Below are 72,089 nucleotides of genomic sequence, written 5' to 3'. Positions count from 1 at the left end.
CTGGAGGCCATTTCTTCTTATCCTATTACTTGTTCCTGGGAGAAGAAACTGTCCTCCACCCTGCTACAATCTTCTTTTGGGGAGTGAGAAGGTCCTCCCTGAGTCTGCTTTTCTCCAGAGTTCACACCCCCAGCTCACCCCAGAGTTTTTGGGGCAGTTTGTCCCAGGGATGTGTCATGTTCTGGATTCTGCAGGTCAGGAGCATGGGCACCTTTGCAATCCTCTCTCTCTGCTCCCACAGCCCTGACCCAGTGCAGCCCTCCTGGCACAGATCCTCTCCCAGGCTTCTCCCCCTGCTCACCACCAGTTTCAATGCACAAATCCCAACCTCTGCACTTGCTGGAATAATCTTGTGTCATGTTCACAGAGATCAGACGGGATTTATTTCTAGATGAAACTCAGCTGATAATAAAAAGCAAGTGATTAATCCGCTCACCCCGGCCATCCAACAGCCAAAGCCTGTTACTCTTGCTGGCTGGAAGGAGATGTTTGATTGAATCAGGAAGGTCTTTTAGCTCTGTCTTCTTGTTTGAGTTAGAACTTGCATAAAAATGTGCAGCCAGGGTTTGTGTCCCTGCATCCACTCCCTGACTGTTGGTGACTGAACCTGAGAACTGAGCCTTTGCAGTAAGAACAGGAACAAAAGTCAGGATTCAAGTTCCTTCTGCTACACTTTCATTTAGTGCCAAGATCCCAGGACTAGAAATAAGACAGTCCTGATTAATCATGTAATTTTTTTGTCTTGAATATTCAATTAAACATCTCTTCCCTTTGGGCTCTGAGCTCTGTTTCCTGCCTCTCCCTGGTTATGGCTCACCTGCTCTCAGTCTCCCCCTCTCCCAAGCTGATATCCCCTCCTGCTCCCTCCTTTGCCCCATCTTTCAGCCTCCCCCACATGGACAGGCTGTTCCTGGGGTCTTGGCACATCCCCCTGCCACAGTCCCCAAGGGAGATCCCCATGCCCACAGGCTGGGCAGGATGTAAGGAAATACCCTGCAGCATTTACTGCTCTCCTGGTCATGAAAAAGCTGCACCTTAATAGTTTGGGGGGCACGGATGCTTTGAAGATTGGTGTAGCTTCCAAAACTTGTGTTCTTGTACCTCTGTGCTGAAAAACTTTGATTTCTCCATAGGAATGGTTTAGATCTGTCAAAACTCTGTGTTTAGCTGCTGGTTTAACCATCAGGGACTGGATTTTCTCTCCTTTTCTGTCAGAGGGTTTGATGAGAGAACCGGTATCAAGAGGATCAGCCAGAGAGTGATGATAATGCTTTTAGCATCTGAGCCAAAGCCCACTGCCTTCAGAGAAAGCCTTTTCATTGACTTCAGTGGGGTTTGATCAGCCTTGTGCCTCACACAGGACTGGGCAGGCTTTGCTTTGAACACAGCTTCAGCATCAGACACCAAAGTTTCCAAAGGCCACCAAGTGGCCTGGTCACAGAAGTTTGAGAACAGGCAGCAAAGGAGAAAAGAATTATTCTTTTTCCCTGAGCTTTCATTTCTTTAAACACCTTTCTCATGCCTCTCCCAATATATTTCTTTTTCAAGTATTCCCCAGCATCTCCTAAAGCATCCAAAAAGAAAAAAGACATCGACTCATTTTTAACAGAGAGCTGATGTAAAACCCAAAAGGTTTTGTATAAATAAACAAATAAATATGAGGGGAGTGAAGAAAGCAAACACAAAAAAAAAGATGATTAAATGCTTTGAGAGGTTGACAGGAAGGCATTAGTTGAACTCCTCTCTCACACAGCCTGAAATCTGCTAAATGCACGGAACGCAATCCTGCCCGTCTCTATTTATTGCATTATGCATAAACTCTGCTGTCTGGGGAGAAGAGCAGATCTTGACACTCTGTGACATGCTGCCAAAGTTCCTGCAAACAGGAGGTTCCTGAGCAGCCTTCCTAAATGAGGACAGCCCAAACGTGCTGCTAATGAAGGAGCAATCCACCTCCCTTGGCACCCGCCAGGCGCTCAGGAACGCGGGGACAAACAGGGATGGAGAAACCTGGCAGTGGGAGCAGCACTGGAGCAGAGGATGGGAACTTCCACACCTCTCAACAGCCAGTGCTGCTGCCTGAAATCAGGAATTAAATGAGCAGTTGCCATTGTTGCTGCCTGAAATCAGGAATTAAATGAGCAGTTGCCACTGCTGCTGCCTGAAATCAGGAATTAAATGAGCAGTCGCGAGCCTGTGCCTGTGACCATCCAAGGGGTTAAACTCTCATTCAGATGCTGTTTGACTCCAAGGTATTTTTGGGGGATGAGACCACAGTCTCATTTCCTTCTTAGGTTTTCTGCCTCGTTACACACTAAAAACTGAAAGCTAATTAGCAGCTTGCATAAAATGCAGGAGGGATGAGGGAAGGTGTGACAGAGACAGGTGGCTGTCACCAGGGAATGTCTCTTCCCATAAATGCTGGTGCCCATTCACAGGCTCCAGGAAACCTTATCCCTAAGAAAATAAATGCCAGCTGCAAAGCACATGGTGTGTGCTCTGCTCCTCTTCGGCAGCTTCCCCTTTGCACCCCCTCTTAATTACAACTTTGAGGAACAGCAGCCTGTAATCATGGACGTGCAAACTCATTTCTCTTTAAATGAAACCTGGCGAACGGTTGAGTTTTACTGGAACAATTTTTAAACAAGCAAGCTCTGAAACTTAAAAGGAATCTTAAACTCCATTAAATAATACAGTTCCTTCACAGGGATTTCTCCTGGGAAGGGATGTCTTCAATTCAAGTGCCATGTTATGACAAGCATGACAGACTTGATAGCGATCTGTTCCAACTCGTGACATTGCCTAAATTAGGTTAGATAGAATCTCTGCAGGCTTCCCAAGGAAAGCTCCTCTGGGTGAAAGCACTATTATTTTTATTAATGGCAGTGAATTATGATTTCCTTCTCCTAGGAGTCATAAACTGTGTTGCTACACAGTACTACATCATGTAATGTATGTAGTACATGATTCCTTAGTAGGGGTGGAAACTGTTACATTTGCATACATTAGAGCCAGAGTTGTAATCAGAATGTGTTTTCCTGCTTCCTTCATTGAATATTTATGGATTTCTTTGCCACTTCCCCCTCTGCTGCACATGCCTCTCCTTGACCTGGTGTCTTGCTCCATCTCGCTCAGGCTGTGGAAGGGCTCGTGCTCGTGGCACGCTGCTGGTGCTCAGCAGAACAGAGCCTGGCTGCCTTTCAGACTGCTCTGAGCCTCACTGGCTGCCATGCCCATGCAGCCCCAGCCTCAGCCATGTGGAAAGACAGATGGAGGCACAGAGCAGCTCCCCTCCATCGCTGTGGGCTCAGGAGTACATCAGGCTGGGCAGCTGCTGGTGGCACCAAGGATGCTTGCAGGTAAACAAGGAGATTTTAAGGTTGTAGCAACACCTGAGCAAGCCTGGAAACACCACAGCCAGCAGGTGACAAGGTAGAAAGGCACAGGGTGATGCCTTCAGTGCTGTGCCTCTGTGTTCAGTCCATTCCATACAGTTATTTTTAAGGGCTCAGGTCTCTAAAGGTGCTCCTAAATCGCTGAGGCTTCTCTCAGAAATCCTATTTAGCATCCCACCAAGCAAACCCATGCCTGTATTCTTCCACAGCTTTGGTGGCTCACATCTTGAATTTAAAAAGAGTCATTCAAGTGCAAACACAGATTATAGACTTAAAGGATTTGTTCTGAGCTCACATGAACATACCTGTTTTCCCATCAAGACAGGAGATTGACACCCATCTGTAATTTGCAGAGGGCTGGAGGCCATCTGAGCAACCTGGACAAAGGGAAGCAGCAAGTGCACAATGCTACACGTCAGCACAGAAACCAAGGAGCAAAGCTGGAAGACTGTGAGAAAGATGAAGAAGCATAAGAAATTCAAATTGTTTTTGAATGCTATAAAACACCAAGAAGTATATAAGGTTCTGAGAAAAATGCTTGGATCTCAAGTGCACAAACCCACACTCAGTCCATTTTGCTAAACACAGCATCTGCACCTGGTGTAACAGCACATCTCCAGTCTCCCCTCCAGACAAAGTCTGTGCAAGTGCCTTAGGGACAGAATGGGAGCTGGGTGAGATCCCTGGCTGGCTCCTGCTGGAGCACTCAGGTGCTGCCCCAGGCAGGGATTGGGGATGTGCTCCCAAGCACATTGGTGCTGATCAGAACAGAGCAGACCCTCCTGATGTCCATCATGCCGGCAAGGCTCAGCCAGGCTAAGAGGAGGTTTCACACCCATGTGTCAAAAGCCCACAGTAATAATAGGCTGCACATTCAAAACTGAATTATTGCCCCTGCCAGGAGGCTAGAGAGGAACCAAGAGCATTCCTTACCAGCTCAAACCAATTTAAGCTCAGGTTGCCAGAGTGACACGTTGTTATTTCTTAGCTGAGAGATGGTTCAAGGCAAACCTGAGCCCTGCAGGCAGCCTGTGGGCAGCCCAACACACAGCCAGGGGCAGGGGCTCTGTGAGGCTGGAGCATGGCAGGGGAGAGGGCACTGCCTCCAGAAGGACACAACGAGATCTCTGTGCTGCCACAGAGAAATATTCTCTGCCTCAGAGAGGATTTATGGCTGGGCTGCCAGGGAAGAGCTGCCCTTAATGAAAAGGAGCAGAGAGGGTGGCTGCAGAGTGAGATTCATGAGGTGGCAGTGCATGGTAGTCCAAGGGTTTTAATACATGACCAAAGATGTACTCACAGCTGAAAGATGATTAGGTGGCTAAAAATGCAGGGAAACATATGGAACCAGATCTCTGAGGAAGAAGGTTTTTCCTGGGATGGGATTAAACCAATTTCCAAGTCCTCCCAGTCAAGGGAAATGCAGTGACAGGAGCGTGGCATCTCTCTGCTTCTTAAAATTGCAGAAATAGCTCTGCAGAACTGGTCTTTGTGCTGAAGAACAGTTGCAAAACTAAAAGGGAAAACAAACTTTAAATGGAATGTTGCAATTCCTGTGCCACTGGGAAAGGCAAAAGCAAAGAGCATCAAGTGGTTTTACTTCCTGCATTTGAATTTGTGACAAGTTGATGGTAAAAAAAAAATATGAAAAGCACCCTGAGACAACTTTGGCCTCTCTCTTCCCACATGAGACACTAGTCCCAAATATCTAATAATTATGTTACAGCCATTTGCCATCCTGGGAAGGACAGACACTGTCACTCAGCTGCTGGAAAATCACTCCTGTAATGCAAACAAGGGAGGAACTGGCTTTAAAACACTATCCAAACTCACTGTCCCTAAAGCTGGAGGAACCACACACCACTGAGCAGACACGATTCCTGAGTTCCCACCCAGCTCAGGGCAGATGCCCCTGCAATCCCAATGGATGGGAAAATTTTCTATTGTATTGGATCATGGTTTTCAGGTGTTAACCAGCAGACTGCAGTGCTGTTAATCTGAGATCTTTATGAAAACAGCATTGTTTTCAAATAGAACTCTATATTTATGGCTGATAAGTGTCATTTGATCATTTTTGTGGAATTAAATATAAGTTCATACTGCATGCTCTCCAAACTACTCTATAAAATTGCACTTAAAGCAAAAATTATATAAATCATAGACAAACTGATACAGTCCTTAGCCCTTAAAAGCACTGCATGGGTATTATTTAACCATGATATATGCAAACAAAATGCAAATTAAATGGCAGTGGGTGTGGTATATATGCAAATTTCAAACCCTCCCCAGTCGCACTTTCCCCTTCATGAACTGCCTTACAGCCATAACTCAGAATTTATAAGGCTCTCAGTTTCTAATGCAATCTCTGTCATGGGAATGAGACAAAAAGAATGGAAAATGATACAAAACCAACCTGCTGCCCTAGGCCCTCTTCCCACCCAGGGATTTGGCCACCCACGGAAGAGTTGGCTTGCAGATGGCCAAGCAAGGTGAGGCACAGGAAGGTGAGGGACTCCTGAAAAACCACGTGTCCAGAGGGCACCTGGAGCTTTCTGTGTCACCCAGCAGAGAGCTGAGAACTTGAGGGCTGGAATTCACACATGGGAAGCACCATGCACAGAGAGCTGCCCTGATGCTCCTTGCACAGCTCATGGGGACACCTGGCTGGGGTATCTGCTGAGACAAAGGAGGAATTGTTGAACTTGATTCTATGTTCTTAGAAGGCTTATTTATTATTTCATATTTATATTATATTTTTATATATATTATATTTTATATCTTCTATTTGTATTATATTTGTATTATATTATTTATAGTATTATATTGTATCATATTATATCATGTCATATCATATTATATTATACTAAACCATACCAAAGACTAGAGAAAACATACTTACAGAAGGCTTAACAAGGTATTACTGAAAAACTCATGACTGACTCCTCAGAGTCCAACACAGCTGGACTGGGATTGGTTATTAATTTAAAACAATTCACATGTTGGATATACAATTTTCAACCACATCCCAAAGCAGCAAAGCACAGGAGAAGCAATCAGATAATTGTTGTTTTCATTTTTCTCTGAGGCTTCTCAGCTTCTCAGGAGAAGAAATCCTGGTGAAGGGATTTTTCCAGAAAATATGACAGTGACACCTGACCAAGGGGAAGCCCTGCAGCTGCTGTGCCCCTCACACCCACTGCTGCAGCCCTCAGCCCTCATTCCCACCACAAATATCTCACTTTCCCACAGCACAAATTGCTTTCATCAGCATCTCCCCACGGCTTCAATGCAATCTGCCTCCTTGTTTCCCAGCCATAATGTGAAATGACAAATTCCATGAAGAACTCTATCACACCTCTACCTAGAGGGGATATTTTTTATGTTGCTAAGGCCTAAGTGCCTGGATTTAATTTCTGTAAAGACAGAGTCCAGGCGTTTGGACAGAAAATATTCCCCATTTCAAACCAAATGAATATTTTGGAGAGTCTTCACTCCCAAGGTGAGACCTGGCAGTAGAAATGACTTGGGCTTGGGGCAGGTAGGGCAGCATTCTTCTGGAGGAAACATGAAAGTCATCCTTTTGGCTGACCCACCTGCCACTGCACAGGACATCAGCACACTCACCCAGCACTGAAGGAGAAATGCTCAGCCCTATACCTCAAACCCACACTGGTCCCAGAGGGAAATTTTCCAAATGCTAAACTGACAAAGCATTACAAGTGTTCTCCTCCATCTCTCCTAATACTTGAAGGCCTCCCTGCCTTTGATTCCCTTTAAATTTTTCTTTTCAAGAATTTATTTGAGCCTTCTCTCAAAGGCTTTCACCCTGTGACAGCCTCACTGTGTTTTTCTCAAGATCCTTCCAATGGCTTTTTTCCCTCCAGGGCCCTCACCAGGGAACCAAGGCATCACATTTAGTTTCAAGAGACTCAGTAACAGAGGATCTGTCTGCCAGACAGGCTCAGACTTTACAGATTTTTCCTTCACACTTTCAAAAGCAATAGGACAAAGCAGCCCCTAAGTCTCTCCTTCACCTTGCTCCTAACTCACACTACAAAAGGAATTTTTTCATTCCTTTATTGGACTCACTGCACGTGCCATCAAGACCTTCCCCTGAGGACAAACCTAAAGGCACACCTAAAGGACAGCATATAGAATATAGTGTATAGAAATGAAGGTTTTCCTCATCCCACCGATGGAGGACTTGGAGAGGGAACAGAGCAAAACACACAAGACAGGTCTGTAAGTCTGTCCAGTGCAGTTCCAGGACTCCCAGCTGGACCTCACCACTCCCAGCCCTGGCCTCTGAGTGGATTTGCTGACTGTTACTACATTTTCTGCTTTTATTAGACCTTCACAAGCCCCACAGCCTTCACAGTCACAGCCATGTAGGAAGGAAACTTAGTACATAGAGCAGAGACAGGGCTCAGAGAACAGAGGATTAAATAATTAATTTTGGTTCTGAGAGAGCACCTCAAAAAAGCACAAATGAGAGCCTGCTTTTTAGTTCAAACTCGGTGAAGGCAAACTTTCTGTTCCTGGAGACTGGGAAAGTTGCCTTTCCCCCTGTGAACACCTTTCAGAGAGAGCACAGTTTCTCTGAGTCCGGAGTAGCCTGAAAATTTCTGCATGAGAAAAAGGTATTTGAAGAGGAAATCAAGGAAAAATGCAGCTTTGAGCACAATGTGCTTGAAGCCCCATGCACTGCAAATAGAACACCCTAATTTGTGACTGCAAACCTGGGAGTAACACGATGATCAAAGGCAGTGTCTGATAGTGCAGTGCTTGTGCCTTGTTCCTGTCTGTTCTGTTCCCACCTAATTATCCCCTCCTGAGGTGAATGGAAAAATAGTTTAATCTGTTTTTACAAAGCTCTTTCCTTCAAATTAGTCAGTGAGGTACATGGTGCAGTTGCTGCTGGTAAAACCTACACCTAGGAACAGCCAAAGACACAGAAATCACCTCTCAGTGTCTTGGTTTTTTATTTGACAAATTTAACCAGCTCCTACAAGGGGAGGTAGGAAAAAAGTGTGCAGGAAGAGGCTCAGCAAACACCACCTTGCTCTGGCACACTGGTGCCAGGATGGGGTTGCACATATAACACACCAACTCCTTTATCCCTATTGATAGAAACCAAAAATATCTATATATCTATCAATATCCCTATTGATAGAAGCCAAAAAACCACAGCCCCTTTTTCTCTCTGCCCACAGGAGCACAGGTTTTCCATTACTGATGGTTAAAGACCACCAAGGCTGCTGTCACACAGGATGCTGTCCTCAGCCTTTCCAAAACTTCCTAAGGAATACTCCCTCAGACCAGGGATTGCACAGCCCTGCTGAAAATCCCACAGCTCCTCAAGGATGGAGAGAGCAAGCTGTGTTGGGATTAGCAGGGTTATCCACCATTCAGGAGTGTCTCAGCCTATCCTTACCCTTGGAAGGAGCAGCTCCCACCCAAGGCATGGTCTGGTTGGAGCAGCTCCAGCTTTGGGAGCTCTCAAAAGCAGCCAGCACTTGCTTTATCAGCTGCTGTTAGGCTGTACCTGTGCTTTGGTCTCCTGAGTCTGTCAAAGCAATAATCCACTTGACATCTCCTCAGTCTGCTGTACATTTATGGTTTTATGGCTTACTCCTCTCTAGCTGTGTGTGTGCACTTTGGGTGGGCTGACCTTGAGAGGCAAAGCTGCTGTTAGATAACTACACTATAAATCCAGCTCAGCCTCGTGTCCTGCTGATCCCTCTCCAAGCTCAGCCTAACCCAGGTCTGACTGAAACTCCTGGGAAACCTCTGGCACCAGATATTCTCCTTTATCCTGTCTTCATGCTTCTCTGACCAAGCAAGCTGTAGTGCTACTAAGCTTTCCATCTAAAAACAAGCCTTCCTTATTTGGAAATAAATTTAAAGCAGTCAGTTAGATAATTATGGAAGACAGATCCACAAGGGGACAGAAAAGGTTACCAGCCTGTTCCCCCAATCCCAACAGAGAACCACATCTCCTTAAACTATTCATGAAAGGTCTTCTTTAAGCTCTTTTGAGAGTTTCCAGGGGTGAACCCTGCTGCACTTGTGTTTAGACACAATTTTTAAATTATTCACACGGTTTAATCCTTGCACAGGTTTTCATATCAATTCTAGGTCCATGGAGCGAATCAAATCAAAGATCATTATATTTGAGGGGGTGTCAGAGGGTGGTGTTTGCTTTAAACAGGTGCATAAAATACACAAGACACTGTCAAAACAAGCTGGGAGTCTCTTTGTCTGCACTTTTCAATCTGAAAGGATTCCAAACTATACACACGAAGTTGGAAAGCAACCTATGGGGAGAAATAATGAATAAAACAATTTGATGCCTTTCCAATCTGACAAAACAAAGAAACGTTCTGAGCAGCAGTTCTAGGGGATAAAAATAATCCAGCTTTTCATTATATGTGTTAATTTATGCTTTACATATTTTAAAAACACATTGAATTTTTAACTTGGAAACCTGCTATTGCATCTCATTTTGAGTGACACTTGGGCAATACCCAGAGAAGCACTGGTAGATCCAAGCACTGAGCATGGTGCATTTGCAGTTACTACCAACACTTGCTAATTTAGCAAAGGATGGGGCTTTGCTGAATAATTGGTTTTCCAGCCACAGATGGCCATCTCCTTCCACCCACAGCTCTGGCCTTGGTGACATTTGTGGGAGGAAGGCCTTTGAGCATTTGACCCTGTTACCTTACAAGAGCATCAAATTCTTTGACCTATACTTTAATTTGTTAAACCAGTTGCACCCAGTTGAAAAAGAAATGCAAATCTTGCACAGAGTCCAGCAGAGCAGAGAGAAGCCAATCTCACCAGGGCTCAGGAAACAGAAACCACCAGGATGAAGTTGCTGTGATAGCAGTGCCCTAAACCTTCTCAAATTGCATAAAATATTTCTTCCAAGTTCACCATTTGTTGAATCATTTCTGAAGACAGTTGCTCATTCTGCAACACCATTGAAGAGAGCAGAAAGGGGGGAAGCCTGACACTGTCAGGTGACTGCAAGATCAGATGCCAATAAACCAAGTCAGACTAGGCAGGATTTCAATTTGGCTGCTGCATTTAGTCATGACTGCCTCACTGAGATGTGACTTGATGCTGCAGACTCTTGAAAAGACACCTCTCTCACCTCTGCTCCTTCTCATCAAAAAGTCTGGGACACATTCCACACTCTGGGATATATTTTGGTACACACCAGACGGATGCAGAGGAGGGGTTAACTGTTCCTCAGTTTCAGATGCAGAAAGTATTCCTGCATTGAATAATCAGAATTAAAAATAAACACATGAAGAAAACCCAGACAGCAAGAAAACGAGATGATCAGCAGCATGTTCTCCTCCAAAAAGAAAGACTTCTGACTCTCTCAACAAAATTATAGATCAGCTGCCTACCACCACATGGAAACTTCATATGACGACATTCAGCTATCATGTTATTATCAGGATTTTCTTATGAAGTGAACATATTTTGCATAATATTTTTAATGCAAAATCTGAAATTTTGTATTCTGGAAGCACTAGGAATTTCAGACTCTGTTGGAATTATTACCAACTAATGAGAGCAGAGATCAGAGGTTAAACTACACACCAGCACGGCTTAGAACAACTGAAACTGCTTTGCCTTTCAAAGAAGCCTCAGCTTGTCCTAAGTGAGTAAACCAGTCAGGAAAAAACAATCATTGCGTATTTTCTACTGTTTAGATGCCCTCACTCTGCCTATTCCCTTTATCCCTACCAAGAAGGTCACTTCCAGCAAAACAAAAACTTGTGGAGAGGTGTCAGCTTATTAATCAAGTACATATGGCTCTCTCTGGAAAAGAAACTTTCACCTACAACCAAAATGATGTCTGTGTTTCTGTGCTCCAGCAAAGTTCTTTTTTTTTCCCCAAAAAAGGGCCAGGATTCAAAATAAATATTCAAAAAATCAAGTCTCAAAATTCTTCTTTCAATGATAAATAATTTCTTCAACTTTTTCAAAAGCTGATCCTTGACCTTGAAGATTCTGACATGTATCCTCCTCTTGATGCCTGCCTCCTCCCTGCCAGCTGGCTCACTTTGGCCAACATGCACAGAACAGGGCTGCAGCCCTGAATCAGCACAGAGGGCTCTGCTGACACCCAGCTCTTGTTGTCACCACCTCCCTTCCACTCCTACATTAGTCTGCAGCCTTTGATACAAAAATTGAGGGAACCACTCATAGCAATAACACCAGAAGTGGACAGTTCAACCCCAACACAGCTGCTGTCAGTGGTGCCCAGAAAACCTAAGCATGGAGGCAGGCTGGGTTCTCCCATCCTTGAACAACCCACAGACACCCATGTAACCCTTCTTCCTCTCTTTAACTAGGAAGGATGGCTGGGAGAGGTGGAGAAGGTGCTGCAGGCTTGGTTAGCAGCAGCCTGCAGAGGACAGTGTCCTCATTCTCCACAGATACCACCCCTGACACTCACAGCACACCAGAGCACCTCCAGGAGCACAGCTCTTGGAGAGGAGCAGATGGCCTGAACTGCATCCAGGGAGGCTGAAGTGAATGAATCCAAGCACAGCCAGCATGCAGGATGAAGGAAGGATTTCTTTTCACAGCTCATGGAAACGTTGTCTCCCCCACCCTGCTCACATTTGTCAGGGCTGTGCCTTGGGTCTGACACCTTGCAGAGTCTGGCTGCTTAGGTGGCACCAGTAATCCATGAATTTGTCACCTCTGGGCTGGATTATAATAACTCAATGTGTTTTGAAACTCAGTGTGGAAACTGTACACCAGCTCCAGCTGGTTGGGAATGGGGAACAACTGCTTGTTTCATGGCTTGTGTTGCCAAGGGCATATCTGGTTTGTGCTCAAGTCTTTCCCATGGCTCCCAGCCAGTATCTGATGCCAGCTTAAGGCCCTGGTTCTATTTTTCAAAGCAATTAGAGTCTCAAGTTCCAACCACATCAAAGTTTGAATTCTCATCCATGAACCCCCATGGCATCTGTGAGCCTCTGAGAGGTCTTAAAGCTCAGAACAAAGCACCTAGGGGAGCTGTGAAGAAAATAAGGTGGGTTTTATCAATAGCTGTGGAATATTTTTCTAGGGGGGATCAGGCAAGTCCTGACTCTGGTACATTTCAGGCATATTTCTTTAAGCTGGATTTACTTCCTGACCTAAATTCACAACACAGATAACTGCTTCATGCCAAAACTCTTCCCAAAGCCCTCATCATATCAAATGTCACAAGTTTCTACTCCCATTTGGAATAACTACAAAGCCCATCAGTCCTCACTGCCACTGACCTTGCCCACAACATACAGATGCTCCAGCAGATTGATACCCATAGAGAAAATTCAGAAAAGCAAGAGCAGGAAGAATGTGCTGAATGCTTCAACCCATCCTTGACGTTTTTTTAGAAGACAGACCATACCAGAGAGGAAGTTAGAAATTATTTGGTATACACCTACCTTCTCACATCTGGCAGTTTTGCAGCTTCATCAGAGGAATTCTTTTGTTCCATTCCTATTACAAATTACAGGTAGATTTGTGAGGTTTGTCATTTACTCCCCCAGGTTAAGCACCTTGACAAGAATCCAGGGTGATGTTATCCTACCTAGCACACCAGCCTGCAGCAGACTGATTTGTCTCCAGTATCACCTAGTGGAATTGCCAGTTTATTTCCTGTGAAAGCTTGGTTTTCCCCCTCTCCATAATTTTAAGAATTACAAAGAGACATTCCTTTGCAGATGGACAAGATTTTATACATATTATGTGTATCAAGCAGACTTTAAAATGCAGTTTCTTCAGCAACTGTATTAATTCCACATGGCTGTTTTCACTCAATAATTCTCCTGCTGTTTCTCCCCCTTCCCAGTGCATCCCTCTCCTCTTGAACTTTCTCAGCATCAAGTCCTGCTTGTGGTAGACGTGATTATCTTGCTGTTCCCACCAACAACCATGACATCTCTTGTTAAAAACAAACCCAGAGTAGCACAGGCAACCCCTCATATTCATCATATTCTGCCGTTGCTCAGACAAGATTAAAGACCTTTCAGTAATTAAAGATGGAAGGGTGTCATTGAAAGGCACAGGGCAGCAGGGGAAGGTGAGTTATCCAAGGAACACATCCGGGAGTCTCTTGTCTCTTCTGACCCCTTCTTCTGAAGGCCACTGTTTGTAAATCAAGATTAATGAGAAGAACAGCACTTAAGTGCACCTGATCATAAATCTGGGAGAGTTAGTACACTCTCTGACAAGATTAATATATTTTATATCTGACACTGTCTGTGAAACATTCTGTGTTCAATTTATTACCGTCTCAGACCTGAAAGTGGAGCACGGATTTCCTTGCAGAGCAAATTTCACTTTTTGCAGTGTTTCATTTGCAACTCTATATCCACTTTCACTTCTCTTGAGGTTATTTTCATTATGAAATAAACTTTTAATATAATTCCAGTATAATTATACATAAACCAACATATTGGCAAAAAGCCACGGAAGAGTGTTGTTGGTTAGATCATTAAAACAATTTGGGAATTTTTTGAGGAAATGTCAGAAAATGCCATTTCACCTAATTCAAAACATTTTAAATGAAGTATTGTTCAAAAATTTGTTAGCTGGGGAGAAAAAAATCTGTAACCTAAACTACTTTTTAATATACTTTTTTACTTGAAACAGACTGAATTTCACAAAGACCTGTATTCTTCCTTTGAAATTCATAATGATCAGCAAATACTTCATTTACATTTTAAGAAGTCTGAACTCAAACTGCAGTAATTGCAATTTACTGAAACAGGTTTTTTCAAGTAAGCCAGCTCCTTCCTTTAAATTCCCTCAGCTGATGAATAAGAATGGTTGAGATTCTGGGTTGCCGTCTTAATTTGAGATAACAGCACTTTTCAAATCTTGAATTTCTCAGCAGTTAGGAAACAATTCCCACAGTGCCATAACAGCCACAAGGACTCTACCACAAACTGTAGCAGATATTCAGATGCCCAGAAGTTCTTGAGCATGGTCAGTGGACGTGGTGATGATTAATGAGCTCCTCACACTCTCTTTGGTGGGTCTTGCACAGCTGGGATCAGCATCAGACATCACAGAGAGAATTACTTTGTGCAAGGCCACACCAGCTGCAATGACAGTGTGACAGAACACAAAACAAGCAAAGGTAGTGCCACCCAACTCACCCCTTGTAGCTGAAATATAATAGAGCCAGGAGAAATGGGATTCAGCCCAATTGAAGGAACTCCTCCCCAGTTGACTCCTCCCAGAGCTGCCCCCAAGGTCCCAGTGAGTGAGCCCCAGGCATGATGGGCTGGTGGCACATCTCCTCCCATGGCCATTCCCTCCTCCCAGGGCTGTACTCATACAATCCAGGAAAATACCTCCTGTCCCCTGCTGAATCAAAGCCAGACCTAGAGAATAACCAGAGGGCCCAGTTTTATTCCTCTGGAGAGCAACCAATGGACACAGACCATCCATCTTCAGGATGCTCCTCCAGTTCACACCACAGCTCCTGTGGCCCCCAGGCTGGCATATGCCACAGGAAGAACATGCCTGACAGAAGGCAATTTCCCTCCCAAGGCTCATCCCTGTTCACAGCTCCTGTCTTTACCCTGTTTAATTCCCCTCTGCACAAACAGCCCCGCTCTCACCAGCTCCTGCCCTCTGACCCTGCATTCCTAAAGGCAGCACCCCACAAAAAGTTTGCTTCTCATTGCATTTCTTGATCTTCACTGCCACTGTCACCTCCTCCCACCACACCATATGTTTCCTCATCTCTTCCCTGCTGAGCAGTCTCTGGTCTCTGAAATGTGACAGCTGAAGTGACCTCCCCCTCCTGGTCCCCAGCTCTGTCTCAGCAGAAATCAGGGACTGCAGTCAGCACACACTGCTCTCCTCAGGAGCACACCTGCAAACAAGGGTAAAAGCATGTCCTCGTTCCACCCTTAATCAGCTCTCTCTCCTGATGCTGTGGGGGTTTTGGGACACAGAGGTCTTCTGTTATTTGGCTATGGAGTGTTTAACCAGGTCCTCTCACCTGGCTGAGGTCACTGGGTGCTTCACAGCACAAAATATGCCCCCAATATTACTGCAGACTATTCATTTCTAAAGCCTTTTTGTCACATTTTTCTTACCAGTGTCACAGAAGAACTTCTGCCATAGTGTGAACTCTCAAAGAGATTCTCAAGACACAAGGTCACAATCTCACCCATACACAAACCAGTAACTCCCGTTCGTGCTTCAGCTCCACAGCCAGGACTGAAATAAAGCAAAGTCAAGTTCCCTAATCTTCCACAGTATAAACCACCCAGCAATCAGAGGCTTATTAGCAGATAATGATTTACTTTCTACCCACCAGTTATTTGCAAAGATCATCCACTCTCCCTGTCTGAGGTATCATCAGGGTTTCTCCAAAAGTCTACTCCATTTATCATTAGGGGGATTTACACTGTAAACAGGACAGCTGCATTACTAAGTCTAATTACCCTGAGAAGACAAAGCACCGTGTGCCTACACATCACCCTGGAATTAGAAGTCCAGGTAGAACAGGAGAGAGGCTTTTAATTAAACAAAGTCAGTTTCCTCTCACAGAAAGCCTACAATTTAATTTAAGCACACACACAGGAAGAACAGCAGGTCAAGCACCTTGCCCATCTTGTGAACCTGGAGCCTAGGGATTGCCACACACTACAAGCATTTCTACCCACCTGCCTCACACTTCTCTTTAGGAGTATTTCATTCTCTTCTTGGCTTTCTTTCCTTTAATTAGGAGTAAGGAAAAGGTTGTAGTGACTTCATAGCATGTCAGATTTAATCTGCATAAGACCCCACCACATGTTGGGGGGATGTGTGGCAGGAGTTTTTAATAAAGGATTACAGAATGCACCTGCTGTGGCTGAAATATTGTGAGCTTTTTTTAAGCTCTGGGAGGCCTGCATAGGGTCAGCTTTGACTTGAACATTTATTACTTATCAACCTTTGGCACTGGGATGGAGTCTGGAGCATGGCGATGATATCAGCTGATTTACATTGCCAAAAAAGTGATCAGGTTGTTTGCTCAAAACCAAGGAAGAGTTTGTCTTAATGGCTGCTGCAAAGATGGGTAGGATTCCTCTGCCCCAGACAATATTGGGTTTTTTTTGTTCCCAAATGTCATCAGATAATGACTTTTATGCCAACAAGTTAATTGCAAAAGCAAGGCAATGAAAATATATACTGAACCACAGTCACGTATTTTCTACATTTGATTCCAATTTAATGTAATGAACAGAGAGTTTTGTGAAGGAAGACTGCAGATGCCATGGAAAATAAATGCTGTTTCTGAGCAAAACCACCATGCAGCCAAATGAGCTGCCAGCTCCCATTTTCTTGCACCTCTTGCACTGTTCTATCTTCTACAGGGTGTGGGACATGAGGTCAGTCATTTTTCCATGTGAAGGAGCTCAGCCCAGAGCTCCCCAGGACACACCTTTGGGACAGACACCCTCACTCCAACCAGCTGCAGCAGCTCCACATTGCTCAGGCAGGTCCAGGATGGCTGGGGCAGGCACAGGCAGCACTGTACACTCCCCTAAGTGTTTGAGAACCCTCCTGCTCACTCTTCCTTTCCATTTTCTGGGTTTGAGGTGATCTGAGCTAAGAAAAGCTCGCTGTAGAGCACTGCTGGCAGGTGCAGCTGCACTGCCTGGTTCAGCAGCTCTGACACCCTGAGCAGAGCCCTGAGCCAGCAGTCACACAGACCACCTCACCAGGGCTGCAGAGCTGGACCAAGCACAGCAGGAAACAGCTCCCTTTGGAGTGTCAGGTGTCTCCTTCTGGATAAATCACTTGTCAGTTCATCGCTCACAGCTGCCAGGGCTCTCCAGACTATTTACTGCATCCCAGCCCTGTGGTTCTAATGGCTCACAAAAGAAGTGAGAGACATCCTGAAAATACACAGAGCACTGACAAGTGCTAATGGGGCTGCTCTCCTGCTTTAAAGCAATTCTATTAACACATTATGCTGCAACTGAGGGTAATTATTTCCAAGGGAAATGGCTCCATGACCCAGGATGGGCTCTCATAATGGCGATTAAACTCACATGTGACTAATGCACATAAGACATTAACTGAAGTTTGAGGATTTATTGAGATTTGCAGAGACATCTCCAGGGCCACAGAAGACAGTCTGCTTGGGTTGCAGAAACCAAATACAAAGTAAGAAAAGTTGGCTTATAAAGCTGAATAAATTAATTTCAGATTTTTAGTAATACTCTCAATTATAAAGGAATGCCTCTGCAAATCCAACATTGTATTTAGTAAACACATGAAAATGAAAGGGTTGTCACTCATAATATGTAATAAAGTATTGCATTTCACCTTCAGTTAACACTAACCTACAAAAAATGTTTGGACCACACTCTCAGGCCCATGGTGTGATTTTTGGGGCTGTCCTTTAGAGGGCCAGGAGCTGGACTTTGATGATCCTTGTGGGTCCTTCCAACTCAGGTTATTCTGACTCTACCTCTAAATATTGAGATAATTTAGAAAAATTAGAAAGAGGTTTAAAAAATAGTGTTTACATTCCAGTTTCTTCCTTCCTGCAACCTGATGGCAGCACAGCATTGTGCATTCAATCCCTCTCTGCCACACATACAAGCAAAATACTGATAAATGGGATTCTCCCTGTTCCTTTGCAGCACCCAACTGGCTAAGCCAGTGCTGGAGAGGGATGCAAGCCAGCAGCTGATTCCTCTGCCCCTGGAAAATCTCACCTGTCTCCCCCCGACACTGGCTCTCTGTTACATGCCAGTCATGCTTTCACCTACCACCGATGCAAATCCATCCCAGCAGGAGCTACAAACAGGGCCAACAGCAAAAGTGATAATGCAACTTCTGCTGTGCCATGCATGCTGCAGCCTCAGAGCAACAGCCTTGCCAGCAGCATGAAAGGAAACCCTTCCAGGCTGCTCCACAGTGGCTTGCTGTGAGCTCTGCCACCACAGACTTCTGAGAGGGTACCTGTGAGCCACCAGCCTCCCACACCTCTCAGGGTGGCTCTGCTGTGTCAGGATGGCAGCTGGTGGCAGCTACAGAGCAGTTGGCAAACCTTTAGCCCTTTACAGAAACCATTCTGCAGCACCTGTCTGTAAGAACCAAATGCTCTCATGGAGAGTTTCCCTGGCTGCACAATGCTGTAAACGTTCCTGAAGAACAAATTGTGCTGTTTTGAAAGAATAAATGACTCTCATCTAATTCTGTCCATGCAAGAGCAGTGCAGGAGACTTTAATGACTATCTCTCATTGCCTTTTGAATGTGTGTTTATGCACAGTTTGGGTATAAGGAATGGAAGGAAAAGGAGAACAGAAATGGGGAAAATTTAGCTCTACATCTCGGGCTGAATGAGCCTAGCAGCTTTTACCACACAGCCAAATTTTCCACTGCCTGTAAAGCCTCACAGTAGCTGCACACAGTCAATATTTGATAGACAAGTTGGCAAAGCTCTTACATCTCACATTACCTGCTTGCAACACAGCAGACTGGTTTGCAGGCAGTTGGTCTGCAGAAATCCACATTTGGGAAACACCAGTCTGGCTTCTCCCTTGGACCTGTGCCCTGGGGACAGGATGGGAACAGCCCTGGCTGCTCAGCTCTCACTGTCACAAGCAATAAAGCAGAAGGAGATAGAATTGATTTCCAACATTGATGCACACCAGGATATCCACTACATTTACCAACCTGCCTGCATTTATTCAACCAGCTTGGCACTGCCTGTGTGTCACAGCCTGCAGCTGGATCTCAAACACAATCTCCATGGCAGGACTCTGGCTGGGAGCAGCACCAAATCCAGCATTCCTCTCTCTCCCAGCCTCCTGCCTGGGCACTCCCTGAAATCAGCTGAGAGCCAAACCCCAAAGGTGCAGAACAGGACATCAATGAACTTGACAGATTAAAAGAAAAAATTAAAGGACTGACTTCATCAGTCACCGAATATTGATTTGTCCTAGATCTGAGGACACAAGGAGTCACATTCCAGAACATAATGGGCACTGAAGAAATCATTAATAAAGGAAATAGCTCATCATTTCACTGGCTATTTGTTCATAAATATATGAATAGCAGCTATATCTATATCTATATATATCTACTTATCCAGCAGGTAAAACACAATTGGTAGGCTCAATAATGTCATTCCTTCATTAAAAGCACTTCTAGAATCTTCGAAGAAATCCTTGAATTGGGCCTCCCATAAGGAAAAAAAAATATTGTTGGAGAACACAGAAAACATTCCTGCCTCTTTCAGCTTGTCTGACTGAACATAATTCTGCACACCTATGGATCAGCAGATCAATGATCCAGGAACACAACTCTGTTGAAATATTCTTGATGTGGTGAGCATTAATGGCTCAGAATAGGCCTACAGGGTCTCACTCATCAGTGCACCTGCAGCAATTCAGAAAACTGTAGCATCTCTGAAACTGCCATCAGCCCATTAAACCACAGATCTGCAGAAGTACCTCTTTCTAAAGGAGCAGCAAATTCTGATTTGATTTGGCAGACTCAAATAACCTCATCAGAACTATAAACTAAAATATCTTCCAAGGTGCTTATGGGGGCTTTGGATCGTGTGGAAAATCCCACACCTTTTGCATGCTGTGAATCCAGAACTCCAGTGGATTAACCAAGATTCCATTCATGAATTCATGTCAAAACAACACAGAAAAACCTCCCCCCATAGCCCAGCCAGCCCTCCCCATCCATCAGGGTCTCTCCCCAAGGAGAGGACGTCCAAAAGGGATTGAATTTGTGCCATCACTGCCCAAGGGTACAGGGAGGAAAAGACACAACATTTAGAGCTATTCCCAATCCATATTTTAAAGGTTTCTCTGCAAAAAAATGCTTACAGATATTTGGATAAAGCATCTTCAAAATAGAAACTAAAATATTGATACATTAATCATAAATAAACATGTACCACAAATGCAGCTCTGTAAGAAGAGGCCTGAAAGGTATTATAAACAGCTCAAAAATTTTCTCCTTGCATGAGCTCCAACACTCCAGATCTGTTCGTTGCTAGGCTTAATTTTCATTCATGTGAAAAAAAAGAAGGTTTTGCTAAAAGAATGCAAATATCCCTGTGCTTCATAAAAGTTCCTTTTTTGACATGATTACCCTAATCCAATTAAAAACTGTGCTTGTCACGTCTTGGAAAATTAACTGTCTTCACACAGGACGAATGCTATCATTTCAAGAGGTCACATAAAATTACTTATAAACAAGAAAACAAAATTAATTCCTGATCTAAGCACCAAATTCTTTACAGACCTAATTAAAGAGCAAAACTCAGCATCCTGAAGTGACTCTGAACAGAAATCTGCAGAACAGAAATCTGTGTGTTTAAGGGAACAACTCAACACATTTGGGAAAGAGATGGAAAGCACCAAATGAATAATATAAAAGATGAGAGACAGGATTTTATGCAAATGCAATATGAATATCAATACACCCCAAGACTAGAAGAGTGAGTGCATCATTATTGTGGAAACTGGGGGATTGGCTTTGTTGTCATTCAATGCCAAAAATCAATGCTCAGTATCCTTTTCTCATGACACTGTTACAATTCATAAATTATTAACTGGAGTCTTTTGTAAAAAGTTCCTGTTTACAAGGTTACTCTGTAAGTTAAAATGTTTGTTTGCCCTCAGATCTCTACTGTAAAGCATCTGTGGGTAGATTTACATGATGAAGTTGATAGATTTGTATTTTGACAGTACATCTGTCATCCTCGCTTCCCATGTCAAGAGGTCAGGTGTGCACTCGGTGTTATCAGGTGGCTCATTAGTGTCCTGTGGGATGTGCTACCTTGTCTGCTTTGCTTCAAGTGACAAAAAATGTTCTTTCTAGCCCTTGCTGCAGGAATTCACATCCCCTCTGCAACTGTTTGTGTTCTCCTGCTGTCAGAAGATTGGATTCTTAGCACCTGAGCAGAGGGAATGTCTCTGGACACAGCTCCATGTGGGGGCAGAGCTCCATCCTTTCACACACACCCTGATCCATCTGAGGGTGGGAGTACCCCCATGAACTCTTCTATACAAGACCTGGAATATGTATTGAGACACTCAGCACAGCCACATTGCATCTTGCACCATCCCTGAGTTAAAAATACACATGGAGCAGAGCCAAGAAGCCTTGAGCTCACTGCTAACCACAGGCAGGCACTCGTGCTCCCTGCAGGGCAGGACCTAATCCTGGGGCTCTGAAAGCCATGGGCTACTGCAGGAGGAAGCAGTTTTCCCATGACTTTGCAAAGGCCCTGTAAAAGTTGTTGAAAGCAGCAGTACATTCCTCTGCTCTTCCTGCACTGTTCCCCATGGATTTGCTAATGCCTCCTGCTGACTGCAGGCACATCTTCAAAAGGCAGATAGAGAACATCATTGTGCATTCATCTGCACCCGTGTGAACTCATCAGCTCCAGGAGTTCCACAGGAATCCCAGTGACAGCAGAGTTTAGTCCTGTGAATAGCAGGGCTGTTTTACAAAGCACCGATTTTATTTTGTTGCGAGTTCGAGTAATGCATTTTACATTGATTTTACCACTGTAGTAGATTACTTTGTGAGCTACTTAATTTAAAGGGTAAGCAAACAGCTGACAATTTTGCTTGCAAATCACTTGTTCTGGTGAATTTTAAGCAATAGGAATATTTGTCGAAAAACGTGGTAAAGAAAAAAATCCTCATGAGTCTGTAAACTGGAAAATCACCCAGTGCACAAGCTTGGGTGGATCTGCAAAGTACTGTACAGCACTTAAATAGATTCTGTACCTAATTTTGTGTTGCCTTTTAGGCTGTTTTTCACTGCTGTAATGTTCATCTCCTTCTCACAGTGGCTCATGGACGCCCTCGTAGATGTTCCTTTAAGTTGCATGGAAATTATTTTGTAATTTATTGTGGCTCTCTAAGGCCTCAGCCATGTGAAGACCACAGGTTAAGAGTCCTTGAAATGTCTTGAATAATGCTTTGTATCAATCACATGAAGTGTCTTGAGGTAAAGTTATCTTACCCATGTCACACTGCCACTCTTCTGGCTCACTGAGAGCATTTGTGGGGTTGGATGAACTTTGCCCCTCACAGATTTCTTTTCATGTCTGAACCAACCATTCCCTCTACTCAGAAGACCCAGCAAGAAGTTTCCTGGCTGGAAGGCATTTCTGTGAAAAACCTCTCTGGTGATTTAAAGTTTCTTAAAAATGGAAAAAAAAAAAAAAGGTACACCCACCCACAACCTTGAACTGCAAAGAACACAAATCAGGATTCTGTAGCCAAGAGCAATCAATGGGATCCCCAAACCTTCACCCAGAGAGAACACTAAAGAGCAGAAGGGATGCTGAACTCTACAATTTATACAATTTTGTGTAAATCCTGTACCAACCCATGCAACCTCATGGCAGCATGGATTGTGATCAAGTGAAGCTCAGCTCCAGTGAGCAAAATAAACCCATTTGTGCTCCTATTTCTCTGTTGGAGGACTTCAATGCATAAACACCAAACATGTAAATGGGGTCAGTTCTGCAAAATTTCATCCACAAAGATAAAAACTTTTTATACCCCCAATTCAGAAGTCCCTGGTAGTGCTGGATTATCCAGTGTCCCAAAATAACCCCTAAGATGCAGATACAATGCAGGTTATGGCTGAGAGAGACAACTGAGAGAGTTAAGAGGGCTTTAAAAACTGCAGCCTTCAAAGCAGCCTGAGGCACCTCACTTTGCTTTATAACCACAAGGAAATATGGTACCAGCATTTCAACTAAAGCCCAGTGTCCTGGAAAGATCATTGGATACCCACTTGTGGTCTGACCATGCTCTTAGACACCTTCCAAAATGGAAAACTTAAATTGGCTAGAAGAGATTCATAAATCTCTGAGCTTCAGTCCCAGAAAAGTGTAAAAAGACTGAAGGTGCAAGTGTTTTCTTCTCTCTTATGGAGTGGGACAGGAGGGTGAAAACAGAGCTGATTTTCCACTTAAGTCTCCCTTATGTCTGCACCTTTTACAAGTCATTACATCTCAAAGGACCAGAATTATATATTCCTTTCCAGGACCCATCTTGGGCAGGTAAAATGCAACATTGGCTTTTCACAGGCTTGAGCCTCCACATTCAGAGCAGCCTGGAGTGATTTTTTTTTTCTAGCAGCATTTCACTGACTATCATTTTGCATAAATGATTGTAATAACAATTTGCTACCAATAAAACATGCTGCCAAAACTGCTCTTCTTTTGAGTGCATGTGATTTTAGGTATTAATGGGAATGTCACACTCATACACACAGAGCACAGCAGAATGGCCCCTGAAGTGTTTTTACTCAATTTCTCCTGGTGGGTGACTTTGTTCTCCTAACCACAATAAAGCTGTGGTACTTTATAAAATGCCAAAAGTCTCCTGAAGGTTGGTACACGCTGTTATTGCAACCCCCATTTGTGAAATTTCATCCAAATTAGAAAAATCTGAGACACATTCACATAGCAGAGTTCTAGACTCTAAAATACAAGCTGTTAACTCTGCCCAGGCACTTTTTTTGTTTGTCTTTTTAAGCAAAAAACATAAAGGAAGTTATTTGGAGATGTGTTGCTTATTCATCAAGGCAAAGTCATCATTTGGAAAAAAATCTCCAAGTTTTATCATTGTTTAGTTAATCCTGCTCTTGCAAATGAGATTCTGAAACTCTAAGGTAACTGAAGTGAAAAACAGTACATACTTCATATTTCCAGGTGTAGGATTCTCATTTCCAGGCAGTGAGAATCCCTGCAGCCTTAACCTTCAAAAAACCACCCTCCTGAACATAACCAATATATTCCAAATTCCAAGGTGAGCACATCCATTCTGAGTTTGTCCAGAATTATTACCCCAGTGCATTGCTGAGACACTGTGCTGCAAAAAGCAGTTCTTTAAATGACATTACTACAGTTTAGAGGTACTAATTTATCCCAAATATTTGTTACAGGATCCTCTCTATCTCAATAGCTATAGAGGCATCTATTGTTATGACAGAAGTCTTAGCTGTTCTCTTACCTCAGGGTCTTTTCAGTCTGCAAGCAAACTGTGAGTCTTCAAAGCCATTTTCTATTGTTGTAGGTTTGTTATAAACTAACCCTTGAGAAAATTTACAGCAAGTGTAAAAAATTTATCCACTCTCTTTAGATCCAGATTTGAACAAAGATCCTTGAAGATAAGACTTAGAGGTAAATGGAAAATGGAAAAAATCTATCATGAATTTAACAGAGTTGTAGGATGCAAAGGAAACCTTGAAGGGAGTTATATTATGATAATTTAATTTCTAAATAAATAAAATGCCATAGATCTAGTTTAATCTATATATTCAAGCATTTATTTTGATACCACAGATATTTCCTTATCTAGCTGGAGAAGACAAGGATGGTGGTAAGGAATGGCTTAAGAGTGAACAGTGGCATTTCCTGCTCAAAGTGAGACAGGACAGAGATGGAAATCCTCACCTGTCAGTCCTGGTTCAACACTCCCAAAAACCAGCAATGGCAGATGACAAATAAAGCACATAATTCTGGCAATCTGTGCACAAAAATATTCACCCAAACAGCAAGGAGGGCTACAAAGACAGGCAGAGGGGATAAAAAAAGGCCATGAAGAAGCCACAGTTATTTTATGCCTACTCAAATGTCACCTGGAGGAAAGGAAAGGAATCAGGATCATCCCAATGAGGGACAAAAAAGAACAGTTAAGAAATAACATAAAGGTATAACCAGGATATGAATCAGCTCAGCTTGGATATTAATATATCATCAGAGATAATCTGCAATAATCTTTGTTTGAAACTGCATGGAAAGACATTGCCACTTTTAGAGCAAGAGGATTTTTCTCTGAACCAGGACAGGAGAGTGTCTGTCCAAACAAAACCCTGGGTGTGATGACCCACAGGATTTAGCCTCCAGAAGCTCAACAATGGGAGCAGCCTGAGGCTGCAAAGAGCTGGTGAGGATTGCTGCTTACCAAAACTGCTCCTCTAGAGCCAGCAGGGAAACACAAACTGTCCCAGAGAGAGCACACCACGGATCTGAGGCACGGATCTCTTCCACTGGCAGAGCAGCTGGCACAGACTGAGTTCTGCTGCCTCTCAGCAGAGGGGCAGAGCTGGTGTCAGATGCCAGACAGCAGCCCTGGGAGCAGCAGCAATGCTCCAGAAGGAGAGGCAGGCTCAAACCACAGCACCTGTGCAACGAGTCTCAAAAGGCTGTAAATCGACCCAAGATCCTCTGGAACAAATCTTCTTTAGGAATATAAAATCTTTGCCATGGGCTGGGCTTCTAGGAAGGCAAGTCATTCATTTGGGCCATATTTCATAATCCCATGCTACCAATTTACACTGCAGGTTTCCCTCTCCCTCAGTGACAGCAAAAGCACCTTCCAGGGGGCCATTTCAGGGCATGTGACATACTGCACCCATTTGAATTAGAGAAGTTCTGGTCTTGTTCTCAATTCCCCCACAAATCCAGTGTATGACCACTGCAAAGTAACTTGTTTTCTTTGTACTTAACTTCAAAAATAGGCGACTTTTCTCTGAAACTCTTTTTTTTTTTTTTTTCCCACTTGGAACATCTCAGCAATGGTTTTAAGTAAACATCACCATAGAACACTTACCAACAGAAATAAATAAATTCCACTTACAGGTCAATACTGTAGAAAGAGCAAATGAAAAGGCTCTTCCCTGATGACACCATGAATATATATGCAGAGAAACAATAGAAATAGTAAAGGTAATTTTAAATTTTAATCAGAAAATCAAAACAATGGAAAAATATTGGGAATGTAGAGCTCATTAGGGCAAGCAGAGTCTATTAACTGTTCAGCTGTCCAAGCACAGAGCAGAAAATCTCTTGTTTGCTTATCACTGATTACAATGACCACTATGGTCCCAGCTGTCATCATATACACAATTGAAAGTGACCTAAACCAAGGAAATCAAAACCAAAAAACCACAGGGCCAGATCCTTCCACCACTGGCTCTGGTGGAATTAACTGGCTGAATGCTCCCACTCACTCCAGCAAACCAGAAGTTAATAATTATGACCCTGAACAGCTTCCCACTGCTGATGGGATCTTTCCCATACACTAGAGAGCTTATGCACAATGACTTACATTAGTACCAGACAGCTTTTTTTTTTTTTTCCACCTTTCAGTCTATATAAAAATTGGATGTGCATTGTTACCCCAATATTTACATAAAGCATAACAATGACTTCTGTCTCTGGGTCACCAGCAGTTCATCTGCACCACTGCACTTCAGTCTGCTGCAATGTCAGGGGGAGCAGACTGGCTACAGCTTCACCTCCACCCTCTATTCTATTTATGAAGACCAATGACAAAAAATCTCTAAGAGGCAAATAAGAAAAAGAGCATGAAATGCATCGACAATAACAGGGAACAATTACGTGTCTCAAAATGTAACCACTTGGAAATTCAGTCTGTCAAGGAACTGGACATTTAATTATTATAATCATTCTAAACAAGAACTAATTGAAACTGAAGATTCACTTTTATCTAGAATTTTGCTTATGAATTTTAAGTATGTTACCTATTCGGATATAACCAAAGCAATGAAAATCCAAACAAATTATTCCCCTTCCAGTAAGCCTTCCTTATGCAGTACAAGCCTGGTCTCTTTTTTTTGAGGCATCTCAATGAATATTTCTAGCTAATGGCTAAATTCTTTTCCATATCTAGATTCAAAGAGGCAAGGAATATGTATACTTTGCTATTCCCCTAGAGAATGGATTTATTTTAGGACAAGAAAAGTTATGCCTGCTTTCAAATTTTATCTCTTCCTCATGCTTTCCTGCCATCACTTATGAATGTAAAGGTTAAACTACCTAGAACTATCTAAGGAAATAAATCAAATTGCACAGCTATAACCAAAGTTTGCCCTACAATAATTGCTACTAATTCTATAAGTTCCATCTTTTCACCTTCATACCACCTTGATAGGTACTAAATTACAGCTGAAAATACACAAAGACATAATTTACTAACACAGTCCCATCAATTCACTGGGATCAGCTTTGTATTTTTATGTTGTACTGTATGCAGGAAACACCTCAGACAAATCCATAGAACCACAGAGGTTGAAAAGACTTTGGAGATCATCCATACCAGTTCTATCATCAGCATGATATGATCCCCTTTCTATGATCCCCTAAGTTACATTCATGACCTAAACTCATTTAATTTTACATATCTTTGTGTCATTAGGAAATCCTTGGTGCACCACAAGAAACTCAGGTGTGTTCTTCCATAGTTTTCAGCCAGGTCTCAGATACTTGGGAATCCAAGGTGCATTTCAGGTAGAACCAAATCTCTGTTTTTTCTTGTGAGACTGTAATGTGACACTGAATAGCAAAACCCAGGTTCAGGAACTGCAGCCACAGTTGAAAGGAGAAGTGCTGTCCCTTTTTTCCAACTCCTTTGCAGGTTCAAAAGATGAAGTCAATAACAGCATGACAAAAAAGGGTCTCTGTGCAACAGCCAAGGAACAGTTCCACGCGCCATAGCTCTGGGAAGGGCCCTCAGGTTCAGCCTTTGCTACCGTGTTACCTGTGAAAGGAGAGGAAAGAGTTACAGAACTGACCAGAAAAAGGATGATCTCAGGTGCATTGTTACTGCAAAAGAACTGTGCACATGAACTGACAATGAATGAACTTGCCCCAGCCCCACCTCTATATCACACAGAGCAGCAGAATCTCTACAGAAATGTTAATTACATCTTATTTGATAGTATGATGGGGATTTGCAGATAAAGAATGGCAGATCACCATTAGATTTGCCACGAGCATCTCCTGGACATCTCCTGTTTTACTTGGCTTCATGTCATTCCCAACACCAATGCCTCCAGTACAAGTGTAGGATTTACATCCCAAAGGGCCATTCATGCAAACTGCTGCCCATTCCCAGGGGTCCATCCTATGGGAGGGAATCAGGGACCAGGCAGCACATGGGAATAAATTGTTCTTGCAGCAGAAATCTCCCCCAGCCAGCAGAACTCCCACAGGACCCTGGGGGGCTGCAGGGATGTGTTCAAGCCTTAATGCACACACAGGGTGCAGCTCTGGCTGCACAGTGAGGAGGGTCCTGCTGGATTTCCTGTCCTGGAAATGGATGAGAACAGGCAGCTGGAAGGAGGAGAGTTTTGTCAGCTCTGTCTGCAGTGTCTACATGTGTCACAAAACTAAACAGACACTCAGCATAGAGAAGTTTCTATTTCCTTCCCTGAGGGAACTGATGGAAGATGCAAATTCCTCAGCTTTGCACATTTTAACTGTCCCACTCAGACACTAACTATTCATCTAAATACTGAGTCGTGTCAGCAGCCTCCTCTGCTTCAAATATTTTAGTTACACTATTTTTGCTTATTTTCATGGAATGAAAAGACTGAGGACTTAAAGTTGATTAAATGACGTTTCCTCTATCAGTGTATAATTAACCTGTGGAAGCCACTGTCCCACGTAGCACTGATCCCAGGGTCTTAAAAAGCTTTAAAAATTGATTACAAATCCAAATGGTAATGAGATCATCTCTGGTGCATAACACAGAAAAAAATTAGGATGGAATGGATCTCAACTATTGTGTTTTAGACATAAGGCAACTATTAAATTGGAAAAAAATCATGGATGCACACAATTCCTGTAATTGTCCCAAAACCCAAAGGGTTTTGCTGTGTGTGATTTCAGCATCCCATTGCTGAGGGTCACAAGTGGCTGAACAGTCTGGGGTCTGACTGTTCAAATAGTCCTCTTTGTGTAAAATTTTAATAACATACCTAAGAAATATTTTGTTTGTTGATCTGAGACAAATCTTTGGTTCGTTTTCAAAATAAAAATATATGTTATGCCATATTTCCCTTTTCCCTGTGACAAGGGGAACTTGTCTTTCCATTCTAGCTTCCTTACAGCTGTCCAGAGGAAGGAAGAGGCAGCTGCCTGGATCTGACAATTCAGACATCAGTGCCAACATTAAAGTCTTTGCTCTGCCCCCCACCCCTTGAGTATCTGTCCAAGGCATCAAGGATAATTAAACCTCATTCAAAGGATAATTAACCTGACTCACTCTTCTCCAATAAAGTCCTTTTGGTGTAAACTGTCAGCTCTCTTCTGGTGGGTCCAGAGATGAAGTTGTCTTGTACAATATCTAGAGCTCTTGTTCACCAGTCTCACCCTGCAGTGTGATGCTACAATGCTACTCCTTATCTACAAATGAGTAGTTAAAAATCAGCTCTGGGAAAAAACTGAAAGGCTGAGGGTAATTTTTATCTTGCAGTAACTGAGTCCCAGTTATCCACATTGATTCCAAGGTTTGCAGGCCAAATTCCAGGTGTGGTGTCCACCACAGGAGATCAGCAGGACCCAGGCATGCTATAGACTACATCTTTATAGATTACACTTGATAAATAGCATTGGCCATAGAATCATAGAAAGGTTTGGGTTGAAAAGATCCTTGAAAGCCTTCTAGTTCCAGCCCTCTGCCACGAGCAGGGATGCCACTCATTTGTGCCACTGTGCAATGTCTACAGAGCACCAGTGCCACACCACAGCTGCCCAAAACATCCAATTTCCTCTCATCCATCAAGAAATCAGTGCAGATTTCACTCCTCAGAGCAGCCTTCACGAAACAACATTTGGTGACAGTATTGCTTATTAATTCAGACTGTAACCTAATGCAGAACATTCTTTCCCAGCTAGAAGAGGCTGTAAAGGGAAGAGCTGAGCATATGTCTCTCCTTGCTATTGCCTGCTAAAGACTCCTGGTTTATGATGTATTTAGACATGCAGTTTGCTGTGACTTGTTGAACTTCAATGCACTGAACTCATTTTAAATTGCTAAGCAGACAGAGGACATGATATTTTCTCTCCATTAATTAAGAAATAAGAAGACATTGCAAAGGTTTGGTTAAAAAAAAAAAAAATCAGGCCAGCTACAGGGTGGTCTGTAATTAGAAATATTCTGAACCAGCCTGATTTCCAGTGATGCTCAGTGTCATCAGTGCAGGTTCTCAACTACTCCCAAGCCAGACTGGTACTTTCAAAAGGTAAAAGGCTGTCCAGCACAGGAATCTAAGTTTATGTGACGGTGGTAAAGATCTTGGATCCCTTTACTCAGCCTGCAAATTGAAGAATTGGTTCTGGAACATGTTTATCCCTCCAGCACTGAGCACAATGAAACAATTTCTTTGGCTGACTGCAGACTGAATCAGGACCATTTTCAGTGTGACTGCAGGAGTGAAGGGGCAGTTCTGATCTAATATTTCCTCTCTGAGAGCAACTAATTAATCACAGCTTTCCAAAGCTTTGAGGAGGCCAAGACTGGTGCTCACACCCACAGACACAATGCAATAAGAGCAATCAGCAGACTGGCACCTTTAAATATAGGTGATCTCTGTACTTGCCTTTGTGGTTTTGACTTTATTTCCACTGCTGCAAGACCAACCTGAATAGTCTGGTAGTACTTTACAGTCCTCTCCATCCAAACAGGGGTTCATGTGACACCACCACTTCTGCAGGACAATGGAAGCTAGAAAAAAAGAAGCAGGAAAGAGAAACAATATATTTTTTGTCACCCTTGTTCTATTGCAGGAAGGTTGTCAGTGCCATGTTCAATTAGTTGATTTCAAAAGGTAAAATCAACAATTACTGGTTTAACAGTGAATTACATGGAGTGTGTTTGAGGTAAAAAAGTGACTAAAACACTTCACCTGCTCTCAGAAGGGTAAATGCCATATGTAAATGGTAGAGGTGGGCACCACCAGAGACTGACTCCAGCATTTGAACTGACCTCTGCAAGCGCCTTTCCATCTCCACAGGCTACAAAAATGACTTGTCTCCTTCATTTGCTTGCTTCAGTCAAGCACCTGATGTAAGGGGGAATGAAGCTGAGGCTTCTTATTTAAACCATACATGTATATGGCAGACTGGACAGAGAAATGCCAGTTTCTTCCTTCACTGAGTGAGAAAATAGAATTGCACAGAGATGTAAACCCCAGAGGTGTGTCAGCAAACACTGCAGGTAAGAATGGGGAAACATCTGGCAAGCACTAGAATATTGACTAAAAATCCATTTGCAATCACACTGCCACTTCTGCAGTATGTTCTGGAAGGCTACAGCTGTACATCTTAACTGGGCAAATTTATTAATTCTCTACCCTTAAGCCAATTTCTATTAAGAGCATGCCTAGTATTTTTAGAAATGTAGTCATGACCTTATAAACCTGCTGTTAACAACAGCACAAACACCTGCACACATTTCTCAGTTTTGCATTGTTCGTGGCACTCATCAAATCCCAGAAAACTGTTATGAAATCTATCAGAACACAATCCTACATAATCTATATTGGATTTCAAAATAAAATATGGCTTCAGATGTTGATTCAGCTAGTCTGCATTATGCTACTGTGTGCACAAACTATTGAATCACATGCCTTAAAAGATAACACATTCAGAAGAGATGAACAAAAATAATGGAGTCTACTTCTTGTAAAGCACTTTTTTCCCCTTTTAATTTCAAGACGTATTTGTTCTTCTGCAACCTTTAAATTGGGGTGTCAAGCAGGCAAGCTGACATCAGGATATTGCTGAAATGTTCATTCAATTACTTTTGTTTTGCACTTTTACTGAAAAGCATTATGATAAAATACACTTCTGGAACACAGCTTTGGCTTTCATAAACTAATCTTTCAGTCCTATAACACTACAAAATAAATGTATGAACTTTCACTAGCCATCTGGGTCTCAGATCATTTGCATCGATACTGATTGATTGTGGACAAAAAATGGGTGATACCTGGCTGTGCTTCCTGGGAAGTGAGAGATCATTTCTGATAAGGGCAGTAAAGGTAGAGTGAAAAACACCCAGAGGAGATGGCAGCACCCAGCAGGGCTTGGGGCACAGAGAAAAACACAAAACAAGGGGGTGTGGGATGGAAGGAGGCACCATGATCCTTCCTGGGGGAGTGGGAATGAGGAGTGGCAAGCCACAGATCTGCTGGGGCAAGCAGGGCTGGGTGATTTGAGGTGGGAGCACCAGGGACCAACCACAGCAGTGATCAACAGCAGAGAGATTGCTGCCCTATTCCAAATTATCACCACCACTGGATAAGGTCTGTAGTTCAATGAAAATAAAAAACAGCTACAAGCCAATTGCTTTAGAAAATATATAAAGTTTTTAAAGTTTTTTTTTTCTTATGCTTTGGGTGTATCCTTCCCTTTAAACTCAGGGCAAATTATAGGCAAATTAAACAAGCCTGCACTCAGGACAAACATGCTGGGAAAAGCCCCTAAATGTCTGTATCAGTCTGTAGTATGCAAATTGAGGACTCAAACAGTGTCTTGCTTTCACAGTGTAGGAGTCTACTGAAGGATATGTACAGAGTGGGAGAAAACCCATCAGATCCTGAGGCTGAGGAAAGGGAGTTTCAGCTTCTGTGCTGCAGCAACTCACTCTAGTCCCACATGCTGGCAAAAATAAGCAAAGCCTGCTAAGGCATTAGCCTAAGGAGTGAGGGGGAATCAAAGCCTTCCACTTGAAAAGTCAAAATCTCACATTCATAATATTTTGTTGCACTTAATTGCAACTATACTTGAAGAAAAAAACAGCTGTTAAATTCCTTCAGCAACTGTTGACTGAATCAAGCTTCTGCAGTGTTTATATATTTCTGCCATAGAATGCCAGTGTCACCTTTGCAGTCTCTAAATGAGTTTAAATTAAGGCCTGCCTTCTCTTATATAGAAGTCTTCTACATCTGTTATATGCAAAAGTATTTCTGCCACTTGATGTGTCACCTAAAAATGCAGAAGACACTTCTGATGTAACAAGAAAACTCCCTAAGAAAGTGCACTGTTAAACTAAACTGTATTGCTGAGTTATAAAGCATAAAAACACTAGGCATCTAAATTTTTTTTTAAAAATCTACTTTTTAAAAATATCTGTTTTGACAGCTTTGTAATAGGTAAAAAAAAATCAAAAAACAGATTCACATGTTTGCATAGAACATAGATTTACATAGAACATGTTTACATTAGGATAGAACATAGAGTTCTATGTCTGACACTAAATATTTCTGAATATTAGATTAGAATTGGACTTTGAAGCTTTTTTGGTTTATGTTTAAGTGAATTGGTTGCAATTTTACCTGCAAAAGAATAAAAATGGGATCTTGCTTATGAATTAATGAAATGAGGGATTTTAGAAACTTTAAGATTAAGAAAAAGTCTGTCCTGGAGTAGATTTACTAACTTAACCAGAGCAGCAACCCCTACAAAAAATAGGCAGATTAAATGGTGAGATACTGATCTAGAGAAAAGCTCTCCATGTCAGATGTCCCAGCACCATCTGCACTCCCAGTCTCAGGGTTGCATTTATTATCCAGTGAATTTTTAGCCAAGCTACTAATTCTTAAGACATCTGGAAGAGTTAATATCATAAGCTTGAATTTCTTGGCTTATGCTGCTTTCAAACTAGTTTTAGAGGAGAATTCTTCTGTGGGAAAAAATTAAGAAGTTTTATTGGCACAGACATGAAATGGACCAGCACATATATTAAGAGGATTAATTACACCAAGATTTATGCACAGGCTCATTATCATCAACACACAGAGATGTCTCTAAAATTAACAAAAGGAAGGATTACGCTTTTTGAGGCAGTGGGAAGTCAGACATCAAGGAGAATACACTCAAACAATCTTAGGGAGGCAGGAGTGAGCAGAGGCTCTCACTAGTGGAATATTTACCAATACAGCTGGACAGGACATGCCTGAGCTTGTCTGGCCCTTGGTGCTGAACCAAACAGCAGCACTGTGGTCTTTCACCCCAGAGACAACTCTGGCTGGCTGGGTGTGTGGTCTTTCACCCCAGAAACACCTTTGGCTGGCTGGATTTGTGGTGTTTCACTCCAGACACCTTTGGCTGGCTGGGTGTGTGGTGTTTTACCCCACAGACAATTTTGGCTGGCTGGGTGTGTGGTGTTTTACCCCACAGACAATTTTGGCTGGCTGGGTGTGTGGTGTTTCACCCCAGACACCTTTGGCTGGCTGGGTGTGTGGTGTTTCACCCCAGAGACACTTTTGGTTGGATATATGTGTGGTGTTTCACCCCACAGACACCTTTGGCTGGCTGGGCACATGGAGACAAGTCCAGGCCTGCAGGAGCTCTGGTGGCTGTGGGATGGAGCCTCGTCCCTTAAGAGGGTCTGCTCCTCAGGTTTACCTCTGGCAGAGAAGCTTTAAGGTGATAGTGAAGGAAAGGAGTTGGTTCTGATGGAGGGTTTGGATCAGAGCTTTATTCTGGCCCACAGGCCTCTGAACCCAACAACTGCTCCAACAGAACTCCCTGACCTTGTGGTTGCTGTTCCTTTTAACCCTGGGAAGAGGGCAGGGAAGGGGTAGGGAGCCACCAGCCAGGTACAGGAGGGGAGGTCTCAAGGTACAAAGGACACCTGGATGGCCCAGTGCCCCCCAGGGGTAGAGGGCATCCTTTGAATGCCAGGACACCCCTCTGGAATGCCAGGACTGACAGACAGTGCTGGGAGGGGTCAGAGAGGGGAAAGGAGAGGTGACTGACACACCTGGGAGGGAATCTTCAGGGGATGAACCCGAGGTTCTGAAGCAAACCCTGGAATGCCAAGGCAAGGCTCACCTTCCACGCAGGAGGGCTGAGCCCGCGTGGTGCCGGCCACCTGGCCCGGGAAGCAGGAGCACTTGACGGTCTGCGAGCGCTCCTCGATGCGGTTCTTGTTGCAGCACCGGTGCACGGCCACCACCTCACACGTCCCCTGCTTCACCTGGTGCTGGCCTAGCAATGCCAGAGGCAAGGGATGGAGACAAAAAACACATCAGTGTCTGTGAGAAACTGTCCAAGCAGGATGACTCTTGTGGCAGGGAGGAATGATGAGGAGGACTTCATCTTGGGGGTCACTGTCTGCCAGCACAGAAAGTCTAAAATTCTCAGCAGCCAGGGTTCCAACAGGATCTGGCTCATTCCCTGAGTTTATTTACTATTCTTATGAAATTAATTTTTGTAAGTCAGTTTTCCAATCTATCTTCCCTCACCCTTACAAAGCCAGAGCAGGTTGGAGCAATCAGTTAAATGATGAAGGCAAAACCACAGAGCACACCCATCTTCCTTTGTCTTCCTGACATCCATCAGATTTTATATTTAATTCTTTCCCTTCATAAATGGACACAGTGGATAGGCTAATATTTAATACAAGAGAGACATCTTAAACAGTAGGGAAACTTTTTAACACATCCACATGTAACCACTGCTTGCTATGCTTGTCATCACAAACAGGCTGGGAACAAGGTAGGCTGTAAAGCTGTCAGAGATAGTCAAGTTTTGTCCAAAAGAAAAACAAAAAAGCACACCCAAACTTTATGGATTTCTTCAGTTCCCTCACAGACCATTCCAAACAAACCTCTGATAAATATTTCTCAGGAGTCACTGTCCCTTATTTCTCCAAGCTGATTTTCCCCTCCCTTTCTCTTGCTCCTGCCTCCACATCTCACCTCACTACTCCTTGCAGCTGATCATTTTCCTTCACTGCCAAACTTCCTCTCCATCCTGCCTAAACCTCCTCTCAGAAACTCCACTTCACAAGCTCCTCAGCTCCTTGCATAAGTCATTTACATGTCCTCACTTGCCTGAGCAGCCTTCAAGTGCTTCATCTTGCATTTGTCTTGTCTTATTTAGAGTAGAGCCTTGAATGGCTCTTATCTGTGTTTGTAAAGCACCTTGTAAATTAACAGCACTACAGAGCAGGGTGAGTTATTTCATAAGAGAGGGAGACAGAGAGACAACACTGAGAATAACAAAAATAGTCACATCAAAGCAGCACAAGGTATGAGAAGAGAGACAGCCCAGATATTGGTGTAGGTGTGGCTGATATCAAAGGCACAGAGAATAAAGAAATGCAGGGGGAAGGCAAAGAACTCTCCACAAACAGACAATCCTCCAAGTGCCAAACCTGAGAGTTATCCTGCTTCTTCCTCTTCACTCCATGTTTGCCCTCTTTGGAGGGTTTTGTTTGGATATTTTGGGTTTTTTTCATTTTTTACAATAGTTGCTGCTAACTAACATCAGGCACACCTTTCCAAATTAAATTTTCCTGATGGATAAAGATCACGGTAATTTTTGTGCAGGAAATGTTATGACTTGATTGAGTGTGAAATCTTAACTTTCAAAAAGAGTTAGCAATGCAACTTAGGGTTTCTATGGGGGGCTCCTAAAACCAAAAAAAGTATTTAATACTTTTTTAAAAGTTGACTTGGGAGTGTTCCCTGCTGTGTATGTTTTGGTTTCACAAGTATTTCAAGCACTGCTGAAATACTTGTGAAAACACTTCACTGCCTGAATTTCGTTGCCAAATTTGTATTTATAACAACCTCAATGGACAAGAAACTATGCATATTCAATCTTGGAGTGGAAATGTGGTGTTCTACTTGAGCACTCAACTTTTTAAAAAATTATATATACAGAGATTTTTGGGTTTTTTTCCTTCTTTTCCCTGAGGACAAAGCTACACTACTTTTAAGCAAAATGTGCTACAGTAGAAAAATGTGTAAGATATTTTACAGCAAGTTGGCAAAATGCTGAAGACAACATAAAAGTATCTTACAGAGCCACTGTAATAAGTTTATTGGCAGACCCTGACTTTTCATGCAGGTACCTAATAATAAACATGGAAAAAATGAAAACAGCTACTAGCCAGGAGAACAGCAGCTTCTCTGTAAGTCAATATGGAAAACACACAAAAGAGAAAGCAAATTTCTCACTGCATCCCAAAGCATTGCTCCCCAAAATACCTGACATGACAATGCTTGAAAAAAAGGTGGCAAATGTTCTGACAGAAAACATTTTGTAAAAGGAGATTGTTATTTAAGAGAGGCTGTTAATTTAATGAGGTTATTTATTTATTAAATAAATTTAATATTTATTTCTTTATCTGTTTTTTTAGTGCTATAGCCTGAATCAAAACTCTTTGAAGTAAACAGGAGAAAATTTCCATTGGGTTCCTACAGTGCCCACTGTGTGGTCCTGCATTCACTGGAATCAGCAGCAGAGTTTCTATTTACTTCAGGAGAGCAAGGTTAGAGCCTGGTTGGTCTTTTGAGAATGAGATTTTATAAAGGAAGCAATAAAAAGCAAAAATTTTGAGCTGTTCAGGCCGCATATTTGTGTTTGCCACGTATCTCATCTGAAAAACCAAGTGGCCAGGTCTTGTCCTTAAGCAAAGTCACAATTCACCGGACATCAGATGCTGAGATAAGAGAAGCAGCCCTTTTTCCAGAAGGTGCATCATCAGGATGGACAAGATCCAGCTCCAAGGATCAATATGTAGCTGCAAGGATGTCTATTTTCCACCTCAAATCCTGCCTCCTTTAGGTGAACAGCCCTGTTAAGCCAATACCAAAGGAAATCAAACACGCTGGCCCTGAGCTTACAGCCCCAAAAACCTGGGGCTGCCTTTCAATTATCTTGTTTGACTTTTGAAGCAGTGACAGTGGTGCCCTGAAGTGCCAGGAGTCACCAGACACACTGCTGTTTGCAGAAGCTGAGATTAAGATACCTCCTGAAAGCAGCCCTGGCTTTAGGAGCTGTTTCACTGTCACATTCCTCTTTGGCACCTCCACGAGCAGGTGAGGGGAGGTGTCCCCTCTTCATCTCCTGGCAGGAGTGGGATGCCAGGTTTGAAAACACCACTGCCACACAAGGGAAGGCAGCACTCCCCTGCCTCACCCCTCGTGCACAGCTCTTTTGGAGTACAGCACTAAAAAGCCACAGACATCTGCATGCATCATTTGCATTAATTGGATTGCCCTTGTAATAATCTTTCCCCTCCTACATGCTCTCATCGATATTTCCTCCTGCTTGTTCACACACATCCTGACACTTTTTATGCTGTTGAGCACCATATGAATTTCTCCTTAATATTCAGACACATCTGTGAGCAGGTGCTGAACAAATGCTGAGGGTTAAAGTGGTGCCTTTCAGTCCTGCTTTTGCCAGTGCTCAGAAATCTAGAGGATAAACACTTGTTTGCAAAGTGGCTTTCACATTTGAGAAAACTCACAGAAAATCTTAACCAACCCCAGCTCAATCTATTCCTCCCTAGATCTACTGAAACCTGTTGTATCTGCATTCAGGTGCCCAACGGCAGCAAAAAGAAAGAATACAAGAATCCTCTCCTGCATGTTTTAATATTCATCTAGCACTAAATAAACCTTCACCTCAGGTTTAAAGTACACTTAACATGCAGCTGAGATTATACTGACAGAAACACTCAAGAAATGTCTTAAAATATTTTATAATTGATGGATTCTCTGGAAGCCAAGTCATTAGAAGAGCAGGGAGTGAAGAGTTTTCAAAATGTGAAGATCACAGTAAATGGATTCTATGCTGGACACATCAGGAAAGCCATTTCAGGGAGAAATGCAGTGAGAGGGAGGGAGAAAAGCTGTGGAGAGCAAAGCCCATAAATTCATAGCTCATCACCTGTAAACCTGCTCAGATCTGTGACTTCAGGGCTGTCGGTATTTGGGGTTGAAATTCGGTTCAATCTTCCCTTTTAAATAAGAACACTCTCCAGAGGGAGGAACATTTTATCAGCAGCAGGATCACAGGAAGGTCTCTGTCACAGAGCACATTCTGCATCCTGAAGGGAGAGCATGGTCCAGCCAGGCACAGAGCAGGACAGGGGATGGGTGTTGGGAACCACACAGCTCTGTGTTTCCTCCTATCAGGAAGTTTGGCACGTGTGTTTCTATCCATATCCTAATTTCTTTACAGCTTTTATTCTCCAGAAACACCAGTGCTGTTCTGGTTCACTAAGGACACTTTCTCTGTCTCCCAGTACAGGGCACAGACACAATGGGACAGGGCTCCCTGATGGAAGCAACCTCCAGGATTCTCCCTGCTGGGAATTTTTCTGCCTTCCATCATGAGATACCTACAGATGACAGCAGCCCTCAGGTCCCCAGGTCTAGAATGCTTCTAAATGACCTCAAGAAGTGGCCACATGAAGTTTTTGTGACCATTTCCTTGGCATCTGTAGGATTTTTTTCCCAGAAGAGTGTGCTGTGTAGAGCTGCAAGGCAGCCCCCCAGGATTTCACAGACCACAGACATCTCAGAAGAGCAAGAAAATACAAACCAGGGAGTTATTGGACTTGGACATTACAAGCCAACACAATGTTGTGAGTAGAGATGACTCAATAATCACTCCTGAACTGTTTATTCTCAGTGGTATTCTTAATATTCTCAGTATTATTCTTAGTACTTTATTTTCAACAAACATATTTGACAAGACCTTATTTTCACTTTCTTCATAGAAGTCAGAGGGCAGATACCAATTAATACTTCTAAAACTCTTTGAAATGCTCAAAAGAAAAGAGAGAAATACAATTATTGTTAATAAAATATCAAACATGGTAGTGATGCACTTCAAAACCACAGGGAACATATCAAAGAAAGAAGGAGGCTTTCAGAAGGTTGCTAACCAATTCTGTCCACATGCATTTCATCTCTGTGACTAATTCTGATCACTCCCAGGGAGTGCTGTCTCAATGCAATATACATGCAGGCAGCATGCCTCTACCAGAAATCCTGAACAAACGCCTCTTCCTTCTCATTTCTTGGCCAAAAAACATAAGGAAAAGACAAATTTAAAGGGAGTTTTTATCTCTGTTTCATAATCTGCCACCTCTGATGAAGGGAACTACTATGGTGTGGAGAGCAGCAAATCTGGAGTAGGATGAGCCCAGCTCAGCACATTCCTCAGAAAGCCTCAAAAGCAGCAAGCTTGGTCTGCACAAAATCAACTGCATCATTTATTTAAAGGGTGAGAGGATGGATGTCAATAGGAGGATGAACAGCTATGGAACTAAATATTGCAGACAACATTAAGAGAAACAAATGAGTTTAGAAGTCAGCCCTGATGCTGTTTGGAAGAGGAAAGCACTTTAAGAAGCTTGGTGCCAGTTTATCATCTGCCTTCATCTCATGGTGGCTTTTGCTTACAAATACATGGGCACAAGAAGCACACACCAGAAGGCAAACATTGTTAGGAAAACACAAACATTAGAGGAAATAACACTTGCTATTTTTCATATTCTTTGCCAAACATATTTACAAGAACCAATCCAGCTCACAGGGCAGGGTTTTTTGTGGAGTAAAAGTGGGAAAAGGCTGTTTCTAAAGATGACAAGTCTTCTCAAGAAAAGAAGCTAAAAGTCACTTGGAAAATAAAATTTACACACCATGTTAGAGGCTGAGAGAATCAGCAGAGCTTTTTCCCTACTACCATCGCATCAGCTACTGGATTTTTTTCATAATTTCACATTCATGTCACAAGGTTCTTCCTTAGATGCTCTCCTCCTTCAAGGGTATACAGTATAGATATATGTGTACACACACACTTTCTCAGAAATTGTCTCTGAATATACAAATCAGCCCAGTTCCACTTTTAAAGTTCAACCTTTTCACTTATGGGCAGTAAGGGAGTGCTCAGAGATAGTCCAGACCTGCCCCAAAAGCCCAGTTCAGCTGTTCTAGGAATAAATAGACAAGAAATATCTTCCCATAATCTACCCATGATAGTGGGCAAAGTAAGATGTAATGCACAAAAAAAAATCAAACAAAAACAAAAAAAAAAAAAAGGGGGAAAAAGAATCCTGTTTGCTAACCATTACTCTTAGAAACCTCAAATACACTGCAGGATTGTGATTCCTAGTGCTAACATCAGTAAGGGAAAAGCAAGCAAAGATACAGCCATTTTACAGATGTAGGAATAGAGGATGGAGCTTCCACAATGGGCATGTTTCAAACCAAAGAGTTTTTCTCACAATTTATAAAGTTACAGATTTTTGTTCTCATCAAGACATTTGTGATTTTTTCCTGGTGGAAACCAGCAGTGTGTTATTATGTGCAAAATTACAATAAGGATTTAAACTGGGGAATTAGGGAATCAGCCCTGAGCCACTTTAAGTTGTTTCAGGTGAGAACTAACACATGGGGTAAAAAACCAAACAGCTCTCAAAACAAGCACCTAAGTAGAAAGAAACACGAGAGGTAGAGTGGGGGTACCTCTGTATCTGAAAATAGGTGAGTGACCTCAAACCCTGATAATGAGACCCAAAGAGTTAATGAAATCATAACCCTTCAGAGCAGGGGAGGAAGCTGCTGACACAGCTGGAGAGAGCCATGTAACACAGAGAATTCTGTGCTGAGTGGCAGAGGTCACATCCATATGGAGATTAAAGTCCCCTGGCATAAGTAGCACAGGTGACCTTAGATCAGACACAAGCACAGAGACTTCTCCAAGGGATGAAGCATTAAATCTGAGTGGTCAATAAATCAAAACAGCTGAGAAGGTGCTGGAAATGCAAGGGGGAGGAGGGAAAAGCTGCTGCAAATGGGAAGGTGGATGAAGGGTGACCTGGAAGCAAAAACAAATTAAAACATGAGTGTCTCTATCTGCCAGGGAGCTCACTGAAGTCAATCAATGAGGACCTCTGCCTTTCAGCTGGGCACCAATATTCATCTGTTTAAGCACACACATCACTTGTACAGACAAAATCCAAGACTTAAAACCTCATAAGGCACCTCAGAGCCAAGCAGTGTTAATAATTTCCTGCAGGCAGCTTCCTGCTGTGGGGCTATTTTAGGTGAGGCAGAGGAGAAAATGCAAAGGAAAGATTTGGATTTCAATCATAACTTGTAGCAAATGAGCAACATTGTGCTCTCTAATATGGAAGAATTTCCCAGGTGTCCCATTAACATTCACTCCCGCTATTACATGTGGACCACTATTTTTCTCTCATTTGTTCCTTCCTTCACAAATTTATCATGAGAGAAAAGAAAGGGAATGAAACCAGTTCCCTGGAGAGATTTCTGCTTGCCTGAAGAAAGCAGGTACACACACAGCCATGCAGGCCAGGCTTATGGTTACCACTTTGTAAGCAAAAATTTAATTTTCTGCCTCAAGTGAGAGCTGATTTCCTCTTACAAAAGGGTTTTTCTTGCCATAGGAAAGCAAAAATAGCATATTTGGGACCACAGACTGAGAAAGGCAGTCCCATCCACATCAATAATGAAGCCATCCTGCCCAAGGTGTCACTAACACAGCCCTTGCAGCCACCAGGAGCTCACTGCCATTGCAGTTGCTCTCCACACCCAGTCTCAGGAATGTGCTTGTCTCAGAGCAGCTTATTGCTGCTCATCTATGGCATGACAGAAGTTCATTTAACAGTATCATAATCTTTAGGAAATTAAAATAAAAACAAGAACAAAAAACAAAAAAATCAAAACCTTTTAAGTCTGTCTCATGCATGCAACAAAATATATTTTGAGGATTAAGCCTTGTGGCTTTCTGAGCATTCCTCCAGCACCTGAAAAATCTAATGATCATTTCAGGCTTACTTGTGTAAAACAAACATTTGTAATCTACTAAACACCAGAGGTATTTTTAACCCAGTTCAAGGTCGTTCATCAGAAAAGAATGATATTTGTTTAGAGAATATGAAACACTAATTGTCCTCTAAGTCATTAGGCTCTGCAGATTAAGTAAATGGAAGCTGCCAGAAAACAAAGTAGATGTTTGGGGAAAAAAAGCATTCTCTGCATTTCAAGTGAAAATTAAATCTTTATTCTCACATCCAAATAGAATCAGTAAAACTGGGGAGAGCAACCAAGGAAACATGTACTGTACTCCATGTCACTGCTCAAAACAGCTCACACCTACAAGGCATAGAGATTCTGCTTTTCTGGGGTTTATTTTTATAATGCAAAGGTATATTTCCCTCCTTAAATTACTTTGATGGGACTATAGAATAATAGGACTTTGCCTGAATTTGATAGTTAAAGTAGGCAAATAAATAATTTTTCCTTAATTAACCCTCATTTGGCAATCTGTTCCAGAAAGATCTAGACATAACTGTTATCATTAAATGGTGTGGGTTATGAAACACTTCTGCTTGTCCTGTTTGACATTCTTAATTTAAAAGATGGGCTGTGAATCCCTCTTTCCACTAATTGCTCTGTGTTTATTAAAATCATAGAGCAGCATTTGTTGCCAGTGGAAGAACTGTAGAACTGTCTTTTGCAGAAACCAGAACCAGCAGATAAGACTGAATTTGAGTGATAGATTTCACTGCAGAAGTGGGATGGAGTTTTCATGTGACAGGCAAATCAGGCAAATGGAATTCTGAGGAATGTTACAAGCAATCAGAGCAGTTAATGCACTGGGCACCAGGCCACCAGCTCCTCAGCTGCTCTTTAATCCCTGGGAAAAGCCTCTGTCTTGATCACCAGTGATTAATTATTTTCAAAGTTTGTCTCATTTTATATCAGCTGTAATGATTACCTTGGGTTTATCTGATGGAATAGACAAGGAAAGCATCACAGCAGTCCAAATATAAGATCCAGCTGCCAGTTAAGCAATAACAGGACATAAAACTAAATTGAACAAATGCATTTTTAACTCTGAGTGGCATGAGGACTTCTAAGTGGTTTCAGCATGTACAGACTCTATCCAACCTGGCTGCACAGTTAATTGAACTTCAGTTATTTTTACTGCTAGGTCCAGAAGTGCAGAGCATAAGTGAGGTTTCCAGAATGTCAACAGACAATTTTTAGTCCGCACTGTTGAAACATGGGGGGTTTTCTTACACACACAAAAAAAACCAACCCACTGCAGACTGCCCAGCACTTCATGCTGCACTGTAACAGACACACAATAAAGTATAATCACAGTGAAATAAAGTGAGAATCAACCTGGTAACTGTTTCCCATAGACCCACATTTCAACTCCTGACCCCAACTTACACTGCTAATGATAGAATAATAATTTAAAGGTCAGAATTCAGAAGTTGTCAGAGTCTGTACATTTCCTATTTTATACTATTTGACTCTCTGTCAAAGCATCACCATTAATACTTCTTTTTCTTTTCAAGACTCTGCAACTCTCTTGAGCCTCTCAACTTTCACTTTTTAATCTTCTTTACCTAAGAATAAAGGTGCAAGACTAAAATTTTAACTTTCCAATTGCAGCCTGTAACCCAAGAAAATCCCAGAAGGGTGCAGTTCAAGAGCCAAATGTGGAGATCTCTGCTCAGTAACAGGGCATGCACAAGTGGGTGCTGCCACAACACACAAACTGTGCTGATCTCTCACCTTATTTCCTCCATGCCATTTATATTATTAACCCTATTATTTTATGCAGCAAAAAGTTGATTTTGAAGTCAGTGTACAGCTAGTTCTACATAAATTTAGCTTTTTTCATTTGGCAAATAGCAACAATCAAGACATTTCCCTCAGGCTTAAAATGTGAATTATTACAAAAAGGCTGCTCAAACCAGTAAAGACAGAGTGCTAACAGACCCTTCTCAGAAATGAAAGGGCTATCAGTTAAAACATTATATTTTTTGTTCCACTAATCCCATTCCAAGTACCCAAGAATCCAGCTCTTCTTCCATTCTTATTAAAATTGACAGTCCTTGACAACAATTCAGTAGATTTTCCATTTTAATTAAGCCATTCATCTTGAAGTGAAGAGTTAAAACATAACTTTATCATGGCACAGAAGCCACCATACCCTGGAATATGTACCACAAAAACAAACTGGAGAGTAGCATCAAAAGCTTCCCCCCACACCATATCATAGCTTTGACAGAAAAAGAGACTACAGCTCTGGGAGAAACTCTGAGTTTGATCCTTGAATCAAATTCAATCCTCACTGCCGTCCCTCAAAGGACTAAGAGAGCTCTTGACTCTTGCAGATTATTGTATTAGGAGGGGGGGTTTTTGACCCTGAGATGGAAATTTGCCCCCCAATAACTGAGCACATTTCTTTTGTGATGCAGCAGATGCAATAATAGCATTTCCCTGTGCCTGCAGGAAACCAGACAGACACTGGCTTAGCTCCAGGACACTTGACAAAGCACATTTGGATTAGAGGCTCAGAGGAGTTAGAATTGAAGGGGAAGTCTCAAATTCCCAAGGGCTTTTAAATGTCCCATTCTTGCTGTAATTTCAAATAGATTTGAAATTTCAAATAGATTTGAAATCTTGCTGTAATTTCAAATAGATTTCATTGCCAACATCCATGTTGGCAATGAAATCTATTTGAAATTACAGCAATTAGGTGTTTAAATAGCAGGAAGACACTTGGATATTTTTCTAGATGTTGGGCAGAAAAAAAGTAAATCATGCATGTAATTCTGAAAAGGAGATTCACTTCATTCACCACAGAAGAGAGGGATTGCTCCTTTTAGCAGGAACACTTGTCATAACTGGGCAAGTTGCAGAACCAATGTAGTGAAATTGTCCCTTGAAAGTGTCCCAGCCAGCTTGTCAGATTTGACAAAGTTGCATTCTTACCAGAAAACAACAGGCTTCCTCACCTGGGGAATTTTCCCTTGGCCCTAATAAGACTATCAGCAAATGCAGAGATGAATTAGAATAGTCATTAAGGAGACAGAGCATAAAGAATGAGCCACAGGAAAGGTCAGAGCAACGAGGGTGAATGAAGAAGAGCACGTGCCCTGTTACCACCATTGCAGATGAGGAGGAAACAACCAAGGGAGAGAAGCAGATGTTCCAGTTAAAGCCTTGCAAATTTCATGGCTGCTTTCAAGGATAATGGAGCAGCCATAGGTGGCAGGAGAGGACATCTCATTACCTTGTGCAGTGCTGGTGAGGCTCCCCCAAGAGCCATTGACTTTAACAGCAATGCTCCACCATCTCCTGTCTGAGGAAGTTAAAGGTGACCTGGCACAGTTGTCATTAGTTTCACTCTTTCCACAAGGATGGTACGCTAAATAAAGCAGTTGGGTTTCCCTCTTGAAGTCAGCATATTAAAAAGGGGAAACTATTAACAGGTTTCTTCTGATAGTATTCTCAAAAAAAAATTTTTTCAACTCACAGTTTATGTGGAGGTTTTCTACCCTGAAAAATTGTGTTGACTTTAACTCACTAGAAAACAGTTTCTGCCAGTGTGGTTGGCTTTTCTTGATCTCAAAACACACATTGCCTTGCAATATAAACTGTCAGAACAGTAGATAGCTTTGAAAATCCATGGACATTCTGAGATTATATTCAGTGTCCTTTTGATGCTTCCTTCAACTCAGTGTCTCTGCAGGGACAGGGTGGGAAGCAACCACTGTTGTCAATAGCTGTTCTTACAGAGCAGCAGCAGCTCCATAAAGGCACATTTCTCTGCAAGACCCCTTGCTTGAATGTCCTGAGAAGCCAAGAAAAGGTCAATTTAATCTGAAGTGAATGCCAGCAGCAGGAGGCAGTGAGAGCTGCATCAGTGCCACTGTCTGTGAGGAGCTGCCAGGTGCTCCACAGCCCTGTACAGCACACATGCCCATGGAAAAAGACTTCCCTTCCATTCCCACCTGCTCAACTCCTGTTATTTTCAAAGCTTCTCAGGATGCTGTGTGGGGTTGGACAGCCTCCCTCACACTGTTCTTGGAGCCTTTGAACGTGAACTTGTAGCAGACTCTGCTTTAAACACCAACTGCTGTCCTGCCTCCTGCTGCTGGGCTCCCTCCAGTGCCCATGCCAGAGCACTCGTGTTCAGCAGCATCATCACTGCCCAGCAGGCAGCTCCCAGCAGCAGGAACCTGCCCAGAACCACATTAATCTCCCTCAGTCAGCACAATCCAAGAAAACAGCAGAAATTCTGTCTCCTATCCGGATAAGAGGGAAGGAGACAGCCAAAGAGAAAACCACAGCCAGGGCCATTTTTCTTCAGTGAATTTGTACTTCTCAACAGCCCTGAGAGCTCCAGCTCACTGCAAAGCCAGCACCTGTCTGAGGGCACTTCCCAACTGCAGCAGGCAGATCTGGCTTAGGAACAACCTTGAGGTGAAAGGTTCTATATCTCCTTACCAATCCATCAAAGCTTCCTGATATCACATGATTGCATCTTGTAATTATTTGCAAGGGCCTCTTTTGAGCACAAGAAATTACAAGATTTTCTTCATAGTGACTATCCACCTTCAGAGCATGCAAGCCTGACCAGCTGAGATTAAACAATATAATTAACAGGTTGGTTTCTGCACTACCACTACCTGAAGAGAAGTCAGTTGTCAGCACACTGACAGTCCTGCCTAGCCCAGTTTAATTCTACCTTGGCAAACAGAACTTTCAAGGAGAATAACTCACCCACTTGAACTGCCAGGACTTTTCTTTAATGAAATAGTCTGAGTCTTGTAATGTAAAAATACCTACATTTCTGCATTTAATAAAAACATGTTTCGCTTAACAAATATTAAAAAAAATTATTGTTAGGGAACAGGCATGGTGGTATTCAACATGACAATGCAGAAATAGAATGGCTTTTCAAAAGTCTTTTGTTATTTCATATGTGATTAAGTACCTGCAAGATTTCTGTTTAAACACTTCTAACAAAGTCATTTACTTTTTACTCCTGAATTACAGGTGAAACATGTAATAATTTTAATGGCAGTCTCAAACAAATTTCTTCTTAGAATGCAAAAATGGCAGTACAGAATCTAAGGTGAAATTTCCCCTTTATTTTTGGGCAAAGGCTAAGGGAGAGACAAAAATAAAAATGTGGAAGACAAAAGACTCCAAAATTAGTATAAAATCTTACTGGGTTTAAAACAAGAAAATACAGCAAAGGACACATTCCACTGTGAATCAGTGGCTGTGATAAGGCAGGATACATCTAGAATGAATATTTTAATTTATTCTGAAATCAGTGGCAGATGGCCTGAGGTTATAATAAATATGTACACTTTGGAAGTAGCCTTAGCTGAGAAGGGATCCAGCTTCAGCAACAAAACCCCAGAAGAGCTCACTTACAAGCAAGAAAGTTTCTCACTATCCTGTTCCAAGCACTCTGTGTTCTGTAAGGCTGCAAAATGCTGATTTATCTTTAATCACAATTCAAAACTACACAGCACACCAGACCAGTGAGCTGACAGCAAACCTGCTCATAATTTGACCTGGCCAGATACAGAGTGTTCCTAACTCCAAGTTATACAAAACACTGCTTCACAAGGCTCAGCACCAGAGAGAATTAGACATTCAGATAGTAGAAATATCTGACACTTCACTTAGAGTGTCCTACTTTTACCTGAAGGAAATTTGCTATTCAAGTTTCCTGAAAAAGCAGGAGAGCCCCAGAAACCACATCCAGTGCCAGCACCCCCAGTTTCACATGGGGTGAGTAAATTGCACATTTCAGCATCACCTGCTCCTCAGAGGCTCTTAACTCTCACACATCCTAGAGGCAAGAGCTGAACAACTGAGCCATCACAGAGATGTGATTCCCCCAGGTACCAGGACAGCCCCAAGGAAGGGAACATCCACGTGAGAGTCCCTGAGCCAAACATTCTGCACTGGTGTGGATGGGACAGTGGAAGAAAAGTGTGATAATCATCAACATAGGCTTAGAAGGGACCTGAAAAATCAGTTCCAGTCTGCCTGCCATGGGCAGGGACTCCTTTCTCTATCCCAGGCTGCTACAAGCTCCATCCAGTCTGGCCTTGGACACTTCCAGGGATGGGGCAGCCACAGCTTCTCCTGGCAGCCACCCCACAGCCAGGAATTTCTTCCCAATATCCCCTCTAAAGCTGCTGTCTTCAGTTTGAAGCCATTCTCCCTTGTCTTGTCTTACAGGCCCTTGTAAATGAGTCTCTCTCCATCTCTCTCTTAGCCCCCTTCAGCCCTCACAAGGATTTCCCTGCTGGCTCTCCACAGAGCCCACAGGTCAGTGTTCTGATGGAGCCACCTGGCAAATCATTTCCAGAAAAGAATTTGGAGGAGTTTTCAAGTATTTCTTCCAAACTGACTGCAGCAATGGGGCACCTGAAGGCCTGAACCACTGAATTTAGTATGAATTTCACTCCCTACATAAGTTTTAGGTATAATTACCTTAAATATCGAGTACCTGAAATATCAGTAGTGAAATCTCAGACCACCAACACCCTTCTTTAGTTAAAAGGCTGCCCTTTTTCACTCCCCTTGGAATCTATTGAGCCTGTGAGCCAGGGTGGATTTGTTCCCAGTGTGCCCTGGCTTCACATTTATTCTTTCACACAGACAAGGCACTGAGAGCACTGAATTGCCACCTGTGGATATCTTTTACAAGCCACTGAACAGCAGGGTGTGTCAAAAGAAGAACTCAGCTCCCTGCCTACTGAGAACCATTCCACTTTTCAGTTTGTACTCATTAAATTCCACTAACTATTAGACATGAAATCAGACATGTTATTTGGCAGCAAACCTGACATCTATTTGCAATTGTCTAGAAAAATACCCCAGCATTTCTCCTTCAGGAATGCATTTTTCTCTCTATGATTAAAAGGTGCAGTATTTTGAACATCATAATTCATTTCTCCTTTTATATATTTAAAATCATTGGCATTTTATCAGGAACTTCAGTAATATATTGTTACTCAAAAAGCACTGAAGTTGGGTAAGAGAGTAGAGGTTTCTATTTCCTTTAACATTCCTGTCAGTTCAAACCTGAAGGATATTTTTTTTTAGTTAACTTTTTACCTGTCCATCAAATTTCAGAAAAAATTCCAGTCAGTAGAGAAGAAAAATCTGTTAATCTAGACCACATAAAACCTGAAAATACTGCAAGTGAAAAAACAGACATATTTTTGCTTGAAACACCTTGTCAAAATGAGGACTCTCCTCTTTTAAAGAGTTTCTCACCTCGTATTTCTCCTTCCCAGCATTGTGAGAACAGAGCTATGACTGACCATGATGCACATTTAAAGCCCAGGTGAGTTTCATGGAGAGGAGGATGAATGGATCCTGTGTTAGAGATCCAGCATGCTGCCAGTCCAACACACTAGCCTTTGTCAGCTTGAGTCATTTTAGGCATCTGTACTGGGGTGGATTATTAGGTAGTTTGTGTTTCATGGCACACAGAGCATTTATGGGGAGTCTTTTAGAGGTGGAAAGCAGCTTTGTTTGCAGGATTCTGTAAATGGTTTCCTCTGACACCTGCACACTGCAAGGTGCTGCTTTCATGGGGGCTGAGCAGGGACCCTTTTCCCCCAGCTGACACCTCAGACCCCACAACAACAGGGAAAGTGATGAATTAAAATACTGAGAGACAACCCTGGAGCAGGGGGTGGCCAGTTTATGGCTAGAGGCAGAGGGAAAACACAGGGTTGGTGTTGCTTGCAGTAAGGAATCTGGCCTGGGTGTAAAGGTAAATGCAACATGGTTTGTGTCTTGCCTTCAGAAGTACTGAACCAAGACAGGCAATTAGCCAAAATGAGACTGGACTCAGTGAAACAACTTGTTATTTGTTTATTATTCACTAACATCTGATAGAGACTCCACAGAAACAAAATCCCTTTCCTGGAGGTCTTTGCCTTGCTTAGAACTCATTACCCCAGAGACTGGAGATATCACTGATGCTATTTTAATCCACTAAGCTGCTGCTGCTTAGCTATGTGGCAATTCTCATAAAACTCTGCTCTGCACAAAGCAAAACCTTCTCTCTCCTGGCAAGAAGTCCTTGAAGGTTTGAATCTCTAGCAAGTGAGACTGTGGCAAAATGACTAGTCATAATAGCAGTGCAGGATAATGCCTTACATTTCCAAATTTTAGGTTTTGCTGCACTGTATTAGTGCACATCCAGCAGCTCTTGTCACCAATAATTACTATCCCACAGCAACTACACTAAAGTACCTACCAATTAACTAATTTCATTTTGACAGTTTTAGAAGCAGAAGAGGAGAAATATTGATGTCTCCCAAGCACAGTCAGCAGCTGACACACATCTTCTTTCTATCCAAAGGAGCTGCTGTCAAATGAATTGCTTAAAAAGGTATTTGAGGTGGTTCTACAGAATGCAGCAAGGATGCACTGCAGAGCCTCCTGCAAGTATTCATTCTTGGGGTGCTATTAAGATTGGTACAAATGAAAAATCCTCCTTGCTGGCAAGAAATGACAACTTGAGAAAAGTGGTATTTATAGATGGCCAGTGTTTTAAAGGCTGAGCAAGTTTTTAGAATAGATATTTCTTCTAAGAAATAAAGCAAATCTTGACTTTTTCAGCAATATGCACTAAATATTTAATAAGGGATCCTGGAGCTCAGGAAGGTTTAAGACACTGTGTTAGAATATTGAACTAATAAGCTCCTCCAGAAAGCCTCTAAATACGTATAGTTAAACATTACCTAGTTTATTTTAATTATTTAACACAGGGACTGAAGGAGGTTAATGTGACCCAGTGGACTTGTTTATGTTGAAAACTATTGCTTCTCCTTACTCAAAAATCTGCATGCTGAGCTGCATCAGAGCACAGAGCTACAAGGGAGCCATAAGGAATAGAGGTTTACAGCTGCCTGCTAACACCAGGATGGGAGTGTTTGCACCAGGGCTGTGCCTGCACAGAGACACAGCCCATAAACAAAGTCAGGCCCATTAATTTTATTTACATGACTTGGAAAACTAATATACCCAAGTTAGAGGTATAGCTGAGAATGCCCTGGATGATGGGGGATATTGCTCATTTCCAAAATTTGGTTTTAGAAAGATAAAAATCCCCATCATTTACTCTTCACAAATCCTAGTGGTCCTTCTCTTTCTTCAGACTATGGATGATACTTGGATCTTCAGCCTGGTCCACCAGCTATGACAGGAGAGAAAGTTGCCTTCACTAAGCCACAGAAAACAAAGAAATAACCCAATCCACCCTGGAAAGCTCAAGTGATAGAGGATAGATACTAAGTATTAGGGAGAGAAAACCAGTTTTGTATACAAAAAGAAGGAGATGAGGGAAAGATGACTATCCATGGCCCCCACCAGGGAAGGAAGGGAATAATCCAGTTTTTAAGCAATGCCAGCTAAGACCCAGCATATTCACCTGGATATCTCTTCTTTAGAAAGACTAAAAGCTAGTCTTGCATAAGCACAAGGCTTGAGTTTCATTTTTGCTGGCTATCTTCTTTATCAAAAGAAATCTTGTTCAACATTTGTTTTCATTTGTCCTTGTGAATGCCAGCACTAGCTGGGGCTTATGTTCCCTCTTGCACATGGAATGCAAAATCATCCATCTCATGCACAGCATAATGTGCCAATGAGCAACATGGCTCAGCTCTGCAGTGTCTCTGCTTCAGAGAAATGTTCACAGCCATCATTCTGATTCTATACACTGGCATTTTTAAATAAAGGTTGTTACAGACTAAGGGGAAAAGCCACAGAGAGCAGAAGTCACGAGGTCAGCTGGCAGAAGGGAGGCACTGGAGTTCTCTGTGCTAATGGAGTCACATGCACTCAGAAGGGAACATACAATGAAAATTTTGCATATGTGATTCCCAGAAACAAAGAATCCTCTGTGCTAGAGCAATCCCATCAGCACATTCATGCACAAAGCTCTGTGCTGCTCTGCCATTAGAGATCTACTGGTTTTAAACTGCAGAATCCTGCCCAAAAGGATGGTAACCACCTATTTCAGCTTCACAAGAGACCTGCTCTGCCACCTTGGCCCTTTCTCACCACCAGCACCTTCCTGGAGGTTATAACCATGACTGTGTTTTGTTTCTAATTCATTGCTCTGCTTGAGTGAAAGGTGTATTTTTAAACCTTCACAATTCCACAGTTATTCAATTTCCAAGACTTAAATAAGTTGGGGTTTGTGCTTTGAAGCTTTGCCCTCTAGAAAAACAAAACTTCATGAAAATTACTGATCTCACAACAAAAACAGCCTGGTTTTCAAACAAAGCTGAGGTAAAACAATGCAAAACCTCCAAGTAACCTCAACATCAGCTTCAATCACCTAAAAATCTCAGTACTGGGGAAGTCAATGGGGCAGAAACTCATCCACACAAAAAGAATATAATAATTAGTGATTCAAATGTTTTATCTGAGAGTGAACCCAGGGGATACCAGAGTCTTTTCTAACCCCAGTCCTGAGTAAAAATAGCAGGCTTAAGACTTAATTTTGTTGGCTTATTTTTCCTTTTCTGCAGGAATTTCATTAGTGCTTTCCTTTAAAGCTCTCCCAAAACTCGGTTATGTGCCTGGAGAGCTTTTAAAGGAAAAGCTCTTACTCATTTGCCATCTCCCTCCAGCCCCTCCTAGCTCTAATTACAAGGTACAGATTAAAAATACAAATTAGTTCTATCATTGCATCCTTGGCCTTTTGGGGGAAAAAAAAAAAAGGGGAAAAAATAAAAACCAAAAATACACACAACAAAAACAAAAGCAAAACACCAAGGGGAAAAAAAAAGTGAAGCATCCAACCTAAGGTAAAATGTTAAAGTCAAGGAGCTTGTACTAGGAGAGGGGGGAAGAAAAGATGAAGTCCACTTTTTAAAAAATGTCAGTACAAAGCTCACATGCCTGTGGCAGTCTTGCTTGAGTACAAAGTTGTACAGCATGCAGGTGACATAATTAGGTCACAGGGGGCAAGGCTCCTTGGAACTATTATATAAAGAAATCCATAAAAGTTCTCAAATTACACACCATCCAGGTTTCAAGAAGGTTCAAAACAGCAACTCTGCAAGCAACCTGGTGTAAGTCCTTCCTGGCAGTGCAAAGCATTGCAGTTATATCATCTGGCTAACTGGTTGCTTTCCATCATTATTCTGTTCTCAGCTTGCAGTTATTTATGGGATCCTGCTAAACATATTTTATAACTTTGTCACTGAACACAAAAAAAAAAAAACACTGAAGAAATTAAAGGTGAGCTACTATTGGTGTTACCCTGTCATTTGAGGATGAGGAATGGCATTGTTCATGTAACAAATATGACTAATAAGAGACTTGAAAAGTGGGATTTTCAGAAGAGTCTTAAGGGAACACTGAAAACAATGACCTTTCCTGTTCAGCATTTGCTGATGACATCTAATGCTTGATATCTCAAAGGGATGATATCTAATAATGAAAATCTAATGGAGCAGAAACCAAGTGTGAGCTGGACACTGACACCTGAGAGCAGCACAGGCTGTGCTGGGAGGGATGGACACCAGTGTCTGGGGCACAGTCTGCACTGACACAACCTCTGCTGGCCCAGCACCCTCAATAATTACTGGGGAGTCACTGACAGGTGGAGGCACTGTAAAATATCATCTCTCTTGCTGCATTAGAACTTTCAGTCCTTCAGGGTTAAGAAGTGTTTGAAATTCAAGGTGCACACATGGTTGCCCTCTAGGAAAGCATTGTGAAATACTGAGTCTCACTAAACCCAGCAAACCACAGCAATCTCCTGTTCTCTGCAGCAGTCCCAGTTCCATTTTCTCTGAAGCATTTCATAATTAATTCAGAACATGCTGGACTGTTAGATTGACAAATATCATATGAGCAAGTTGAAATGTAAAGAACTAAAGAGAAGAAATCGCTTGCTTGGGACAGAGTATTGTTCTCATCACCTGCAGCCCACCCCAACACTTGGAACAAGACACCAGCATCAGGATGAAGTTAGCTGCAGCCTGTCTATACCCTGTTACAGGTGCATAAATCACCTCTTGATTAAACTGCATCATTTCATAATCAAATCCCAGTGCACTTCTAAGCTGTGCCCTTAAAACTTCCAAAGTTCCCTAAAAACTCCCCAGTTTCATATGGATTATTTTATGTGCCTGCCAGCTAGAGCTGCTCTGGCCTCTCCATGGATGTTCCATCTTCTGTCACCTGGAGCATGCACAGCACTCTCCCACAGGGCCAGGCACAGACCTAGATTAATAATGCTAATGAAATATCTTCCCTGGATGGCACAATTAACCCAAAAGTAAGGGAACTCTTTGCTTTTAAAAAATTCTCCTTCAAAGCAATTTTTCCTTGCGGCTTTTAAGCCAAGCAGATCAATCCAACAGCTGGGAGAGTCATGTAAATCAAACAGCCCCAATTTCCACTGTGCAGCATCAGATAATGCATTCAACCAGTGCTGGTGTTGATAAGTTTGAAAGAGTTTTGTGTCACTGTATCTGCAAGCAAGTTCAGAAGGAGGTGAACAAGTTGCCAAAATCTTGTTTCATCCCAGGATTAAGGACTATAACAGAGGTCATGTCTGTACCAGCTCCAGGCTTGCATTTTTTTTTTTTTTTTTTTTTTTGCCATAAAGCAATTTTCCTCACTTCATTGTCTCCATATTCTTGCCTAAAACCATCATAAAGACCTGTGGCTGGGATTAAGTCTCTTCTACATTTCCAAATGGAAACACTGTGGATTTACTGTTAATAATTCACCATTTATAGCCCTGCTGTTCTAGGGAAATAGTCTGTTCTGACCTCATATTTCCTGCTTGCAACAAACAGCACTATTCTTATTGCAAACACTTAATGACATATTCACACCTTAGTAAACACAAGTATTTGCTCCTAAACCTAGAACCACCTCCAAAGAAAGCAGATCTAAAATAAAGATTTGTACAGTCAAGGGTCTCTCTTCAACATGAGAAAGTCCCACAAAAATTAAAATTCAAATGATAGTAACATTTTGGGTATCTAGGTAGAGCCTGAACTTCAATGAACAAAACAGAGCTTTTTAGTTTTTAACATCTGGTCTCCTGCAACTAAATATTCAGAGTCAATGCATTTCTTTAAATTGCTCTTGGATAATTAGTAAATTCTGTAGCTAACAGCAAGATGTTTTCTCTCACAGTACAGAGAATAGCTAAAAAATACAGCAGTGACACTGAGGTGAACTGCCCACACTTTAATCCTAATAGATTGTTAGCCTTGGAGTGAGCTGGATCTCATTTAAATACTAGCACACATATAAAGTATTGCAGGTCTGAGCACTCAGCATAAAATCATGGCATCTGGTTATAAAACATTTGGTTATTATGTACCTTTATAACATAAATGCTAAACATCTCAATGCTGTATGAGATGTTGTTACAAATTTTAACATCATTTACATTTTAAATAGAATCCAAAATTCAGATAACTGCTTGTAACACGAGGATACCAACATGAGGAATGTGGGGCTGCTTAAGGTCAAACCTAATTACAAAGCCTGCTAAGATGAGGATCATTTTTTAAGCAGTGCAAAATTAAATTATTTGCCAGCGCTATCAGGCAGTAAATACCTGCCTGTTTTAATTGCTGTTGATACAGCCTAATAAAACTGGGAAAGGAAACGTTCAGGCTTAATTTCATGTCTCTTCCCAGGTCCAGATGTGCCTGAGAAGCAGCAGGCTGGGCTGGTCCTGGCTGCAGTGTCACCACACCAGGGACGTGTCCCCTCCTCACTGCCTGACCTGGCCCCTGCTCCTAGAAAATCCGCAACAGCAACACACGTGCTTGGACACAGAGCAAGCTAAAGACCGAGCCGTGCCTCTCCTGCACACGCAGAGGCAAATCAAAGATGAGGTGGGGAGAAAATCCCGTGGAAATCTGGGAGAGCGAGTTCCCGGCGGGAGCGTGGCAGTGCCAGGCACAGCCGTGGCTGTCGCGCTGCTGCCATCCAGCGGGGACCGGGCAGAGGATGGAGAGCGAGCCTCGGGCACAGGGATGCTCCTGCTGCACCTCCTGGCAATGCCCAGCAAGGCCAAGGTTTGCAGAGAAAGTTAAATAAAGCGTGAATAAGAAACTTTTGTAAGAGTCTGCGCCTTTTGCACAAAGAGGAGCAAAGAGGCACCTCGTGCCCAGACTCACTCCTGGTGCTGCCTGGGAAATCACTCCATGGGCTCGATCCACTTACACCCTGCAGCTCTTTAGGTGTTTAAGATGCTGGAGCTGAGAGAGGAATGGTGACACAGAGCTTTGTAATGTGCAGGATCTTATATATCTTATACCAGCACAAATTCCAAGTCTTCAGATCTAGAATTTCATTGCATTTAAAATGGAGGTTCAGCACATACCTTGCATAAACTCACTTGAAAAATCCTGCTGGCTGTTAATATGCTGTGGTAGGTATCTAAATATCTTGTTAAATCTAGCTTTAAAAGCCTCTATCTGCCTTGTTTCAGTACTTGGGAGCTCAGAATACATGTAGAGCAAAATGAGACTTTGATATTCTGCTATCTACTTATCATCTCCTCAAAGATAACAGACAGGCTAAGAATTCGTAAATGATAGCATAACATTTTCATTATCAACATCATTACTTGTGGATGATGAAGCAGAGACAGTGACAACAATTTAAAGCCAACACAAATTGTCAGGGTACCATCTACAGGGCAATTTATGAAGAAGATAAATTCCTGATGCTAATAGGAGGCTACAGAAAGACATCAATGGCACAGACTCCTCCAAAACAAGGAGACTGGGAGGGAAGCAGGGGAAAGTTGGCTGACTTGGGACCAGGAAAGAGGAAAAGACAAAGCTTTCCTCAGCAGTTTAGCTGCACAATCAATGCTCTGCTCTATGAGACTCTGAGATGCTGCTGAGACAGAGAAACAAGCGTCAGTCTCTGTATTTTTCAGACCTTCATATTTCCTGTAAAATTTCTACAAGAAACATAAAATGATCATTTATCCACTTTTAATACAACTCATCTTTAAATCCCACCACACGGAATTCTCCCAAAGAGCAGCAGTGGTGGAACAGCCAACAAAGAAGGGGATGATGCTTTAGTTTTGGTGTAAGGGGGGAAACAGGTGAACTGTGGTTGATAAACCAGTGCCTGATATTCAATTACACCACTGGCAGGATGGGAGAATCATAATCCACATTTCATCTGGTTTGATTATCTGGGGGGTTTTGTAACAGTTTGAAAGCCTGACTCGTTGTCCTCCCTGTACAGCCAACCTGCCAGAAAAGCAGGGGCACAAGCAGAACTCCTCCACTCTCCAGAAAGTCCTGAGTGCTATAAAAAACACTCTGCTGGAGTCACAGGCAAAAGCCAGGGCTGCCCTGCGATTACAGGCTGTACATTGCACCATGCACCAAGTCAGCTTGTACAGAGACTCTGCAAGGGTATCTGCTTTGATTTACTGCCATGTGTTCAGTTCAGCTCTGTCTGAGCAAGACGCCCAGCCCAGGACACTCCCAGTGATTAATTTCAGGAGGACTCATTTAGGATAGTTGTGTTCTGTCAGTAAAGAGATATCCTACAGATGCCTCTGTACCAAAACACAATAAATCCATTTACCTGTTAAACAAGTTAACTGGAGCATTAAAGCCCTGATAATTCACACACCCCTACAAACAAGACTTGCACAGCACCTAACATGAAGAATAAATTCAGCTTTGGACATTTCTACCATGTTGTTTCTCAAATGCATTTTAAACTTTAGCACTTTTTTGGATATAGGACCACAGGCTTAACTGAAAATGTACAATATATTATTTTATTCTAGACAAGAGGTTATGTAATCATTAGTGCAGACCTATTTATCTCCCTCTCATTTCATCATTCAGAAATTTAAATGTGATTTTTGAATTTCAATTGGCCTATCAAGTGCTCAATGACATCATGAGATCCTGTCTCCACTGAAAGGGATTTCTGCCTTTCCTGTTCCCTCTATCCTGCAGTCCTTTCACAAAGCAGATAGCTTAAATCATCAGATTTATACAAAAAATGCTAAATAACTCTCATTGCCCCAGAGAGCACTTTGCAGTTGGATTTTTACACACACTCTCACTGAAGCACGGTGTTTATCCTTGTGATTTTCATACCAATTTCTTTTTATATCCAGAATTACTTTGTTCAATGCTTTATTTACAGTGTGTTATAACATCACTGATCCCTTCTCTGCTGGAGGCCAGTACAGGCTGCCCCTCAGCCCCAGGTCCCTTGGTGTCACCTGTGCTTCACACTGCATGAGACCAGGGTCAGCCAGGGGGTACCCAACCCCTGTGCTCTCACCTCCCTCACCTGAGACACCAGCACCCCATTTCTTCTCTCCCCATCCCCACAGCCAAGTAGCAAACCAGCTCCTAATCACCATGCTAATATAAGAGCAGTGGCAATTAGCAATATCCTCTCAGTACAACCATCTGCTGAGGCTGCCACAAACCAGACATCTTCCCTCTGCTTGTCCCCTGACTGAATTCATCATTGCACAACAGGCAGCTTTCCCTTGGTCAAGGAGTGACCCTGCTAATAATATTTATCATCTAACAGATCTCAGACTGAAAGGTCATGTCACATTTCACCAAAAAAATATAGTGAGCAAAACCCAATAAATAAGAATAAATGTCCTTTCTTTGCAGTGCCTTTTGACCAACTCAGCTAACAGAGTCTGGACTGAGAAATGCTGGAAATGTTTGGGAAGGAGCTCCCCAGTCACTTGCCAGCCCTGACAGGTGGAACCTGTGCTGTCCAGCACAGTGCAGTGATGGTGTTTAAGCGTGTGGTTTGCATAAATCACTGCCCAGACAAGTCCCAGTCAGGATAATCCAAACCTGACCCCTGCTCTGTTCTGCACCTGAGACCTGTTGGCTCCCAAGACATGGAAGTGTCCACCAAGCACACAAGGGTTTCATCCCCCATCTCTTAAATGGGAATAATCACACTTGGTGCTGTGTGATTATTCTTCTATTGCTTTGGTTTGGCTGCCAGAGGAGAGATCACTGTTTATTTAGGCTGCAGGATCTGGGGCAAAGACCCTTCTCTCTTTTGGAGGGATGATACAGAGAAAATGCTGAATCACCTTTATTCCCTGATAAACTGCTCCTTCTGCAGCCATAGCTCTTTTAAATGCTGCTTTGATGCTGTTCTGGCTACAGCCAAAAGAAAAATGGAAATGAATTTGCAAAAATCCCTGCTCAGGCCTTGGGTTTGATCCAGAATTCAGTCAATCCAAATCCCTTGATACCAGGGAAGGGTCAGGAAAATTCTTTCAAGTCACTGCTGGATTAGATTTGTTGCCCCAGAAGGGGACATGTTTTCAGAGTAAACTCTCTTTTCTCTCTAGCTTGGCACAAACTATCATGTGATGCAGTCTGATAAAAGGATGTTTCATTACATTAGCATAGCAGACTTATTTGTCAGTTGCAGACTAATTATCTTGGCTCCTTGTTTGGGGACTGTTGCATCCCTTGCAGTAAATTGCATTTTGCTGAGGGCAGCAATTTTACTCAATTTCTAAAGAGTGTCAACACAAAGTTGAGGGGTCTTTTGTATTTCCAAATAAAATATTAAAAATAGTGTGTGTTGGGGGGGGAATATAGCCCATCTGTCACAGTATTTCTGAATGAAATATCACACTATTGCTTTTTTCTATATAATTCAAACAACATTGAACATAGATCTGATAATAAAACCCATTATATTGTCTCCATATTTCTGAAACCTTGGAAGAGGAACAAAGGCTGAAAAATTAACTCTATGCAAGTAAATTATTAAACTCAATTGTCAGCAGCCATTCCTAAAAACAGACAGAGTTGGACACCCAGCCAAGCAAGTGACAATCCTTGCAGAGCAATCAGACTTTCTTTTAACAACAAGCATTTACAAACACTGAAAATAAAATTATCAGCTACATTTTTTTCTTCAGTGACACAACAGTGCTAACTGTAATAGAGTGCCTGCAGAGAACAGCAAGGACCTCTTTCTGCATTCAAACTCTTTTAGATGAGAAATTTCAGTTGACTTAGTTTTGGTTGGGGTTTGTTTTGCTTTATTTTTTCCAGCTGGAAGAATACCAGCATCTGCTGAAAGGACTCACTGGACAGAAATCATCAGCACAGCCACAATTCATGCCAGACACTCATGTTGCTGGGGTGAGCTAAGCCAACTGACATTATTTGCTCTTCTCTCAAGTTATATTCTGACTTGATTTTAGTATTTTCAATAAATTATGTTTCCTAAAGACAAATCTGACAAAATTTAGTAACAAGTGTCAGTGCTGACACACAGTCTCCAGATCCTCCTGTGTGATCTCCTCTGAAAAGGGCTTCTCCTCAACATGGCAAGTCAGCAGAGATTTCATGTCCCTTTCAGAGACAACCCAGGGACACCACAAACAGGGAAGATCAGTGTCTGCTCCCTATCAGCCTTATTTCCTGTTATGCAGAAGGAAATCTCCTGGGGAAAGAATGGAAGCTGTAGAAGATGGGATATACACAGCACAAAAGATACTTTAAGGTTTTACACCCAATCTGAAAAGAAAATGAACCCAAAAGTTGGGGTCATTTACGAAATGTGCACCTCAGTACCTTTTGATTTTTGCTTTACAATCATAATTTTGTTTTTGCTATCAGGCAAAATCAGCCAACGTGATGCAACACCCTGCAAACAGCTGTTAACACAACCCAGGTCTGCTCAGCACAGAGCCCACCATTCCACCCCACCTAATCTGTGACTGTTTGTGGAAAAAAAGACATCAAAATAAATCTATTAATTTCAAAATATTCACAGCATCTTAAGATGCTACTTGAAGGAAACATAGGATGCAAGCAGGAAATAAAGCTAAGAGAACTCCTGCCTCACATTTACCTGGTCATTATTTCTCAAAATAACAGCATAAGTCAGAAAACTAGTGACCATTGATGGACTGCAAGGCATATGGATGATATCCATAAGGAGAAAAAAATGGGTGGAAATAAAGAAAATAAATAAATAAATAAAAGCAGACCAAACACTAAGCAACAGGACTGGTGATCCTAGAATTTTCCACTCATAACTTCTGGCATTTCTGGAGGTATTGTTAAAGATTGCCACCCTGGAAGATAATGAATGTCAGGTGTAGCTTCCATCTCCAGTGTGATGAGGAGAGATTACCCTGCTGAAGCCTACAAGACATCTTTAATCTCCTGATTTAGAATCCATTGTCTGCTATCAGTTGTCACTCTCCTGAAGGAATGCAAGAATGCTGCCAAACACTGAAAAACAGCTGCAGCAAAGGGCTACCAGCAGCAATTCCGAGGTGCTCTGCCAACAAAACACTTAAATGTTAGTAAAAAAAAAAAAAATCCAGGTTCTTCCATTATTAATTAAACATTTTCTGGTTTCCAAGAAGAAGTGCTTGCTCAAAGATGTCCTTGAAACCAGGCATATCAGCACCACCAACTTTCAAAGTTAAAGTTGAGGGGCAGCTGCCTGGAGGGAGAGCTCTGTGCTTGGCACCAGAGCAGAGCTGGGCACTCCTTGGAGTGGAGCAGACACAGGCGGGGTCTGCTTGATGCTACAGCCAAAGAGGACAACACATCTCCTGCTCTTATACACAAGGAGAATATTTTGTACCCACCCACCCACAGCCAGGTGGGCCAATGAAAGCCACCATGGAGAGCCAGCCCTCCCTAGGCAGCCTCTGAACCACCCCCAACAGGCAGCACAGACGAGAACAGACAGCCTAAATCCCCAGAAACTGCTGCCCATTTCCATGGGCATTAGGTCAAGCCTGGGCAGCCATTTGGGATGAAAGGCCTTACAATCACACTGAAGTGGGACTGCCATTCTGGGGCAGGCTCTGCCCTGCTGTCACAGTCAATGGAACTGGAAGGCTGTGCCAGTGCAGCCCAGCCAGTGAGCACAGACCTGGGCATCAATAGAAGAACAGACCCTAAAACAGTTTCCATCCTTCAAAGTGGCAGTGATTTGCCAATGGTGAATGCTGTGAGTGACTGCTTTTAGCTTTAATAAAATCATAACTATGAAGTTTAACTTTTCTGCCAAGACATATCCGGAGTGGGCTGGAAACTAAATCACAGAAGAATCAAACTCCCACTTCAGTGGGGTCAGGACTTCATCTTAGGCAGGTCTTTTAATCATTTCAGAGCAAAGAACATGATGCAAGTCCTTTACATCTCAATCTTTTGCCTTCATCACTCTGGCATCCATCCTCCCAAGGACTCAGCAGGCTGACCTCCGTGGAAACCCAGAACAGAGCTTTTTGTTGCATCACTTCACTCAAGTGAACACCAAGGGCAAGATCTTTTCCATTCTACTTGTGGATTTACACTTATCCAACCATTTCTGTCTCACACTCGCACAAGACAATCCCTTTGCAATGTAATATTTTTTTTCTGTTATCTGATCTAAGTTTGGGAGAAGTAGATTTGAAAGAAAAGACACAGAGTAAAGAAAGCTTTCCTGGTTAGAATTTTGGTCAATGGAATATAAAGATTATCATTTACAGCAGATGGCAGCTATGTAAAAAAATGATGGTGTCAATGTAAAATGACAATATTTTCACAAGCTTTCCCCTATGGCTTTAAAATAAGGTCACTTTGATACTGCAGGAAAGATCTTGGTATCAGCCTCCTGCTCTACAGTTTGACTAACTGGGCTTGACCATTTGTATTAAATGAGACTCTCTCCTTTTTATTACAGAATTTCCCTCCCACATTTGAAACAATGACATTTGAAACACAAACTTGCACATTTACCAGTTTGTCTGTAATTCCCCCCCTCCCACCCCTCAGCTCCCAGGAATAAACAAATATTTGCACATGCAACCACATTCCACACAGATAAAGTGTGCATTCTTGGAAAATGACACCAGAAGCCACATTTGACCCTATACAAGGGTAAATCAACACTGAATTGTTACTTACTGGTAACATAGCTATGCATTTAATTTGAAGTCGTTGTCAAAGTCTGTCATATATTTCAAAAGCTCTCATTGTTATTTAGAAAATAAAAAGGAAAATAAATATTTCTTATGCTTTTTTTCTCCTCAAAAACAAGTACACCAGCAAACTTCACACAGAGAATTCTGCTCCCTTTTGTCTTAAAGGGAACCTATTTCTCAAGTGAATTGCCTTCCCTACCTTATTACTTGAAGAGATTACAGTCAGGGCTGTATATTGTAGCTACCCTGTATTTAGAAGCTGGGTAATAAACCACATAAATAGCACACTGAATAAAACATTAAGACATAAAAGGAGTTAAATAGAACAAAGGGCTAAAGCTTATTGTGCAGTAACCATGTCTGACCCGTGGAAATACAAAGGACTCATAATTCTAGTTAGCAAAATGCAGAGTTGGGATTTAAATCAGGAGGAAGCCGGCATGGCTGAGTGCTGGAGCCCCTTCCACAGCCTTGCAGGGCCCTCTGGTGGAACCAGGAATCCATCTCAAGGCTGCCCAACAGCACTGCCCGGAAAAATGATGCTCCAACCCCAAAATAAAGGGAGAACAAGCAGCAGGGATTTTCCCCAGTTTGTTAAAAGCAGCAATATTTCTAATATAAAGCTGCATTTTTCAGCTCTCCTTTGAGAAGATTAAATCCTGGAGCCTGCATAAGTAAGGAATTTTTCTCTAGCTCCAGTGGGAACAGAGTCTGACTATAAAGACCTGAAAGAAGAGAAAAGAAGTCCTTAAAGTTGTGGGAAACTGCTACAATGTGGAACATTCTGCCCAAAAGTTTAGGCCCTTCAGCAGAGCTGGAGGCAGTGCAGGTGAGCATCACCACATAGAACAGTCTCAAAAAAGCCAGGCTGCACCAGTAATTCATGGCAGAAACTGCTCAGCTGGCTGTGCCAGCTCAGGGTCTGCAGGGCCAGCCCTCACATGAGCTGACCTGACAAAATGTCTTTTCAATGCTTCTTCATTTGTGACTTTGAGCAGTCAGGTGGAAACAAACCTTTTCTGGTACTAAATGTATGTTGCTTCATCCAGAACAGCATGGAATTGATCATTATATTGGTATTAGGTACTCAAGAGACTGAAATGCTGCCCGTTTTTTAAAACATAAAGAAGTAAAATTGGTGCTTATGCTTCCCTTAGTTATTGTCAGGGCAAAGGAGAAACTCTTCAGAAAGGTATTCACAGCTACAAAGTCAGATGAACATTCTCATGTTTCTTCTCCACACAGATATACAAGGAGGAGGACAGGCAAAAGGCAGAGGAGGAATTTGAGAATTTTCCTTCTTATCACCATTAGATCATTGAAGATGCTGCTAAAATAATCTGTACAAGCAGCATCTTCAATGATCTAATGGTGATGAGAAGGAAAATTCCTCCTCTGCCTTTTGCCTCTGTCAGTCAAGGCAATTACTGTTCCAGTGAAAAACAGGCTGCAGTCTCCAAGCTGAGCTCAAGATCCAAACTGCTCCAAAGCAAGGCAGAACTGGCTTGCAGGATTGAACATTTCTCCTCTGACAAGTATTTCAGGTGAGTATTTCACAGGGCAAAAGAAAGAACCAGGTCTCTCTTACACTTCATTGCAGGGAAGAGCCTCCATTGTCAAAGGGATTTCTCAATGCCATTCTCTCCCACTTTTCAGGAGCAGGATGGCTGCTGGGTCCATAAGATCCAATCTCTATCTCTGCCTGAATAGGACAGACAGCTGCTAAATGTGATTTTTTCAGGCACCATCTAGCATGACCTAGGTCAATAATTGTCTTTTCCAAGATTAGGCTCCTTTAAAATGTCAGTATTTTGAAAAGAAGTCGATTCCCACTTTTCATCTTAAATTCTCTTGTCTGCTCTTAGTTAATAAAGCTTCTTAGCTGTAGTGATTACACACTTATTTAAAGGTGCTGATGATGTCAAGTAAATAATTTGAAACACACTGATTGTCAGGAGCAGACACAAGCTGTTCTCAAAAACCAGCTCCTCTCAAAGCATCCTCATTCCCCCAGCTCAGCAGTACCTGTCAGGGGACAGCAGCTGGACCTAAAGGACAAAGCCTTTGCTGAACCCAAGGCTTGGATTCATCCCTCTAATGTGCATCAGGACACTTTACTTTGAAAAATGGGAATGCTGCCTATTGACTGCAAAAATTTTATCTCAATTGCTATCCAAGAACATGCTAATTTGTATGAAATAAATGAGGCTAATTATTTGCTTTCCACAAAACAGGCTCTGCTAAAAGCTCTGAATTATTTGTTTTCCTGATGAACAAGGCAGCACCTTGCTCACATAATAGATTCCATCAGAGATTTGATTATCCATTAGAAGGTCAATCTATCATAAGATGGGGCTGGGAAGTGCAGGCCCCTTGAGAACAGACCCCTAAACCCTCTGTGGTGCCAAGAGTCAGATTTAGGGAGCTGGAGAATCAAAAATGGGATCACTGCTTCATCCACCACATGGAATCAAAGTGGGATGGAGTCACTTCAGTGTACAAGGGAGAGGAATTCACATTTGGGGAAGAACAGGACACCACAGTCTAAAAAGGTGCATGAAGGCTCCAGCTTCAAGAGGAGCCATTTGAAAAACAGCTCCACAGTTGGACCAAGCTATTGAGGAGGAACAGAGCCTTCTTTTAGCTTACTAGAGAAACCACTGCACAAAAATATGCCTAAAGTCAACAACTTGACTGTGTTTGTGGTACCTCTTTGACAGGGTGGAAAGAATCCCATGTGTCAATTTCAGGTACGCGCTCAAGCATTCTGAAATTTTATGTAAAAAATATTGTCATGATTCACATAATACACTGTGTTCATCATACAAACCCACAACACAAGATCACTGCTGCCTTTTTACAGGTATTTCCCTTAGGTACGCAGGCAAAGTGCATCTTGAAAGGACAAAAATAACATTTCTTCTGACATGACCACTCCCTAAATGACAAAAGCTGCAGAAGGCTCCTCTCCAGGTTTGCCTGCAGAGTCAGCTCTGGAATGCTCTGCTATCAACTTGGGACTGTGCACAGACCTCCTTCCTCATGGAAGGGACACAACTAATTCCCAGAGCAAAGCAGCAACGTGGGTCATCCTCAGGCTTTTGCCCCCCAGTGCAGTTACTCTCCACAAACTGTGGTTGTGTTTTACAGCAGAGTGCTGCACAGCCAGGGAAAGCAGAGCTGGTGATGGGGGAAAGCAAGGAGGAGGTTTTGTAGCTCCCAGAGACACAGCAGCTACGTGCAGGTCAGTCAGTCCTGTCTGCCAGTTCTGGAGACATTTTGGTGAGCACAGGAGGAGCCTTCAGCTCCTGCCTAGACAGCCCCTGGAAGCATCCAGGAGAGAGATCAATAGTTTGTCTCTTCTGGAGGATGGAGCCTCTACCAAATGCATCCTCACTTCCCAGCCCCGAGGGGAGTGGATGCTAACATTAGACCTGGAGCCACAGGAGTCTGGCTCAGAGATAAGAACATTGCAGATGGATTTGAGGAGTAACACCTGATTCAAGAACAGGGCCACATCACAAAGGACAGCACCTGCAGGAATCCCCAAGCCAGCATGAACCTGACTGTGGTGCTGAGAACAGACCCATTGAGGGGTTTGCAGCCAGAATTTTGTCCTCTCCTGAAGAGCAGCACTGACAGGGGTTATTTTGTTACCTTACCTCCCTCTCTAGTGGGATCAAAGGTGGCACAATCTCAGCACAGCTATCCCATTCTATTTAGGACTTGCACTGATACCTTCACATTAGCACTGGTCCATCTTCTCTTTCTGCTTTCAAGCTGATGTCTGCACAATCCTACCAGAGATGTTGTTACACAAATCCAGGCTGGAAGTCAATCCAGCTTGTTCTGAGCGTTTTCTGGCATTTATATTATGATAACACATGGTGTCTCATAGGTATTTCCCTACTGCAATAGCACATCCCCTTAAATGCAAAATCTTTGTTTTCCTCATTATGCCAGTCAGGAAAAGGAGGACAGTATCAGAGGCTGATCTAGGCACAGGTCAGAAGTTGTGTCAGTCAGGGAAAGAACTGGCTAACATGAGTCTGAGGGCTTCGATTTATTGCCCACCACTGCTGTAAAGTCAGCTGATAACAACAGGATTAAGAGGGTGAAGATAAAGATACATTTCAGAATGTTTTTGGATAAGGAGAGAGCAAAATGACACAAACAAATGCCAAAGACCTAGCAGTCATGAAGTCACTCCAAAAACCTCCTGGGGAGCTTCAGTACATAAATAACTAGAGAAAAGCCATGAAAATTTACAATAACTCTTTTTTTTTTTTTCCCCTTGTTGGTGGTGTATTTTTAACCTATTGCACTGATTATAACATGCTGTCAACAGCCTCATCAATTATCCATTGCTAGAAAGTGGGCTCTAACATGCTGCAAGTGGTATTAATTGGTCTCAGTAGCACATAATGAGTTTAAAAGCTCCTACCTGTGTGCCCCCGGGGATGGTGACTAGAGGCGGACAACAATTTACAGCAGACCATTAACACATAGAGCAGAAAGAGCCAGTCAGACAGAAGCATTGATTTGGCACAGAATCTCATCCTGGAGGCAGAAAAGGAAGCAGTTGAGTGAAAGAACAATGCAAGTAGGGAATAACATAAAAACGATGCGGGCAAGGAAAAGCTGAAGGGAGCTGAAGAATAACTAATGTGGGTTATTGCAAGGCAAACTCACAAAATCATATTCCTTGCTTGGTTGGGATCAATTCTTTGTTAAGGACATTTTATAATTAGAAGCAATGTCTATCCCACATCCCACTACCCACAAACACGTGTTTATAATAACACATCATGAGTGCCATGCAGTTCTATCAATCTGAGATTGGGGATGGGTTCTTTTGTCTTTTATCAAGGTCCAGCCACATTCAAAGTTAAACAAACACATTTATGAGTTGTGCTACTGTTTTTAAACTGCACCTCCCCCAATGACAGAAAAAAATGTCATTTTTACTTAACACTTCTCAGGACATAGTTACTAAATAAACATATAATATAATAATTTACTGTAATATATGATTTACTGTAGCCCTGCACAGTTCTGGGCTGGGTCTCCCCAACACACAATATCTGGGAGGTTTCCTGGAGATCACCTGGTTTACTGAGGGTAAAACACTCATGAAACAGCACCTCAGTCAAACATGTAAGGACTCCCTTCTCTGCCAGGGGGTTGGAAACTGCATTTCAGCAAACATTTGCTCTAAAGAAGGTGTTGTTACTCTTATTCTTAGAAGTAAGATCCCAAATCCTCCATCATTTTTCTGCAAATATGTAGAATTAAATACCTCAATAGCTTATGTTATGCCATTCATCATATAGAAAGGGAATCTAATCATCTCTTTAAACTGAGTTATGATGATTTATTGCTTGCATGATACATAAATGGGCGTTATGTACTTGAACCCTTAGATACTGTGTTCCACAATTTCAGCAAATTCTGCAAGCAGGAATACATCAAATTAATTAAAGGCAATTTATAGATTTGCATAAATTGAAGCAAAAACTGTTTTCATGGCAGTGACGTTAGTCTGTAGTTAATCAGCACGCTGGGATTTGGGCAAGGCTATCACGAGTTTATTTGCACCAAAAGGTCCTTTGGGAACTGCTTTTCCTCTGCAGATTCCAGTTCTGAGTCTTTTCTAACACAAAAATTATCTCTATATCTTGAAAATACCTAAGACTAGTCAGCTAACCCAGTGTTCAAATGCTGAAGAAACAAATTTAAAAAAGAAATTCCAAGCAACACATACTTTGGACAGCTCTGCTGTCACAACCAGGTGACACACGTGGATGTTGTTTAAATTTGGTGAACATCTACCAATGAAACCAAACCAGAGGCCACTTTTTCTCGCTTCAAATTGCTCACACAATTCTCCTTTTCACACTTTGCAGAACAATATTTTTTTCTCTAATTGCAAATGCTGATAAAGCCCAAGCAAATAAAAAATGCACTTATTAATAGCAAAAGTTAACAGACCAGAAGCCTGCTGCGAGTAAATATATTTTAGCACCAAATTCTGGTTTACACTGTAGAAAGAAATACATTGGTGCAAACCCCAGCACCTTCAGCCTACTTTTTTTTTTTAATTACATAAATATTGCAAAAAAACCAGCTCACCATGTCTCCAGATTTCAAAGAATTAAAATTAAATATAGAGAAGCCTCACTTTAAGCACTGATTTGGCAAGAGGGTACCTGTTCTGGCTTTAAGAAGATGCTCTGTCTTGAGCCCAATATGTTTCCACACTGAATACAGGAACAAAACACCCTGCTGGCCTTTTACAGCTGTAAACTGTAACTTCTGTGAGCTTGAATCAAGCCAGAAGATAAAGACATCACTGCTCCTCACCCACCCAATAAGTGCCCTCTTCTGGAGCTCTCCCAGGCTAATTCAGAGCAGCTGAACCAAATTCACCTCTTGCATGCAGCTGAACCCATAATGTCACTGCAGCTAATGGGATTGAGTCACTGTGAAACCAGCATAAATGTCACTCTTGCTGTTGGGCCAGTATTAGCTCTAAGAAAACTGCCTGGTAAGTTCTAAAATCACTGTACCATTTCGGATTTTGGTCATCCAAATCTTTCCCAGGTGACTGAACCTTTTTTTTTTTTTTTTTTTTTTTAGGGGAGAGCTGAATTTAACATCAGCTTTCTTGGCCTCTCCATGAGAAACTCACAGGTTACAGCTCATGAATAGGATATCAGCATCTGCTCAGCTTCCAACCCCATCCCTCTGTTGCCCTAAACACTCAGATCTGATCCAAGCACCACCCCAGCCCTGGTGTCACTCTGATGTACCACCATGAAGACACAAACCTTCCTCCAGGTTTCCTGTGGAATTAAACACCCCAGCTCAGGCACTCTGAACATGCCATTTCTGCTGGGGGCTGGTGGAAGGGGCAGGTGTGCTGATGGACAGGTCCCAAATCATGCATCATAGGCTCAAGAGCTGCTGTGCCAGCACTTTAGTGGACCCAGGTACTCCCACCATTCCCAGTGCAGCAGCAAAACTGGTCTCAGTGGAAATAGTTTTGTTCTGACCTATTTTCAAAAGTTTTCCCCAGCTGAGTTTGACTCTTTTGAGACATTAAACAAGGACTGTGAAACCAGGGCTCATCAGGTTAACAGGGTAACCTCAGCCCTGAGTAAGAACATTCAATTCCAGGAATAAGTGTATCACCACAAAGCATCCACTTGGTCATATCCAAACTGAAAGGCTGCTAAAAGCATCCAGAACCATCCAAAGGACACATCTGCAGGCTTTAGTCTGCCTTGCAGGTAGACAGGACACGAGTTTTCAGCCTGCTAATGTAAAGAAATACAAGAGGATCTTTGAAAAGGCAGAGAAAAAATGAAATTTGGCAGACAGATGCAGCAAGGGGTGCTGAGCCCTTCAGCGTCAGTGGGCTGCTGCTTTCAGAAATGTCAAGCCTTCATTCTCTATTGGATTCAAGTGGATATTGTTGCTTACCAGAACAGAGAATCTTCAGTGTCATTTGAAAGATAAAAAGTGCTCTTACCTTGGGGACTTTGCAAGAATTTTGTTCCAGTCAAACACAATTATTTCAGTGTGTTTTTCATAGTTATTCCAGATTCCCATTTGCAGCAGCAAATAAGCCTTTCTGCATCTCAGAATTTTTCCTTCACTTCGGGGACCTAGAAAGAAAGCCACATTACACTGCAATTAACGTCTGCAAAGGTGCTGTAAAACACATCTTTGTTACCAAAATCTTAGTTTCACACTGCCATCTACAGTGCAATCTGGGGCAAAAGGCAGCAGGTTTATTTCTCTTTTCTTTCTGAGAGCACGGAGAAGCTGAGGTGAGGCAGCTCTGAGGCATCACTACCTTAACCAAAGGCAGAGTTTGCTGTGCATGGGGTTGCAAACAACGTGAGCAGCTCTCTGGGGTCTCACCACCACGTGCCCTCTCTCCACCAGCTGCTGGGAAAGCTGAAAGGTCCAAGGCTGCATCACAGTGCAAACACATTTCCACGTGGTTCCATGAAGCCTCCAGCAGCTTGAAGCAGAGATTATTAAAGATAGCAGGGAAAATCTGTCACTGTCTTCACAAAGATTTGGCCCAGGCCCTGGAGCCTGCCCCAGCAGAGAGGGTCACATCCACAGGAGAGTGTCTGGAATTATGTATTATTGCACCCTGCTGCCTCTCCTGGCTTCCAGCATCACCTCCCACATCACCCAGCCCACCTACACCTACAGCCACCTGTAAGCT

General features: G+C 42.5%; 1 protein-coding gene and 1 long non-coding RNA gene across 2 annotated transcripts in view; both read right to left on the bottom strand.

Moving 5' to 3' along the window:
• Positions 1-659, bottom strand: part of LOC115484112 (uncharacterized) — an 8,218-nt gene extending 7,559 nt beyond the window's left edge. The window contains exon 1 of the long non-coding RNA XR_003944846.2: positions 437-659. This is a non-coding gene — a long non-coding RNA (uncharacterized LOC115484112). The remainder of the gene's footprint in view (positions 1-436) is intronic.
• Positions 660-30,810: 30,151 nt separating this feature from the next.
• On the bottom strand, positions 30,811-71,504 carry TAFA4 (TAFA chemokine like family member 4). Its single transcript, XM_030228044.2, has 4 exons — positions 71,379-71,504; positions 68,289-68,404; positions 35,078-35,233; positions 30,811-30,962 (listed from the first exon to the last, which is right to left on the bottom strand). The coding sequence occupies exons 1-4, from the start codon at positions 71,456-71,458 to the stop codon at positions 30,811-30,813; spliced, it is 504 nt and encodes a 167-aa protein (XP_030083904.2). The 5' UTR covers positions 71,459-71,504.
• Between the last annotated feature and the right edge of the window lie 585 nt (positions 71,505-72,089).

The sequence above is a fragment of the Serinus canaria genome, chromosome 12 (genome assembly GCF_022539315.1).
Source record: "Serinus canaria isolate serCan28SL12 chromosome 12, serCan2020, whole genome shotgun sequence".
Lineage (NCBI taxonomy): Eukaryota > Metazoa > Chordata > Aves > Passeriformes > Fringillidae > Serinus > Serinus canaria.
This window is presented reverse-complemented; position numbering and strand designations above follow the sequence as displayed.

Coding starts and splice junctions, on each gene's coding strand:
- TAFA4 (XM_030228044.2), bottom strand. CDS start 71,458: ATGGGAATCTGGAATAACTATGAAAAACACACTGAAATAATTGTGTTT. Junction 68,405..71,378: donor ATTCTTGCAAAGTCCCCAAG/GTAAGAGCACTT, acceptor TTCTGCCTCCAG/GATGAGATTCTGTGCCAAAT. Junction 30,963..35,077: donor TCAGCCCTCCTGCGTGGAAG/GTGAGCCTTGCC, acceptor CTTTTTTTCTAG/CTTCCATTGTCCTGCAGAAG.